Source organism: Mustela nivalis (assembly GCF_964662115.1).
Source record: "Mustela nivalis genome assembly, chromosome: 5".
Taxonomy (NCBI): domain Eukaryota; kingdom Metazoa; phylum Chordata; class Mammalia; order Carnivora; family Mustelidae; genus Mustela; species Mustela nivalis.
Window position 1 is genome coordinate 38,514,022 of NC_139024.1, and position 72,089 is coordinate 38,586,110.

At 35.7% G+C, this 72,089-nt stretch overlaps 1 long non-coding RNA gene across 1 annotated transcript; it reads right to left on the minus strand.

Moving 5' to 3' along the window:
- Nucleotides 1-5,211: 5,211 nt before the first annotated feature.
- Nucleotides 5,212-49,711, minus strand: LOC309864266. Its single transcript, XR_014311423.1, has 4 exons — nt 49,624-49,711; nt 16,967-17,010; nt 8,909-8,974; nt 5,212-5,282 (listed from the first exon to the last, which is right to left on the minus strand). It is a non-coding gene; the product is annotated as an uncharacterized lncRNA (long non-coding RNA).
- Nucleotides 49,712-72,089: the final 22,378 nt, after the last annotated feature.

Sequence of the window (72,089 nt, forward strand, 5' to 3'; positions counted from 1 at the left end):
TACTTTTAAATTGTTTTACTAATTTCCAAAAAACATTTTCATTGTATCTGATTCATTTGATGGCTTCTATTGTTATTTAATTGCATGAAAGTAATATTCTCTTAAATATTTCAAAAATACTCATATGAATTGTGTTCTAATGTTTATTCTTTTTCTTGTATTATTTTTTATTTCTTCTGACATGAGTTCTCTTTGTTGAGTTAGGCTTTTTTTTCGTGCTATTTTATTTTTCTCAGATAGTGGAGTATCCCTAGCTAAGAGTTCAGCTTACCCAAATATCTTTGAATTAGTTTAAGAAGCTAGGATCTAAGGTGTTATTATCAGTATTATCTATTCTTTCTTTCTTTCCTTCTTCATTTTTTTTCTTCTTCATATTTTAAACTCAGAAGTTGTTTTCTTTTGTTAAATTTTTTCATGGGAGAGCATGCTCTAGGATTGGTGCATTTAGATGGGTCTTATAGCCAGAAAGTTCTCCCTTTAGCAGACATGGTTAAAGATTAGCCATCCAGGGGCACCTGGGTGGCTCAGTGTGTTAAGCCGCTGCCTTCAGCTCAGGTCATGATCTCAGGGTCCTGGGATCGAGTTCCGCACTGGGCTCTCTGCTCAGCAGGGAGCCTGCTTTCCTTTCTCTCTCTCTCTCTGCCTGCCTCTCCATCTACTTGTGATCTCTTTCTGTCAAATAAATAAATAAAGTCTTAAAAAAAAAAAGAATTAGCCATCCATATTCATATCACTTCACAAATGCCAAATTAATCAGGACTCTGTTTTTCTGGAAATGAAGAATTTAAATACTTTTCAGGTGGTGGTACTTCTGATGTTTTCTTATTGGGTTTGTGACAAAGATTCAAGACAAGAGTGGGCTTCTTTAAATCAGACCAAATACTCCATCAGGGGCTTCCCAAAGGCTATTATTTAACTTTGTTTTAAAATCAGTTTTCATGGCATTAGTTGGGAGCAGGGAGACTGACAGGCCCAGCTATTCTGTGAAGGGCTCTTTCATGAAACTGATAATGTCCCTACCCCATTACCACCCTAGTCTCTCTATAAATATGATCTCTCTGCCCATCAGAAATTACTTAAATTTCCCTTTTACCATTATATTATTTTTTTTTGTTTTTAGTATTGTTATGATTTCACTACTTTTTGCTTATATTTGCAATATCGTTTAGTGAGATTTTGGACAGAAAGGAAGTCTATTTATTTGCTCAGTGTGCTATATTGAATTGAAAATAGAATTAGTTTTCCTAAAAATTCACACAACTGATCAGATTGTTATTTCGCCTAAAACTGAAGGCCACACATACAGATAATTTGCATCTTATTTACTTCTCCAAACTCATTTCCTCCATTTCCCTTTCTATCTGACTGACCAGGCTCCCTATTACCTAAGCCTTTATACAACTAGATGGATGATCTCACTCAGCTAACTACTGTTTTGGCACTCTGAGAACACTGGGAACTCCTGGAAAAAAAAAAAAAAAAAAAGATTCAAACCCAAAGATTTGTATTGTACCGTGTGTCTGTTGGTAAGTAGATAAAAACAGCTAAGAGCAGTCCACAGGGGCCACAAGTAGATGGCACATTGGTCAGGATTCTTCCTTTATAGCTATGCAAATATCTTGTGGTCTATGAAAATCCACTCAACATGAATTGGAAATACTTTACACACTAAAGATCCATTTTATTTCAGAATGGAAGTGTCCATGAAGGCACTCGTTCCATTACTCCCTGTACATATTGAGAATTTAGGTAATTTACTTTTTCAAGATCACATACTTTAAAAGAATAATTAATATGCTCATTGAAAATATTGAGATACATGCTATTTTTGTATATTTGTTGTTTATTTTTAGAGAACCCAGTTGCCCTGAAAAGAGTCAACATAACTCTGAGAAGTGAGACCTGATTTTCTAGGAATTTGGAAGAGATTTTATTCAGTTTTCAAAATAGATTTTGCCTTCTTTTTGAAGCAAAGATGATTCAACATGGATTGTTGAACATTATACATAAAAGTAATATTGCCTAAACAAAAATCTGAGATATGAGGGTAATGTACTATTAACAAGGATGCCTTCATCACCTTGAAATTTCTCATCGAGAGCATTACTTGACTATAGGAAATATTCTTAGAGACTTGCTGGAAGATATGTTCACCTAGTTTTGTAGTAGACTTACTATTTTTTGGTTTTACAGTGTTCCTTGCTGCATAAGCTTCTTTACTAATCAAAAATTTCATAGTTATATTAAAAATCATAATTAGTAAATACTAATGAAAATTCATTTGATTTTCATTAGTCTACAGTGATTATGTCATGCTATGTTATTAGTATGCATTAGACATGAATGTATTTGAAATTATGTGTTGAATTTACCCATTTGTTTTTTTATATCATTAATGGGCTTTCATTTGATCATTTTCAGCAGAGAAGTTGCTAGGAATAAAAGTTATGGCAGAGGTGCTCCAGGAATACGCCGATGGATTGGGGACTGTCAGGTAAAATGTATATCAGGCTTACAGAGTCCCAGAAGATTTAGCACGGCACCACATTTATACTAAAGAGGTAAAATTTAATGCAGGTTTTTATTTTTCACCATGACAGGACTATTGTGCTATTTTTATGTTTGAATATATGAGTCTGAGAACAAACAGGAAAAGCTACAAGCCATTTGAAAAAAAGGCTAACATTTTAAAGATTAGATACAAGGTACAGGTCAGACTATTTATAATCATAAATAGCAAAATCAGCTAAAAATTAAATATGCAGAAAAGAACAAAAATGAAACTCCCAGTATTTGTGGTGTGGTGGTTAGGAGGATGTCTGTTGTATGTGTGTTTGTTTGATGTGTTGAATTTAGAATTTGGGAAAACATCTTTTTCCCTGTTCTCAGCAGATGTATTCCATCTATCTTCTGCCCCTTGTCTCTTCTTCCCATCTAAGTGAAAGAGCTGTCCCTGCTCCCATGCTATTGCTGACCCTTCCAGGTGGATGAGCCTATTATTCCCTCCTGTATCTGTGAGGAACTGGCCTCATTAATCACTCTTTCTTTCTCCTGTATTTTATATCTTTCCTCTCCCTGGTTGGTCCCCACATTATATCAACATGCTCAAATCCCTTTCCTCGTACAGCTACCGACTGATCACATACCACAGAGACTTAAGTCTCTAATTTCTCACTTACCAGTCGCTCTTCAATATCCAGCAGTCTAACCTTGTCCACCAATACTCCATTGAGACTTTTCTTTTAAGGCCAGGACTAACTGCTGACTTCTTACCTTCCTCTATGATATTCTTTCCTTAACGATTTGGCCTTTTGGTGGCACATGATGCTGTAGCACACTTGATCTTTTTTGAATCTTATTCTACTCTTAGTTTCAGTGATACTGTTCTCTTCTGACTGTCTCCTTTCCTGGCCATTCCTTCTTTATGGCCTCCATTGGCTTCTTTGCTGCTTTCCCATTAAATGTCAGTGTCACCTGGTTTGGAATTTCCACTCCCTACATTTCTGTCTCTACATTTGCACTGAAAATCTCTGGACTGTCTAGAGAAGAACATTTAGAGAAAAAGCAATGTCTTAGCCACTTGCAGTTCCCCAGGGATATTTACGCTACTTCATACTCTGTGTCTTTGCAACATACTACTTCTTTCTTCCAGAAGCCACCTGCATCTTCTTTATATGATATCCTTTAACTGGTCTTTCAAAATTCAACCTCAGTTATTAAACTGGGAAACCTTCTGGATTTTGGTGGAATGATTTAGATATCCTACTCTGTGTTCTGAGAGAACCCATGGTTTCCTCTTTCCCTGAGGAACAATAAGTTACTCACATGTCTCTTTACTATATTGTAAGTTCAAGTTGGACAGGCCATAGTAAAATCTAGCTTTTAGTCCAGTGGTTGGCACACAGTGGGCCCCCCAGTGTATGTCTGAATTAAAAAATGGACTTTTAAATTTCTTCACTTGTCAAATATTCCTTAACATCAACATTTAAAAAAAAATAAGAAAAAATGATGTTTCTCCTAGTTAGACTTTTCTGCAGATCTTCATTAAATAAACTTATTAAATTATGTCATACATCTCACATCACAGTAGGTGTATTTAACACATTTAACATGTCTATTTTAAAATCCAATCAACATATTTCTCTTCCTTTGTAGCCTTGAAATTACCTTTTACAATCTTGTTTGCACAGATGTTCTTGCTTAAAATCAGTTTGATTTGTATATAAAACTACTGTGCCTATGATGAATTTGCATTCTGTTTTATTTTTACCACTGGAGATGCTCTCTTCTTGGTTATAGAAGCTCAAGGAGGATGAGAAATTCTGTGAAGATCTATTTCTGTGTTCCATGTGTCAATCTGCATTAAACCTCTATAAAGATGTTTTTTTTTTCTTTTTCTGAGAAATTGATCGTAGCAACTCAACTTCAGAATTCAGTTGAGAAAATCTGAACTCAGCAATTCTTTTACTGAAATACCAATATGCCATACAGTTGTGCAAAAATTAACCTACCTTTCTGAGTTCAGTTCAAAGTTACTATTATTTTCACCTAAATCCCATTGTCTACCTACATAAAAGGCTTCCTTGGGTGACAGTCCTGTCTGAAATATAAAAGCAAAAAAATATATATATTTAGGCAACAAAATGCGAGTGAAATAGACTACCATGATTCGCATCTATTTTCTTTTATCTTTAACTGTATCCATGTCACAGACATCAGACAACTAATTGCAAATATCTCACTGTCCTTGACAAAATACAAAAGAGTGGAGAATCTTATAGTTCATGCACTAGGAAGCAAAGCAACTTACAGATTAATTGACTTTAACACAGTGAATATTCCCCCACACCTTTGCGCGGTAGATGAAGAGGAATACTCACAAGGAAATTTGCAAGAATTTTGATTTCAGTATGATGGTATTTGAGTATTATAAATGTTAACATGATTATTTCCCGTGATAAGTATTTGGATACAAACAAAATTATTTCCATAGAATAGTTTGTGTACCAAATAGTTGCTGAGAACATACTTCTCTTTATCATATTTAATCCAAACTACCTAAATTGTGGTAAAGCAACTGGCCACTATTCTACTCATTCATCTTACTCTGAAATTTTGGAGGAAGCTTTTAACAGACCTTCCCCGGGTCGAAATTAGTTCCTGCTTTTTGTGGTCATACAGGCTTGCCAAATGTTACCTATTGTTTTCACCTGATTTTTGCTTCTACGACTTCCTCAGCTTCCACATTTGTCTCATTCTTGTTCATCTACTGAACATTAGATCTGTAAATAAAATTAACAATAAGAAATCATGAAAACACCTGGAAAATTTTAGAAACAATATTCTAATGTTTACTGATATATTGACATAAATGGAAATATTGACATAAATGGAAATTTTCATTTTATTTTAGCAAAAGGTATCTCTTTTCCCTTTCTTCTTTTTCTCTTTCATATAATTTTCATTCTCTGTATTATTCCACTCTCCCCTTCACCCCTTATCACAAGATCACCAGATCCCTGTTCACCTCTGAAGGGTGCCCTCACCAACCTATCTCCCTCTCTACCGAACATCCACACCAGACATATGCCTACTGAATTTGCTCTCCCTAGAATCTTAAATCTTTGAGCACACAAGGGTTTTTATTGGTTACACATAATAGTAGATTGTTTCAATTGTTTTATCAGAGGTCTTTAACAATTTCAGGCAAAGTACTCGAATAAACTGTGATGTTATGAAAGGGACACTAGATACTGTTTCTTGCTTTGGTACTGTATACTTGGCTCTTATCTTTCGCAGGTACCATCCACCTTGCTTATGTGTTCTTGACCTTTGTGTCCACTTCTAACATCCTGTCCCCATGAGTAGTGCTTAAATGAGTGGTGAACCTTATCCCAAACTGCATTTATTAATTTATGCTTACTAAAACACTACAGTGTCAGGTTTTAAATAACTACCTAGAAGGTATGCTTTACAGAATGGCAGCTTCAAAAATGCAACAGCACACACACAAGGGGATGAGGAAAAATAATAAACAGAAGTGCTCAGCAGATTGAAACAGTCAGTCTGCACCTGTCTGTCTCTTAGCATTCCCATTGCCATGTCTGAAAGCAGGAAAACATGCAGCAGGAATCTAGTCTGAACTCTGGGCATCCCAGGCAAGGCCCCAGAGCGAATGATGACAGCTTCTCTGCGGCAGAAACCATCAGTGTTTCCGCAGAGCTGCACTCTAGGGAGACCAGCAAGATGGCTACGGTGGGAATTTAGACCACCACTCACAGGATGTTTTCTCAGAGACTGTTTCAATGTCATTTTCAGGCAAGGTGTTAGCCCACGTGATGACGGGCGCTTAAGGCTTTTTAGTACTCTGAAGCTGTTACAAGAAGTCATCCTGAGTGATGGGATGTGGGAAGGAAATTATATTCTCCAAGATTATACAGCCATGGGAGGTATGCATCTGATGTGACAGGTTAACAGTGACAATGATGAGGCATCAGGAAGTAACCAAAAGTTCATTTTCCCCCACAGGCGGAATTAAATGCTGCAGGTAAGCAGGGTTTAGGAAGGGCCGGGAGCACTCAGCGTGCATTCTCCGTGCATCCAGATAGCGAGTGCCTCTGTAACTGATTCCTATGAACACATATGGAATAATAATAATAAAAGAAAGAGGTGCATATTTTAAATTTAAATTCACCCGAAAGGAAAGCAAACAAGCCAAAAAGAGATGTTGATTACTTATAGCAGGAAACACAGATCACTAAATCACACCGAATGGCAGCATAATAGAGTCTTTTCACTTTTTAAAAGCTTAAAGTTAGGTAAGAAAGTAATTTGTCAGTAAACTTCTTTAGAACTAAAGTGGTTTGTAGCTGAGTCGGCCAATAAAACTTTTTAAAATGGAGTTTATTTATTTTTAACAAAATGATTGATTTCTGGGTTTACTTTTATAGTAATTAATCTGACCAGGCTTATCAACTTAGCCTGAGTCTCTCTGCTCTCAAAATTTAAGTATTTTGGATAATTTTCAAAGATTTTTTAATCTTAACTAAGATCTAGGTCTAAACAAAAGAATAGCAGAGATTTCAATAAATGGTATTATAATGTCTGGTTCCCTTTCCCTTGATAAACTATATATATATATATATATTTTTTTTTTTTTTCTAATCTGATTAGAACCAATTCTATGAGTGAAAACTTTGGCATAACTCAATTATTTAATCATAACAATAACTTCTATTTCTATAGAAATTTGCACTTTTTGAAAAACAGACATTCTCCCACATTATCTCATTACTCGTTCCTTTTTCACAGAAGAGTTCAACTATGACCTTTCTAAAAACAAAGGAATGCATCTTGTGCTTCTTTTTATTGCCAGCTCTTAGCTCAGAGCCTAGGACATAGCAGGTAGTCCATGCATGATTGCTGAGTGCGTGAATGTAAGGATTTCATGCTTTGTGGTACAAGAGTAAATGTTATATGACATTTAAAAACTTTTTATTTGATTTTTAAGGATCTGGGAATTTGGAGCTTTCTGTCAGTGAACACATAATGGCTGGGTTAAGCATTTTAGTTTACAAAGGGCTTTCCTTCCCTGACCCTTCCTGGGTTGACAGGGCTCAGCTCTAATGAGTAATAGCACATGCCTCGACTAGACAAAGAGCTCTTCAGAAGCATATGTTTCTTTCTTCTTTATGTTCAGATATTGGCACAAAGAAGGTTATTAATGGCCCAAATCAACATTATCAATTCTTTTTTTATTTGTAATTTGAGAGCAGTTATTTTTTTCTGAAGGGAAATAATTGATGAAAAAAAAACATTTCAAAAATGATGGGTATTTAGCAATATGAGATATATATATATATATATATATATATATATATATATTCCCCCCCCCCCAGAGGAGACACATGTTTGGCTGGGATGGAGCTCTGTTGGCATTGATCAAATGCAGTTATAGTGGAAACTGTTTCTACAATCCAAGACCCAAGGAGCAAAACATTGTGATGGTAGCTAGTCACCTATGGGATTTATCTAAAAGTGAAAGGGTTGCAGTGAATGCTCTTGTAAGAAATGTACTCTTTTTCTCTGTAGTAATCTACACTTTATAAATTACCTTCACTCACATGATCTCTTTGGAATCTCACAGCAGTCATGTGAGACAGATGGGGATCTTATGATTCCTATTATGTACAAGTGACCTTGGAACTTCTAGGCTCATACTCATTACTTTTGCTTTTGGGTGGGTTTATGGGTTATGTTTTCCTTTGTTATTTTTGTTCTATTGTGTTCTTGTAAAGGATAAGAGGTTGTGTCCAGGTTAGTTTTTCTAAGATACAGTAAATTGCAGACTGCATGATATGTTGACCGAAGGAGATAATGGTCTCCCTGTAGAGGAATATATGGACATATATATTTTTCATATTAAATTCTTATATTTGTATCACCTTTAGGAAGACCTCCGTTGAATTATGTTTTTGTGTTTCCTTGGAGGGAAAAACATTTACCTAATTTATCAAGAGGGCATATATTTAATTACCACCTATTTTACCAGAGGGGGACAAAGAAACAAGAAATGGCACACACAGTGGTCCACTTTGATCATGTAAAGGAGGTCTGAGTAGCAGTTACTTTCTGATAAAACAGTTTTGAAGCCAGGGACTTCAGCACAGGCCCTGGGGTAACAAGAAATTCAGAGAAAGAAACAGAGAAAGAGCATAGCATTTGGTATCAGCGACTTCTGGTTTTAAAATCAGTGATGTTTCTTTGCAGTTATGTGAGCTCAAGCAAGTAAATTTATAAATGGAATAAAAATTTCTATTCCTAAGTAGTTCTGAAGACTTAACAAAGTAATATTACCAGGTATTAACTGACAAGTTAGAGTCATTTAATGATCCTTAGCTTTCCTTACCCTTCATTTTACATCTTAAGTTCCTGGTGACCAAGTCCAGCCAGAGTTCAGATCCACAGTATGCTCCTGAAGGATGAGGCAAGATATATGAGGCAAGGATGAGGCAAGATATATTCCCCATGAGGAAGAGTATAATTTTCCAGTATCGGACAAGGAGAGGTCTGAAAAGAAATGTTTAAAAAGATGAGTCATGGTGTCTTCCTCTCTGGGCCCCATGTCTTAACTAATGGTGTATAAGACCTAATGGAAATTACCCTTTTCCTTATTAATTATTTCTGTAGCTAGTTTTTTTGGGGGGGGAATTAGAATAGACATTATTATTATAAAATCTATTCTGAATATTTATGGTATTTATTGAGAATATGAAATTATATTTATAGAAGTCAAGAAAACCAATGATATAGGTAAAAGTCAAAGATGATAAGAAATAAATAAATTAATAACTTGGAAGACATGTTCTACATAAAGAAAGAAAAGCATATGGATGTGAGCTAGAGACGGATGAAAAGATCATATAGACACTAAATAGTCATGAGGTACCAAATATTCATGTATTCATGACTTAATATACATAAAGACATATATTATGTTATATACATAACATGTATACACAAAAATATATATACACACATATATGTATATGTATTTAATTTATGTAACACTCTAGATACCCAATATGCATTAAATCTTAATCAGGCCTTCCATTAATAACACTCATTAGAGCTCCATCAGTCCTCTGTCCATTAAAACCATACCTGATTAGGCCAGATAACCTGTCAAGTGACTTGTATCTGAATCCCTCCAGTGAAGCAAGTGTGGGTCACTGGCCCCATGCACTTTCATCTTATTGAGATTTTTCACCCAAACTTCATGTGACCTGACTGACCACTGGTGTATGTGTGTGTGTGAGTGAGTGACAGAGAGAGAGAGAGAGAGAGAGACTGAAAGAGAGAGACATTGAGAATTCAGGTCTTGTATTCCTTACCCATTTATACCCTACCCTAAGTTTTGACTTGTCCCTCTTTCTCATTCCTGACTTTTCACTGTGCGTTTTCTTGATTACATATTTGAAGGCTACCTTTGTATCAAGTCAGTTCTTCACATGGATAAAGCAATAAAGAAATTTTAAAATGGGTAATGCAACAAATTTTATAACATATCGAATCTGTAAATCCCTTTATGTTCAATTATGGTTTAAAACAGTTTCAAAATGAAATGTAAATATAAGTATGTAATCCTTATAAACTAGAAGTTCTTCATGACATAGCTCAAGTCATTCTGCAATACAATTTCTTAACATAAAAAGAACTCAGAAATAGGCTTCATGATATTTTGCATGTTCTTGTCAATGAGTAAAAATTAAATAATGTAAAATAAAAATGTCACTCTTGATGTAGCAAAGTATAGGGTCTTCATTGCACAAAATCAAAATATAATAAACTATTTTTGTATGAGGTCAGCAAAATTTTGGACTAAGAGGCTGCAGGACCTCCTTTCACAGTGACACAGGGTTTATAAAAATAAATGGACCAGAATACCTCTATGAGAACTTTAGAGACAAGTTGAGAAGCTACAGGGCCTAAGTCATTGTAAAACTGTGAAGGACTTACAGTGAAATGGGTAAGAAAAATTTACACACTTGCCTATCCAATTATGCTTCATCCCTTATGCAACATCTCAGGAGCAACCAAAAGGAATGTTCCATATCAGAGTTCCTTCCTCAGGAGGAAAACAAAAGAGTGGACCTGAATCCAATGTTCTAACTTATCTAGGGAGGTTACCTGAGGGACTGGTTTCTGTCACCTCTGCATGCAGACAAGATTGGGGCCAGAGTTTGGAAGCTGCTGAAAAGAGAGACAACCAACATGTCAGGGCTACAGATTCACAGGCAGACAACAAGGGAAGCAAGAGATCAGAAAGTTTGCAAGATCCTAGAATTTCTAGTCAGATTAATTGGTGAAGGTCTTCCTCTGTGAGAAGATGATACACATAGATTTAGATAGGCAGTAGCTTCTTCAAATGTACAAATCCCAGCATTTAAAAAAAAATCACAAGGCATAAAAGAAATATAAATATATGGTCCAAACAAGCAACAAATTAAAACTCTAAAACCAACCTTAAAGTAATGTAGCCTGACAAGGACTTAAAATACATATAAAGATGCTAAGTGAGCCAAAGGAAAACACAGATAAGCAACTAAATCAAATCAGGAAAATGATACATAACAAAAGGATAGTACCAACAGAGATAGAAAATATTAGGAAAAAAACAAATTCTAAGAGCTGAAAAATATAATAACTATTCATTAGAGGGATTCAACAGACTTGATCAGGCAGAAAGAAGAATTAGTGATGCTGAAGACAGATTATTTAAAATCATCAGGTCAAAGGAAGAAAAAAGACAAAAACAATTTAAAAAAAGCAAAGAGAAACTAAGGAAATTATGGAATGTTATCACTATGCACATTATGAGACTCTCAAGAAGAGAAAAGAGAGGATAAAGGGGCTTATTTGAAGAAATAATGACTGAAAACTTGTCAAATATGAGGATAGATGCAGATACCTACTACCAAGGAGCTCAAAGAACACCAACTAGACTAAAGTTAAAGAGACCACATAGAATTATTATAATCAAACTGTCTAAAGTCAAAGACAAAGAGAGAATCTTAGAAGCACCAAATGAAAATCAACCTCTACAACATATAAGGAAGCTTCCATAGATTATCAATAGATTTGTCAGTAGAAACTATGAAGGCCAGAAAGGGGGATAATATATTCAAAGTGCTGAAAGGAAAAATATCTGTCAATCAAGAATACTGTATTTGACAAAACTGTCCTTCAAAAATGGAGGAGAAATTAAGACTTTTCCAGATAAATAAAAGCTAAAGGAGTTCATTATCATTATACCTGTTCTACAAGAGATGTTGTAGAACATCTCTCAAATTGCTATAAAAGAACATAGAGAGCAACACAACGCTATATGATAGTACGTGATTTGCCAGTAAAAGCAAATACATGTAGTAACCTTTACTATTGTGATATTGTTTTATAGAATTTAAGTGTTAAAAACATAAAAAAATAGCTATAAATCTGTGTTAACAAGTAGTAACATCTAAAGATATAACTTGTAACATCAGTAACATAAAGTGGGAAAGGATGGAGTTGTAAAGAAGGAGAGATTTGATGTGCACCTGAAATTAATTTGCTATCAGTTCAAAACAAAATGCTTTAACTCTAAAGTGTTTTATGTAATTTCAATAATAACCACAGAAAAATAGCTTTAAAATGTATGCAAAAGGCAATGAGAAATGAATCAAAGTATGTCCCTGCAAAAAATTATTCAATGAAACACAAAGGAAGACAGTAAGAGAGAAAGGGAGGAACAAAAATAAAACCTCATGACATTAAAAAAATTTAACAAAAAAGCAATAGTTAATCTTTCCTGTTATTGATTACATTCAACGTAAATAAATTAAACTCCTCAATCAAAATACATAGATTGGCTGAATGGATATAAAAACAGGACCCCATTATATGTTGTCTACAAAAGACTCATCTTAAATCTAAGGACACCTATAGGCTTAAAGCAAAATAATAGCTAAAGATTTCCCACGCAAGTTACAACCAAACGGGAGCAGGAGTGGCTATACTAACCTAATATCAGACAGCTGGGCTTAAATTTAAAAACTGTTACAAGAGATAAGGATATTAGATAATGATAAAAATGCCAGTTTACTGAGAAGATATAACAATTACAAATGTGAATTAAACCTCAGAACTCTGTAATATTTGAAACACATCTTGACAGAATTGAAGAGAGAAATAAATAACACAATAATGGGATGGTACTTCAAAACTCTACTTTCAATAATAGAATAAACAGATCAATAAAATAGAGGAAATGAACAATACTGTAGACCAATTAGACATAACAGACATATACAGAACACTGCTCTAGTAATAGCAGAATATTCATTCTTCTCAAGTGCCCATAAAACATTCTCTAGGATAGACCAGATGTTAGGCCACAAATCAAATTTTATTGAATTCAAGAAGACTGAAATTATACAAATACATAATGAAATAAAACTAGAAATCAATAGCACAAAGAAAACTGAAAAAATACACAAATATGTGAAAATTAAACAATGTACTCTAAACTACAAATGGGGAAAAAAGAAGTCACAAAGGAGGTTAGAAAATACCTGAGAAAAATGAAAATGAAAACACAACATATCAAAAGTTATAGCATGCAGTGAAAGCAGTACTAAGAGAGAAGTTTATGGCTATAAATACATTCATTAAAGTAAAAAGATCTCAAGTTAATAGCCTGACTTTATAGCTCAAGAAACTAGAAAAAGAACTACGCCCACTGCTAATAGAAAGGCGGAACTAACAAGATTCAATCAGAGATAAACAGGGAATTGAAAAAAATCAATGAAAGTAAGAGTTGGTTTTTGAAAAGTTCAACAAAATTGACAAACCTTAGATTTAAAAAAAAAAAATAAAGAGAAAATACTTAATTAAAATCAGTAATGAAAGAGGAGACATTACAACTGATACCACAGAAATAAAAAGGATTATAAGAGAATACCTTAAACATTGTATGCCAACACACAGGTTGACCTAGATTAAATGGATAAATTCCTAGAAATGAACAAGCTGAAAGTACTGAATCTTAAAGAAGTAGAAAATCTGAACAGACCAATAATGAGTAAAGAAATTGAACTAGTAATTAAAAACTTCACAAGAAATATAAGCCCAGGACTAGTGGGCTTCATTCCTTAAACTCTTCCAAAAAACTGAAGAAGAAAGAACATGAATACTTCTAAGCTTATTCCATGAGGCCAGCATAACCTCAACACCAAAGCCAAAGATAGTACAAGAAACAAAAACTATAGACCATTATCCCTGATATACACTGAAGCAAAATTTTTAAATAAAATACTAGAAAACCAAATTCAAAAGCATATTAAAAAGATTAAGCATGATGACCAAGTAAGATTTGTTCCTGGAATGCATGGATAGTTCAACATAGGAAAATCAGTGTAATAAACCACATTCACAGAATAAAGGCCAAAACCCATAATCTCAACCAATGCAGGGGGGAAAAAAAAAAAAAGCATTTGTCAAAATTCAACCGTTTTGCATGATAAAATCATTAGGAGTAGAAAGAAACTACCCCAACATAATAAAAAATTTATAAATTTATAAAAAATAAATAGCTAACATCATAAGCAATGGTGAAAGGCTGAAAACTTTCCATCTAATCTCAGGAACAAGAAAGAATGTCTGCTCTTACCATTCATATTCAACCTAGTATTGAACATCCAAGCCAGAGCAACTGGGCAAAAACAGAAAAAAGACAAAATCAGAAAGGGAGAAGTAAAAGAATCTCTGTTTACAGGTAACCTGATTTTACATGTAGAAACCCTAAAGAGTGCATTAAAAAACTGTTAGACTTAAAGAATCCAGCAAAGTTGTAGAATAAAATGTCAACACCCAGGCTGGGCTATATTTCTATGCATTAACAATGAACAAGTTAAAAAGATGATTAAGGAAAAATATTTCAATAACAATAGCATTAAAAGAGTAAAATACTTTGGAATAAATCTAACTAAGGAGGTGAGAACCTTTAAGTTAAAGTCTACAAAACAATTGTGAAAGAAATTTTAAAAGACACAAATAAATGGAAAGTCATCTCTTATTTACTCATTTGGAAGATAAAATATTATTAAGATATCCAACTACTAAAGAGATGTACAAATTCTATGCAATCCCACTTAATAGCCCAAAGACACTTTTTTTTTTTTTTTTTTTTGCAAAATAAGAAGAAAAAATACCCCTAAAATTTGTATGGAATCTCAAGAAACCTCTTTTAGCCAAAAACAATTTTGAAAAACAAAAAAAAATTTGAAAGACTCACGGTTCCTAATTTCAAAACATATTGCAAAGCTACTGTAATGAAAACCAGTGTGGTAGTAACATAAAGACAGACAAATAGACCAATGGAAAAGAATAGAGAAATAAACCACATATAAACCCTCACATATATAGTCAAATGATCTTTCACAACAGAGGCAAGATTATTCAATGTGGAAAGAAAACTCTCTTCAATAAACAGTTTTGGGAAACTGGATAATTACATGCACAAGAATGAAGTAACACCCTTAATATATAACTTTTACAAAGATTAACTCAAGGGGCACCTAGATGGTTCAGTTGGTTAAGTGTCTGACTCTTGATTTTAGCTCAGGTAATGACCTCAGGTTCATGAGGTTGAGCCCCACATTGGGCCCTGCCCTGGGCGTGGAATTTGCTTAAGATTCTCTCTCTGTGTCTCTCTCTCCCCCTCCCCTACCTCTCTCAAATAAATAAATAAATAAATAAATAAATAAAATAACTTGAAATACATTAGAGACACAAAACCACAAATCTCCTAGAAGAAAACTTCATGGTATTGTGCTTTACGATAACTTGAATATGACAACAAAAGCACAGTGAGCAAAAGCGAAAATAGAAAAACTCAGAAAAATGTGTACCAACGGGAATAATGAAAAGGTAACCTATAGAATGGGAGAAAATATTTTGAAATCATATATCTAATATGAGGTTACTATGTATAATATAAAGAACTACAAATGAAAAGCAAAATAAATAATAAATAAATAAATAATTTGATTTAAAAGTGGCCGAAGGGCTTGAATGGATATTTCTCCAAAGATAATATACAAATAGTCAACAAGCATTTAAAAGGTGTTTAACGTGACTAATCATCAGAGAAATGCAATTCAAAATCACAATGAAGCGTTACTTATTAGCCATTATGATGGCTATCAAAAAAAAAAACCCACAAAAACACAAAAATAGGGACTAACAAAAGTTGGTGAGAATGTGGAAAAATTTGAACTTGTGCATTGGTGGTGGGATGATAAAATGATGCAACCAATGTGGAAAACATTATGGACATTTCTCAAAAATATGAAAAATAGAACTACCATATGTCTCAAAAGTCTTTTAAGTAAAAACCCAAAAGATTCAAAAGTAGGGTCTTGAAGAGATATTTGCACACCCACATTCATAGCAGCACTATTCACAACAATCAAGAGGTAGAAGCCATCCAAATGTTCACTGCTGGTCAAATGAATGAGCAAAATATAGCATGTATGAAAAAATGAAATCTTGCCATTTGCAATGATATGGATGGAACTAGAGGGTATTATGCTAAGGGAAATAAGTCAATCAGAGAAAGACAATTATCATATGATCTTACTGATCTAAGGAATTTGAGAAACAAGACAGATATCATAGAGTAAGGGAGGGAAAAATGAAACAAGTTGGGATGAGGGAGGGAGGCAAACCATAAGAAACTCTTAATCTCAGAAAACAAACTGAAGATTGCTGGAGGGGAGAGGGTTGGGAGGGATGGGGTGGCTGGATGATGGACACTGGGGGAAGTATGTGCTACGACGAGTGCTGTGATTTGTGTAAGACTGATGAATCACAGACCTGTACCCTTGAAACAAATAATATGTTACATGCTAATAAAAAATATATATAGTATGTATTGTGTATGTATTTAAATATACATATAGTGGGATATTATTCAGCTTTAAAAAAAAAAGAAAATAGTCACATTTTACAACAAGGATAAACCACAAGGACATTATATTAAGTGAAGTAAACCATAGAAGAACCAATACTGCATGATTCCACTTATGAGATAGCTAAAGTAATCTAATTCATAGAGACAGAAAGTAGAGCAGTGATTATCAGGGGCTGAGTGGGAAGGAAGGTTAGAGAAGTTGTTTAATGATTATACAGTTTCAGATTTGCAAGATAAAAAAAGTTCTGGAGATCTGTTTTAAAACTGTGTAATTGTACTTAACACTTCTGAAGTCTACACTTAATGGTTAAGACGGTAAATTCTATATTATGTGTTTTATGTTTATATTATGTGTTACAATAAAAAAATTGTAATACAGCTTTTTTGATGCACTGTAAATATCATTAGAAGAGGAGTTTCTTTGTAAGTGAAGTTATAACAAATAAAACTTACTTGGATGAAGGTAAAATCCCTCAAGAAAAACACATTGATAATATCTAGAAAGAAAAAGGATCATTTTTATATACACATAAAGTTTTCATAGAGTGCATTTATGAATATCATGATACTATTAATATGGTAAGCAATCAGCAAATACTAAATTAAGTAAGTTAAGTACTGCTTGATCCATAAACCCAGGATTTAAAATCCACAAATGATCAGGTAAGTTCTTCAAATTCCCAGTTTTTCTTTTTCATGCTGTGATGCTTGTCATTCTTTTCCTCATATGAGAACAATTTTATATTGTTGAATATTAATCTAAATGTCTAGAACTCTGGGTACTACACCTAAAAATAGCAAAATAGGCATGTACAATATGGAAAAAATGGGGAAGAGTAATTGAATTTTACACATTTCTAACTAATATTTTATTGAACATGGAATGAATTTTTATAAATCTAATTTTTTAAAAAATTTTTATAAATCTCATTGTTTTTAAAGGATGCCTTTTTTTCCAAATTGCCTTTAAAGAAACTGGAATGACCATTTATACAATATATTTTCTCCCTGTGTTTATTAAATTATTCTTTAAAGAGAATCCACATGACACTTTCTCTCCATATAAACTTAAAGGCATCCACCACTCCAAGTTATGTCCTTACTCCACTAGCTGGCTGTCATAAAGTAGGCTAGAGATATTGGGCTGTGCTTGGTGGAAGGAAGTCACAGCAGATCCACGTTTCATCAGTATCGAGTGTGTAACAGAAGATATCTATAAGTATATGTGACTATAGCATCTATGCCTGAGTGGGTCCAACACCCACATTCCCTTTCACTGCAATGAATTCAATTACAAATATCAGGTGACAGAAATAGATTCACACAAATACGCTCACCTTAGTTTTGACAATGCTGCAAAAGCAATTCAGTGGAGGAGGAAGGACCGTTTCAATAAAGAGTGCTGAAGCAACTGGACATCAATAGCTGCAAAAATGATCCCCAAACCTAATCTTCAACCTTCTACAAAAGCTAACTCTAAATGGATCATAGATCTAATGTAAAAGGTAAAACTATAAAACTTTTGGAAGACAATATAGGAGAAAATCTTCCTGACCTGGGGTTAGGCACATTGTTCTAATATATGACACCAAAATCATGAACTAACCAAGAAAAAAATAGATAAATTGGATTCCATAAAAAATTTAAATTTTTTATTCTAAAAATGATTCTGTCAAGATGATGAAAGTTTAGCCACCAAACTCTCTAATTTCCACAGTAAAGGGGAAAAAAAATTCAATTAGAAAAATGGAAAAAGACAAACTGCACCAAAGAAAGTATAGATGATAAATAAATACAGGAAAAGTTGTTCAACTTAACATTGCCTTAGGCTAAGGTCAGGATCCCAGGGTCCTGGGATAAAGCCCCACATCCAGCTTCCTGCTCAGTGGAGAGTCTGCCTCTCCCTCTCCATCTACCTATCCCCCGCCTTGTGCTCTTCCTCTCTTGCTCTCAATCTCTCTCTCAAATAAATAAATAAAATCTTTTAAAAAAATGTATTTCTAATATGGAATGCTGACAAATATGCAGAGGAATTTGATCGCTCATACCTTGCTGGTAGGAATGTAAAATAGTACAGCCGCATTAGAAATCATCCTGGCAGTTTTTAGAAAGTTCAACATACACTTACCATGTAACCCAGCATTTATCTCTTGGGATTTATCATAAAGACTGAACATTTAAGGGCACCTGGATTGTTCAGTCCGTTAAGCATCTGACTTTGGATTTCATGCTCAGATCATGATCTCAGGGTCGGGGAATTGAGCCCTGTTTAAGATTCTCGCTCTCTCTCTCCCTGCCCCCCTCAACTTGCATATGCACATTCTCTCTCTCTAAAAAAAAAGACTGATCATTTGTATTCACACATAAACCTGCACATGACTGTTCATAACAGCTTTATTTGGAGATAGCCCAAAAGAGGAAACAACCCAGGTGTCCTTCAATGAGTGAATAGTTAAACAAACAGCAGTTCTTCCAAAACAAAAGGAATAAATTATTGATACATGCAACAACTTGGAAAAATCTCAAAAACATTTATGCCAACAGAAAAGAGCTAATATCAAAATGTTACATTCTGTATGATTTCATCCATCCTTAAAATATAAAATTATACAGATGGAGAACGTTTTGGTGGTTACGGAAGGGAAGGAAGGGTGTGACTATAAAAGTGTAGCATATGGAAATTTCTTTGTGGTGATAGAACAGTTTTATTTCCTGATTGTGGTAATGGTTATTAAAATCTGCACATATGATAAAATGTCTTAGAATTATACATAAAGATATTTTAAAAATGACTTCATGAAAAATTTGGTGAGTCCAAGTAGAAACCGGAACTTGTTACTGGTATTATGCCAATATTGATTTCCTGGTTTTGATAATATACGATGCCTATGTAAGATGTCACCATTGGGAGAAACTTGGTGAGGGTACAGCTGATTTTTCTGTACTGTTTTTGCAGCTTCTGTGTGTCTAAAATTATATCTATATTTGTATATATTTGAAAATGAGGAAATTTTCCATTAGTTATGGAAGTCAGGTCCAAGAAAAATGGTCAACAACCTTCTTGGAGTGAAGCTTTGATACTTCATACAGGAAAAAAAATAAACAATCTAAAATATCTTGGCATTAATGTGGATGAAATGAATACTTAAATAATAAACAGATTTTAAATAGTGCTATAAATACATTTTTCAAAATCTCTCTATTCATTCATTCGAAAACTAGATGCATGAGAACATTATAAAAATCTGGGTTTGAATACTGACTCTCCCATATAATAGCTATGTGAGCTTTGGCAAGGTCTTTGTGTCCTGCTGTGTTTTTGTCTATAAAATGGGGATAATAGTAGAACTAAACTCTTAGTTTTGTGATGATTATATGTATTAATACATACTAGAAAAGTGTAAAGTATATATTGAGCACCATCTAAGTGTCTGCTATTACTACTATTATTTATGTATTCTTTTATTGAAAGTTTGCTTTGTTCAAAGTAATTTACTACAATACACAGAAGATAAAAAGGTAATTTGTTTAAAGTTCCTTTAAACAAATGCGTGTCCTTGAGAATTTTACAATTTACTGGGAGACAGAGATGGAAATGGGTAGCGCAAGTAAAAAGCATAAAATCCTAAGTTCATAAGAAACAACCGAAATTGGTATTGAAGAAAGGAGAGCTAGCCCAGCATGTTGAGGAAATTAAAGAGGGATTGTTTAAAGGGTGATGTCTGAACAGGGCTTGAGAACTAGATTTGATTCATATATTGTGAGGAAAAGCATTTCAAATAGTGGAAACAACATGACCAACAACAAGAAGTAGAGTAGGGGTTGTGCTCTAGAAACAGAGTCCTGTTAGACTTCTGTACAATCTGGAAAGAGATGTGAAACTGATTATAAACACCAAAGCACAGATTTATTTATTTGTTTGTTTATTATTTATTTTTATTTAAATTCAATTAACATATAGTGTATTATTAGTTTCAGGTAGAGTTCAGTAATTCATCAGCCTTTTTTTTTTTGATTCATCTCTCTTACATAACACCCAGTACTCAATTACATCCCATGTCCTCCTTAATGTCCATCACCCAGATATCCCGTTCTTCCTCTCATCTGCCCCCCCAGCCCAGGAACCCTCAGTTTTTTCCTATGATTAAGAGTCTCTTATGGCTTGTCTCCCTCTCTGATTTTTTATTTTTATTTGTTTTATTTTTCCCTCTTTTCCCATATGATCCTCTGTTTTATTTCTTAAATTCTACATATGATTAAAATCATATGATAATTATCTTTCTCTGATTGACTAATTTTGTTTAGTGTCATATCCTCTAGTTCCAGCCACATTGTTGCAAATGGCAAGATTTCATTTTTCGATAGCTGTATAATATTCGTGTGTGTGTGTGTGTGTACTGTTATGCTCCCCCAAAATTGGGTCCGTGATTAAAGGAGTGAGACTGATATAAAGTGAAGGTCAAGCAAAGCTTTATTTCGCGCCAAGCATCAAGAATCAAACTGACTGGCCAGGGCCGCACCTCTTACAGAGAGGGCCACCTTTCTCTGTTTCACAGACTAGCTTTTAAGGGCAAAGGTCATGAGGTTGGGCCTGGCTACAGGTGGCCAATGAAACTGTAACACTCAAGAGAAAGATGCACAGTCATGCTAGGTGACCAACTGAATTACAATTTACCCTAATAGACATTTGACCTAGCCCCGCAAGGCTCCCAAAGGGTGGGCCCCATCCTCCTTGGTAACTAAGGAGACAGTATGCATCCTCCCATGGATCAGATGCCTCCACCTGGCCTGCCCCACTCTTGTATTTGAGCTTTGTTATCTGGGGCTGGTTTCCGGGGCTTGTTTTTAAAGTAAGTCCCCTGGGGGAAGGAGAACAGGGACAGTTTAAGAGTTAAACAACAAGGTTATTGTTTAACCTTAATGGAAGCCTCTTGCTAAATAGGTCCTTACATGTACCACATCTTCTTTATCCATTCATCTGTCCATGGACATCTGGACTCTTTCCATAGTTTAGCAATTGTGGACATTACTGCTATCAACACTGGGGTACAGGTGCCCCTTCAGATCACTACATCTTTATCTTTGGGGTAAACACCCAGTAGTGCAATTGCTGGATTGTAGCATAACTCTATCCTCAACTTTTTGAGGAACCTCCATATTGTTTTCCAGAGTAGCTGCACCAGCTCGAATTCCCACCAGTAGTCAAAACGCAGATTTAAAAACAGATCATGCCAGCACTGAACACCAGAATAAAGACCTGTTGAAAGAGGTAAGATCATTCTTTCACTTAAAGAGAATTCCAAAGCTATGAATTCTCTCCCTTCTGCAGCACGGATCAGCTTTAGAGAAGCCATGCTTGGCCTCTGTGCAAAATTTCCATCTGATGGAATACTGAGGAAGGGACATATGTTGAGATACTTTAATTGTTTTCTTAATTGCATCTCTGCTCTTCCTGGTGGTTTTGTGAGGGAGAGAAAATACCATTCTGTTTGCCTGGGTTTGCTCCATTCACTCCCCCTAAAAGATTTGTCTAAAAGAATGCAACTGGCAATTGTATTGTTCAGATGATAGGCAGGTGAAACAAAACAGTGTTTGCAGTCCCTGTGAGGCAACTTTGATTGGAGCACTTAACACCCAATGTCATGGCATTGATTCAACCCCATCCAGCTTTGAAGTGGTTGGGTAGCTGTGTAATTCTTCACAGAATCCTGGTTTTGCATTTTGGACTGAAAACAGGGCAATTTCCAGATGATGCCCTGGAGACAAGAGGGTGTTTTTTTGTTTTTGTTTTGTTTTTGTTTTTGTTTTTTCCTTAAGAACTATTCTGAAATGTCCCCCTGGGAAAGAAAAGTTGCTTGTTTAAAGGAGAATAAAAGGTTAATGCCCTAGGGGAATTAAAAGGGCATGAAGGGAAGGCTTTAATATTTTCAGATGAAGATCAGTGTTCACCTGTGACAGGTTTTAGTGAAAAATGAGAATTTCATTCTTGCACCCAGTTTATGTATTGCACTGTAGGCAAAGGGACATTTTCATCATCCATATTCAAAGACATTTGTGTGCCAGGGAAAAGCTCCGTATGTACTACATCAAATGCAGAAATAGACCAGTTCTTACTTGGAACGCCCATGATTTTAATGCTAAGCTATGTGCCAAGAGGAAGATGACCTCTTTCCCTTCCTTCCCTGGAGTCCTTTCTATCTTTTCACATTTCCTGGCTATGCATTCTCTCTCAACACCACCCAACTCATGTTTTTATGTAAAGCCAGAAATTTGGGAAAGTGACTTTGTAAAGCACTATTTCCCATCATTTTGTACTTTTAAAAGCAGAGTTTCCTTGACAAAGTATGTTCCAGGTATAATTCTCAACTGAGTAACTATTTAAGGTTCTTTTGGTAATCTGTAGGGACAAAAGGATATCAGGTAATAAAATCCATCATTTTCTTTTCATCGCCTCCCACTTTTAGTGCATTTTCAACTTTCGGTTTCCCATTTCTTTACCTTAATGGCTTAGAACTATCATTTATTTCACTTTTGCCTTCCACATTGAAGACTATCATAAACCCTTTAATGGAAAACTTGGAAAATACTGAGAACATATCTTATGACAAGGGATCATCAGAATTATATAAGATGATCTGAAATCCCTGGTTCTGAAAGCTCTTTATCCTTCTACTTCATGCCATGTAATGGCTTATTCTTTTGAAAGTATCCTAAGCTTGACACAGAAATAACAGTATAACGTAAATGTATACTGTTAGAGCAAAGGCCAGTCTTGGGAGCTTCTTTATTTTTTTATTTTTTTATTGATTGAGAGATTGTTACTTGTAACAGTAGTATGGGTGTATATATAGTGGTATAATTAAAAAGATGTCATCAAGCTAGACATTTCTATTTTCTAGTCTCATTACCCAGCATCCTTTTCTCTTACAATCAGCCACTAATGGAATCTGAGGACACAAAACAACATACTCCCTTAATCAGATATTGAACTGTGGAAGTGATCAAAGGTTAAGGGACCACCTGGCTGCCTTTGATCACCATCACGAGTTATGACAAGTTGGCATTCCTTTGCTCACCCCCAAGGGTTCTTTAGCCTGAAGGAAATTTATGTGGCTTAGATGAAATGAAAAGTTGAAGAAGGCAAATTTCTAAACATTTTTAGATAAACCAAACAGGAAAAAAAAAAAGATGGTTATATAGTTTAATAACAGAAGCTATGCATTAGATGTCTTGCTGTCACAAAGGTGTATAAAATCATCTGAAAGTTAAAATAGCCAGAGAGAACAAAGGGGGCTTATTTTAAGCCAAGGTAAATAGCAAGTTAAAAGAAAACATTTTCATCATATTTATAACTATTTAATTGTTCTTAAATGAATAATGAAGAAGTCTTATTTTGCCTTTTGTTCTATACTATATAACTACATTCTCCCAGAGTTCGATTTTAGCCCATCTTACCTTTTTTTTCTCCACTTAGGTTCATCCTAAAAGGAACAGTGTTTCTTTCTCCTCAGTTTTGTTTCCTGCTCCTTCACATCAAGTCTAGGTGATCAACCTGGACCCATCAGGCCACCAGGATAATTTCTGTTTCCTTGCTCTTTAGATCTAACTTTTCTTCCCTCCACTTGCCCTTTATGCATAACTTCAGGTCCCTGATATTGCTCTTCAGACGTGTCAATCATATTTCCTCAAAAAACCGTGAACATCTGCAGCCGAATTCCTACCTTTATTCCCTGTGGATTTTACATTGCCTCTTAGCAGCAGCTATAAAATGTGTATGATCACATTCTCAGAAAAACATTAGTATGTGCTTTATGCATTCTCAAATGTCCTCCTTAAAGTGTCTCTTTGAAAGTCCTTGCCTCCCTTCTTTTTTATCACCACTTTATTTCCAGGATATATTCTTAATTAGAATGAACTACATTTGACAGGATAAATTAAGGAAGCTTGAATTTAGATACCTGAATTGATTACAGTGGGGCAGTGCTGAATAACAGAACCAGATGCTTCCCCCACATCCACCTTCCCCCACATCCACATTACTCTTACCCTGATTGAAACAGTCCAGACGTGGCAGAGGATGAGTAATGTGACAACTACCAGTGCCACAAACTATACTCGGCGTGTGTACACATATGTATTATCCATAGACATGATGTAAATTCTAGAATTCATACAGAAAAAAATATATATAAATAGGTTATAACCCTAACATACGGAGTTTAAAAATATCAAAATGTGAATATTTGCCTCAGCTTTTTAACTAAAAATAAATAAATAAAACTACAGACACCACAAACTCTTTCCAACTGGTGCCCAGATAACAGAGAACCTGAAACTCCTTAACTCCTTTATACACTTTTCATGCATGTACCTATAGTAATATGTAGTAAATGCGACAGATTACAAATATTAATTATTCTTCATGACAAGTATCATGAGCAAAGTGAAAACAATAAATTGGGAGGAGATATTTGCAATGTAATTAATGAACACAAAATTAGCATCTCAAGTATGAAGAGAGTTACACAACCTTAGAAAAAGAGAGTTCAGTAGTGGAAAGATGAGCAGGCATTTGGAAATGGGTTCAGCACTTGCTTTCTCTTGGGAGAAGAGATGACATCTTGTGTGGGTCTTCTTCACACAAATGTGGGAGGGCAGCTGTTCAGAAACTCCACCGACGGGATTTGACAAGGTATCAGTTTTAGCATTTCAACATCCAAGTCATCAATCTGCATTATTATCCCTGTTTCTGCAGAGCAGAACTCTAATTCTGGTGAACAAAACATTAAAGATTTTAAATTTGGGGACAGGTAGTCTATAAGAATCTTATAGGATATATCAGCTTGAGGTGTCTTGAAATTGTAAGGGGCAGGGAGTTAGTCAATTCCTGAAGCTATTTGACTATTACTTTGTTTAACAATTAGATAGACCTATTTATTTTCCAATAAAATGGGTATCAATGATACGATTATCTGGTCACAAGAAAGACATGAAAATAAAATCAAAATTTCATAGATGCTTTGACAAAAAAGAGCTACATATATTTATTATATGCCTTACATATTACTGGAATTTAATAATCACATAAGAACTTATTTATAATTATTATGAAATTAAAACTATGTACAGATGTGACAAAATATTATGTTATATTTTATGGCAAACTTTTTGTTTGTTTGTTTTTGTTTTACACAGATACCTCTAAAAAAAGAAAGAATGGAGAATGCTGATCTCTCCCTCTCTTTTTCCCTTTTTTTTACCCAGTTCCCAAGGAACTAAGTGAGGGATGACAAAAATTAAGAGAACCTACAAGATATAATTTTCTCAGAAGAGAAATGGACACATATAGGAAAGAAGAAATTTAAAGGAAAAAAGAAAAAAAGAAAAAAAGGATCGTTCTTCCTTGATGGCAAAGTACTTGTAGTATTCGTCATGACTCAGCCACATTCTTGATCACTGTTATTTTCATAAAACTATTGTCTTTCAATTATACCTGATTTAGTTGAATTATTTTGAGAAGTGGATGCCAAGATGTAAGAGATGTGAGGCTGGGGAGAAAATGTCTGAGAAGGGTAAAGGGAGGGGAGTAGGGATGGGCAGGAAAAGATGCAGTTATGATGAGTGTCAAGGAAAGGGAAGAAAGAGCAGAGAGTGCAGCACAGCTCTGAAGACTTGTGGCCTATCCCATGGGAGTCTCCATGCCAAGGTCAAGGAAAATGCCCCTTGGCTCTGTTCTTTGGGTCCCGATACTGAGTAAATCTGCACTGAACAGTGGGAAATTTCTGGAAATTTCCAATTTCTGAAAAATGAATTGCATTCAAGGATACCAAATTCAGAGGAGGATAGGGGACAAATCAAGAGGCACTGTAGATGTGGTGAGCAGACTAAAATATTCTCTAATATAATCCCCACCTCCTAATAGTCATGCCACATCATTCCCCCCTGCTCCTGCCCCAAAGCATGGACAGGACCTTAGACTTACATCTAGCCACAGAACTGGGCAACTGTGAGGGATGTTACTTCTTTGATGAGGCTAGGTAACATAAAGATATCCATCTTGATAGCAGATTCTCTTCTTATTGGCTTTCATAAAGTTGTCCAGTTCGGGAGGTCCACATGGTAAGGAACTAAAGTGACCTCTAACCAACAATTAAGAATCAAGGCTCTCAATCCAACAAAACTTGCAAAGACTGGAATCCTGTCAGCAACCATTTGAGCTTGGAGTGATCCTTTCCTACTCAAAACCTTAGACAAGATCCCAGCTTTGGCTGACACTTGGATTGCAACTGAGCCATGACCAGATTTCCCACCTACAGAAAGTTGAAAAAATACATGTATCTTATTTTAAAACCTTAAATTTCTGGTAATGAGTTACCTAGCAATAGAAAACTAATACAAGATCCAAAAGAATACATCAGGTTAGAGTTTCTAGGTGGCTCACTGGGTTAAGCATCTGACTCTTGATTTCATGCTCGGGCCATGATCTCAGGGGTTTGAGACTCAGCCCCTGGTTGGGCTCCATGCTGGGCATGGAGCTTGCTTAAGATTCTCTCTCCCTCTCCTTCTTCCCACTAACACCACTAGCCCTAACTCTTGTTCTCATCCTCTCTCTTAAAAAAAAAAAAAATAGATAGATAGATAGATAGATATACATATATAGAGAGATATAGAGATACCAGAGATATATATTAGATGTATCAGGTCAATAGATATTTTGGGAGTATATTTAATTAACTTCTTTAATGGATTCTGTGATGTGTATGGTGTTCTTTAGATTTTCAAAATTTTTAGTTTGTTATTATATTTTATTCATTCCAATCTTTAGTGATTTATTAGTTTTAATTTTTTAAAGATTTTATTTATTTATTTGACAGACAGAGATCACAAGTAGGCAGAGAGAGAAAGTAGGAAGCAGGCTCCCTGCTTAGCAGAGAGCCCATTATGGGGCTTGATCCCAGGACCCTGAGATCATGATCCAAGCTGAAGGCAGAGGCTTAACCCACTGAGCCACCCAGCCCCCACCTCTTTTTTTAAGATTCCATTCTTAAAATTTATTAGTTTTTAGGTAGTAACTAAGATTGAATAAAGTGTCTGGCACATAGTGAGTTGTTAGAAATAGTATCTGCCATTTTACCACAGGGAAAACACTCAAAATTAAGTTTATATACAACAAATTACTAGTGGTACACACCTCCTTTTCCTGTAGCCCACTTTGATGTAATATAATGTCATCTCCTATCCCTTAATTGCCATTATGTTCCACAATAAACTGAATTTAACAGCATGAAAATCTTAGATGTCATAGTAATCTGAGTCAGTATGTAGTAAAGTCTACTGATATAAATTATCCTTGGACAATAAAAATGACTTGTTCACAGAGTGGATTTAACTTGGCGATTATGTGGCAACTATTTGGAGAGATAAGGATTCCTGCCTTCTGTGTGCTAAATGCAGTATTTTTATAAATTTTTATTATTTTTTTAAATTTTTTTAAATTTTTTTTTTAATTTTTGTAAATTCTAATTTGACTCAGTATACTGCATGTAGCATGCTGTCTCAAGTTCAGCACAGTATCTCACAACATAGGGAAATGAGTCACTCTTCTAGGATTTGGCATTCTCCTTGCAGTGCAAATCCATTCTTTTATCTCCAATAGCAGGTGTTAATGTAAATTCACTGCACACTTTTGGAAAGGGGGAAGAAGCTAAAGGTTTGGGCTGTTTGCAAATCGCCTGTTATTGTACCTCTTTAAACTACTCTCTTTGACTGCATGAGGCTTTGATAGCTCATCTAGTTGCAATAGCATGAGCGTACTGCTGCAGGCATGAAGCGATTGGGGGCAGTGTGTTATTGACAGAATATCCTGAATGATGATTTATTATGAACATCAATGGGAACAACACTTGTTCTTTCTAAAAAGCCTGTTTGTTCCTCTTGCCTCACCTGGGAGGAGCACACTGCCCAGAATGGAGACACTGTTTATACTGTTATTTAGCCTTTGCACAACTGCTGTATTTTCACATGGGTTGGCAATTTTTTCTGGACTTTTCTATTTTGATGACTTCCAATCATTTAGAAGTGTGATGTGCCCAGAAATATCTGAAAGCAAGACCATTTGGCAAGAAATAAATAAAACAACAAGAAAGAAACTCCATGATAAAATAAAAATGTAGTTTGCTTATTAGGGTGCCTAGTTGACTCAGTCAGTTACGCTGAGCTCTGATTCTTGATTTCAGCTCAGGCCATGATCTCAGGGTCGTGAGGTTAAATCCTTTGTCAGGCTGCATACTGGGTGTGGAGTTTGCTTAAGATTCTTTCTCTCTCTCCCCTTTAGCACTTAACTCCCCCCACCAAAACAAAACAAAACAAAACAAAACAAAACAAAACAAAATAAAATAGTTTGCTTTTGGTTCATAGTTGGTATCCTAAAGTGAATAAGAGATGTTTATAGCATGAAGGTATTCATGTAAATTTAATCTAGAACATAAAGAATCTTATGTGTCATGTGTATCACAGGCAGGCTAAAACACAAAACTGATTATTACGTACTAAATAGCACCAAACACACCACCTCCCTAGGCTAATTCCTGGCATTTTGTACACAGCTAATCTTGGTTCTGCTTCTGCCACTGTAAATATTTTTTTCTTTTTCTTAAAGCAGTTTGGTAAATGTTTTAAAAAAAAACAAAGTCTGTTCTCTTCAGCAGATCCTCAACTTCAAGTAAATTAAATGAATTAAGAAAATTAAATTTTAAATGACATAACAAAAGGTAATATTTAAAATTTAAAATAGTAGTTGCTTCAAACCAGTGAGAGAAACAATCCTAACGCAGACTTCAGCCAATGCATAAAAAAAAAAAAAAAAAACAAATTTTAAGCTGTAGGTTAGACTCCACACAAAGGTAGCTTATAAAAAATATATATGTATATGCATGCATGTGTGTATATGTATACGCACACTGCACATATATGTATATTATACTATGTGGATATACATATATATAAACTACACATATACATGTATATGTATATATACACATGTGTACACACACACACACATATATATATACTGTTGGTTTCCTCCTTAACTTTATATTTTTACCTAATCAAAAATTTCTAAATCATATACTAATTCAACAGAAATGATAGCAAGGAGTCAATGCCTTCCTCAGGGAATACTAATTATTCAGGTTTAATATTGACCAAGGGCAAAAAAATAATTTCTCATTCAAACTAATAGAATTTTGTCAGACACGATACATTTTTCAAAATATTTCATTTATTTATTATTTGAGAGAGGGAGAGAACACAAGCAAACGGAGGAGCAGAGGGAGAGAGACAAGCAGACTCTGCGTTAAGTGCAGAGCCTGATGTGGGACTCAATCTCATGACCCTGAGATTATGACCCAAATTCAAGAATCAGACACTTAACCAACCAAGCGACCCAGGCCGCCCTGTCACATGCTATTTAGAAGGCTTACCATATTTTTTTAAAAACTGAAATTGTCAAATGACAGTAGTGAAGCAAACTCCTAATCACTGTTTGGTAGAATTCTACTCTGTAAGGTATGTCTTCTTGTTCTAAAACCTTTGGATTTTTAAATATTTTTAAATACAGGTTTTAAAATAGATTTTTAAATATATTTAATATATCTAAATATAAAAATACATTTTTAAATATAGATTTTTAAATATTTTCTATACAGCCAAAATTATTAATGCTGGATAGTCAACCTTCAGTATATATATCACTGAGACATACAACATTGTTAAGTTACTTAAAATCATGGAAAAGGTAATTTCTATATTATTGGCCTTATGAGAAATAGCTAGCTACCTCAATAGGTACAGTCAGTCTTCTCTTGTCCAATTATTAGGGCAAACATATGTATTTTGACTACATACATAATGTCCAGTTGTTATCAACATTGAATGAAGATTTGGTACGGTTTGGTGTCTACCAAACTACTCACTGTGAATCAAACTATATGTATATTGACATTGATCCAGGAAATTCTGCTACTTACAGAGCAGTACTCTTCCTTTCTGCATATATAGTTTATGCTCCAATGATACATTTTCTAGCCTTTATCATGACCTATAGATAATCCTAACTGCACAAAATAACTTTTATCCTTGTGCGTGTGTTATAAATTATGAATGGAATAGGAAACTATCAAACTTCTCCTTCACATGTTCAGCATCCACTGAGCAAGAGCTGATTCACACTGCAAATCACTAGTTTCTCCCAAATGTAATGTCAAATATCTGCTCAGAGATATGTGATGGTAACTGCTCTTTTGTATTTTCTGCATGAATATTATGCAATATCCAGTGGATATCAATAGACTCTTAATTTCTCACCAAACACATTGACCTCAATGAGCATTGCACTTAATGTAGTGTCAGTCTACCCCTCCCCCATAGAATATATGATTTGGAAGGCCTTACCTCCAAGGAAAGCTATTTTGTTTTATTTTAAAATTTGATAAGGCTCAATGGCTTAATTCTTCTCTTTAACAAGCTTTCATAACACTTGGAACTCAGAGTAAATGGAATACCAATCAAATAAAACTGAATTTTTTTACATATATCCATTTTTGCAACTCCTAACCTCATTTTTCAGCTGCTAAGCAAAATTATCACATTTACAGATTCAATTGTCCCAGAGTAGGTAGATTCACCATCTATATTCATGCCATAGTCCTCTCTTCATAAAAACATACGTGATGCCATTCTGGATCCTAATTATCTATTTTAACAGTTTTCCTAGTAATTTTTTGTTCCACTGAGCTACATACTCATTACTGTGAATTACAGATTATATTATTTTTTATTGCTGCATAAATAATTACCACAGATGTAGAGCTTTAAACAATACCCATTTATCATCTCATAGTTCTATAGGTCAGAAGTTCTGATGTGCTTGGTTGAACGATCAGCTTAGGGTCCTGTAGGTTGAAATTAACATGTCACTACAGACAAAGGGCTGATATCCAAGATCCATAAAGAACTCCTCAAACTCAACACACACAAAACAGATAGTTACGTCAAAAATGGGCAGAAGACATGAACAGATACGTCTCCAAGGAAAACATACAAATGGCTAAATGCACATGAAAAAATGTTCATCATCATTAGCCATCAGGGTGATTCAAAGCAAAACCACATTGAGATATCACCTTACATCAGTTAGGATGGCCAAAATCAATAAGATAGTAAGCAACAAGTGTTGGTGAGGATGTGGAGAAGGGGAACCTTCTTACACTGTTGGTGGGAATGCAAGTTGGTGCAGCCACTTTTGAAAACAGTGTGGAGATTCCTTAAAAAATTAAAAATAGAGCTTCCCTATGACCCTGCAATTGTACTACTGGGTATTTACCCCCAAGATACTGATGTAGTGAAAAGAAGGGCCATCTGTACCCCAATGCTAATAACAACAATGGTCACAGTCACCAAACTGTGGAAAGAACCAAGATGCCCTTCAATGGACAAATGGATAAAGAAGATATGGTCCAAATATACAATGGATCATTATGCCTCCATCTTCAGAAAGTATAAATATCCAAGTTTTGTATCAACATTAATGGGACTGGAAGAGATTATGTGAAATAAGTGAAATAAGCAGAGAGAGTCAAGTATCATATGGTTTTACTTACTTGGGGAGCATAAGGAATAACATGGAGGACAATGGGAAATGGAGAGGAGAAGTGAGATGGGGGAAATTGGAGGGGGAGACAAACCATGAAAGACTGTGGACTTTGAGAAACAAACTGAGGATTTTGGAAGGCAGGGGGGTGAGGGGATTGGGTGAGCCTGGTGGTAGATATTATGGAGGGCACATATTGCATGGAACACTGCGTGTGATGCATAAACAAAGAATACTGAAATACTGGAAAGAAATAAAATAAAATAAAATGGAAAAAAGAAAGAAAAGAAGCCTAGCTTAGCTAGGCTCTTTTGTGGAGGTAGAATTCTAAGGAAGAATCTTCTTTCAAACTCAGTTCATATTGATAGCAGAATTCAGTCACAAGTGGTTTTAGGTCCAAGGTTCCTATTTCCTTAGCAAACAAGAACCTCAGTGCCCCTTAAGACTGCCCACGTTACTTCTTATGTGCCTCATTCATCCACAACACCAGCAATAGCACATCAAATTCTTTTTATGCTTTGCAACTCTCTGACCTCCCCTCTGCCAGAATCAGGAAAAGCTTTCTGCTTTTAAGCTCTCATATGATTAGATCAGGTTCACCTGGATAATCTAAAGTTCAATAGTACCTTACAAAATAACATAATTATGGGACTGATAACATGAACTCAGAGGTTCTGGAGATTAGGGCCAGATATCTTTAGGTGCCATTTAAAAATTATGCCTACCATAAAGATATAGCACAAACTAATGCCAATTCAATTTAAACATTAAAATATGAATATTAATATATAAAAAACACACACAAATGAACAACAACAACAAGCCAGCAAAAAAAAGAGAAACAAATGAACATGGCCTAAAACTGTTTGCAAAATCCAAGTGAATTTTATTTTCTCAGTGTAAGCAGAGATAAGAGACTAACACGGTCTTTGAAACAAATGTGTAATATTGAAGATCCTAATGTTTAGAGTTTGATGATGAAGGGAGGAAAAATTCTCCTCTGCCATCTTTGGGTCTCCGGCTGAGCCTATAAATTAACTGACATAAGACAGATTCACAGGACGAAAGAAGACAGATTTTACTGACTATTTTACATGTGCATGGGGGAGGGGGGCCTCCTAAAGAAAATGAAGACCTGAAGAAGGGGGCCAGAGCAGGACGCTTTTATACGTTTTAGACAAAGAAACAATAAATTTGTGAAGAATTGACAAGACAAAGTGTTTTAGGTTGGGGGTAGTAAATGGAGAAGAAGTAACCAGGAAGATAAAGGTTAGTTTAACGAAGTTTGTTTGTACAGATTTCTTGGCTTCAAATTCCCTGTCTCCAGTGATGAGAATGTCTGTCTTTCTTCCTGCTGGTGCAGAGAGGGAACTTCTTACATGGGAGATTTATGTCCTGCCCTCAAGAGGATAAAAGAGGGTCAGAATGTCCTTCTTGAGCTGGTTATTTTTTAAAGTGCCTTTAATTCAAAATAATCAATATGCCCAAGTGGTATATTTTGGGATGACATGTTCTGAATCTTTCTAATGATATTCTATGAAAGTTATCATTATTCTTATGAGATGTTTGTGATCAAATTGCTTTGTTTTGTCTCATTTTTCTAAATCAAACCAAACCTCCTTTGTACTCTAGGATAAACCATAAAGATCTGCTAGTGGTCTCTCTGAGAAACACCAGTCAAGATACTTATGATCCTCTTTTCTTGTCCCTCTATACATTCTCCCTTGGTTATCTCATTGGCTGTCATGGCTTTAATTTTTATCTATAAAATGGTATTTTATAAAATGATGTCCCATGTAAAATGATAGACCAAATCCACCTCTTCATCTCAATCTCAACTTAGAAAATATGATTTTCATCTTCCCACTGGATTTTCAGAAGATTCTTAGGCCATGTATCCAATGAATTCTTTATCTTCACCAATTCTAATATCTACTCCTAATTCTGATAGTGAATATAAATTTATATTTCAAATAATCATTTTTCAAAGATGTTTGGATGACCCTATATAATCACTTCCCAGCAAAATCTTATTCTGGAAATATTTTCCTATTCATTTGTACTTCATTTCTATTTGTTTTTTGCAAAAATATTTTAAACTGTTTTTATATCTTGTAAGGATTGATGATAAACAAACTGGTAAGAGTAGTGAGAGCACTACTGTCAACAGTACATGATATATATATATATATATATATATATATATATATATATATATATCTCCACATATATATATCCACACACACATATATATATATAGTTGTCAGGAAGAAGTGATACACATTTCTTAAAAGTCGCTGTCTCACATAGAGATTAAATGCAGGTAATGCACCAATCTTAATATGAAACAGTAGTTCATCATTTAGATAAAAATAAATGTAAACAGGAGATCTAATGTTTTCTTTCCATCTATGCAGTTATGGATACATACCTATTTTAGGACACTATTATTATAGCATCAATAGCAAGCTTCAGCCACTCACTGCCTGACAGTTTTCTCTGTCCAGGGGAGAGTCTGTATTGCCTCCATGGGGGAGCACAAGAAGTTCCAAGACATTCATGTTCAGGGGTGACTTTTAACCAAAGACTGGGAAGTGGTGAACAGTTACCAGTTTTCTAGCCCCTCATCTGAGATTTCCTTTGACACACAGTCTACACTGTCTACCAGAGTTCCCCAGCTAAATTAAATACCAGCTGCACACAAGAGTAACCCGTTCAATAAAGTAGTTTTTGTGCAACACATTTCCTTCCCTATTTTACTTCTCTGATTCCTTATTCATGCTCTCTGGGATCCCTCCCTGAAAAGACTTAGCACATGTTTGTCTTAGGGTCTTCCCCTAGGGAAACCCAACTTAAGACAATATATCTATGTATCAGCTTGTGCTCTTCCTGGAAGCCATCCACCACACTTTGAAAACCACTCTTCTCTAAGATAAAAATCTACATACATAGTTTTGTAAGGTTCCCATCATCTCACCCTTGCCTATTACCTGCTATTTCTCACCAACCCGATCCTCACCTGTATTACAGACACATGGAAAGTCTAACTCATTTAGTAATGGCCTCATTTTCCTTCATATTCTAGTTCATTGTAACATTCTATGATCTCTCTCCTGTATGAGTTGGTCAAATACCCAGGAGATCTGTTATTTTGGGGGGTCTAGAGCAAAATAGAAATTTTTAAATGTGGCATAGATGAATGAATGAATGGACTAATGATCAAGAGTACATCTCCAGCACTATCTAAATCGATTCAGTGACTGACAAACTTTTTTTTTTCCAATATCATATCTCATGTGTAACATAATAGCTACAATATGGTAGAGCAAGTTCTGGGATGACTCTAGTGATAGCCATGAGAGAAAGTCTTTGAAAGGTACAGATGTAGTAGTAAAGATGCCACCTCTACCACAACAAAATACAATTCTCTTATTTTCAAGAACTTGGCGGAAGAGAAGGAGTGACATAGATGAGCCATGTGAAATACATCAATAATGTAGATCCCAAGTGCCTTTTTTTTTTTTAATTTTATTTACTTTTTGACAGAGAGAGAAAGAGAAAAAGTGAGCACACAATCAGGGATAGCAGCAAGCAGAGGGAGAAGGAGAAGAGGGCCCCCCTGCAGAGGGCCTTGATCCCAGGACCCTGATATCATGACCTGAGCTGAAGGCAGACACTTCATCCAGGCATCCTGAGCCATCCAGGCATCCTCAAATGCTTTTTTTTTTCCAGTAATAACTTAAAAAAAAAAATTTCTATGGACACATAGTGCCACTCACTTATTCACCAAAGATATATGTAGATAGCTTCCTCACATCCAGATTGAATAATATATACAGGTATCACCAGAATTGATAAAATGATTTTAATCATTGGAAACTCACATCTTTTATAGATGATCATATCAAGGAAAGAATGTTTACCCTACTCCTTCTAAATGACATCGCATGGTTTGTACCCAAAAATGACAGCATGTGCAGACCCAAACTGAACATCCCACATGTCCTTTCTGATCTTAATGCCATGCCAAAGCAATGCCTAACCACAGCACAACCAAACCTAGGAGATGAAAGGAAGGAAGGAAGGAAGAAAGAAGAGAAGGAAGGAAAAGAAAAAGAAAGAAAAAAAGGAAGGAAGAAAGGAAGGAAGGAAGGAAGGAAGGAAGGAAGGAAGGGGAAGAAAAGGAAGGAAAGGAAAGAAAGGAAAAAAAGAAAAGAGAGAAGAGAAAGTAGAGAAAGAAAGGAAAAAAACCTCAAACATTGACCAGCTCAGTGGAAGCATACATTAACAAATCTGATGTAAAGTTGCATGCAAAATAGGATTTAGATTAAATAATACCAGTTGTTTCATTTTGCAATGTAATTGGAAAAGGCAGAAGTGAAAGTTTTAAGGGGCGACATAAAGATCAAAATAAATTTTGCCATTTTGATCTTTCATATGTTCCCTCTACACATTTTCATCCCTCCCGCTCTCCCCCACTTCATCTTCAGGTGGATGTAACAGAAAGTAAGCTGTCAAAATACAAAACATGCAAATACTCCAGAAGTACATTTTCTTCAAACCTTGATACAGCCATCATCTGTCACAAACTGTATTCTGAAACTTAAAAAGAACTCAGCACTGAGCTTTAGAAAGAGGGGAGATGTTCTAGAATGGGGCTTTGAGAATCTGCTTCAATTGTGTTCTAATCAGCTGATTTCCTTGTTTTCAAGGAACTATTCCTTGTTTTCAGCCTCTGAGAGTTCTGACTTCGGAACGTTTATAGTGATAAATAAAAACAAATGAATTCACTGAGGGTTTTTTGTTTGTTTGTTTGTTTGTTTGTTTTGTTTTGTTTTTTCTTTTTTCTGGGTTTGCCGTAAGAAAAGGCCAAAGGATTGTCATGGGGAGTAAGTTTGGAATCTTCAGAGTTGCTGGTCTTACACACACACACACACACACACACACACACACACACACACACACTACATCTCTATCTGAAGTCACTGCTGCCAAAATAAATTGACTTCAGGCAGTAGGTATTTCAATAGAAAATAAACTGGATGGATTAGACGCCTGAGTCGCTGTGTTAGGAAGTCCAGATGGAAACACAGATCAAAACACTAAATGGCTAGAAGGCATGATAAAAAACAACAACAACAACAACAGAAACCAGGCTGATGAATCAGTGCCTGGTCTTCTTTAAGTACCATCAAAGACACAGGGATCTTTGAGCTTTGAAGGGAAAATATAGGCAAAATATACAGGAATATAGACACATATACATATATACACACATATGTATAACATATACATATATAGACACACACTAAATATACATATATAGTGTATATCTATGCATATATAGACACATACATATATACACGGAATTATCAGGTGTATAATTATCAGGTGCTGTCTTTTTCTCCTCTTGATTGCACTGACCGTGTCATAGAACCTAAGAGCAGGTAGGTGCAAGGCAGTATACTTTAAAGTATGAACTATACATCATCTTTTAAAATCAAAATAAAAATTTATGTCTTCATTATAATCTGCTATCTCCACTTTAACCTACTGTTCAGCTTTTTCTTAGATACTACGTTTCTTTCTCTTTCTTTGCCTCTGGTATTTTTGGAGAAAGATAGTGATGACCATTTAAATTCTCTCACCATCAGAAAGCTGAAGAGAGGAATACAGCAAATTACGATATTAAAAAAGTAAAATGAAAATACTAGGGACTCAGAAGAATACATCCACATAAACATCCACTAAGCTGATAGGAATGAATTGCCTTAACACATTGCCTTCCTTCCCCATCATAAATACAGCATATTGCTCTTATGGATTGAAAATAAAAAGGCAGTTCCACTTACTGAATATTCCCATAGTCAGCTAATATTTGCCACTGTAATCCCTTTACTAGCTAAAAGAAAGCTGAATAACAAATTAATCTTACACAAAAACAATGGTTTTATTATCTTGTTGTTTCTTGTATTGTGAAGCAGATCCCAGCAGATGTTTCCATTTCTGTTGTTATGCATATCACAGACTTCTGTATAAACCCTAGCATCAAGCACTCTATATTTGCATTGATGTTTTTCTTTTGACTATTTGATTGGAATGATATTATTATTATGCTCACTTAGTATTTATTGAGCACCCACATGAGTGCATTGCACAGCTGTGTAATACAAAAAGACAGCCCCAGTGCTATACAGAGATTTGATTTTTTAAAAATAACAAAACTCCCTTTACTCACATTAAGTAGGTTATTACCTAAGAAATGTTTTATTTGTTTTAGTCTTGCATGGTTACCTGTTTTACAAAATTAGATCAGTTTTTAATGACTCCATTAAATTGGCAATATCTCCATTCAGAAAATGGACCAAATAAAATCCATTCTTTAGGTAGTTAAAAAGCATGAAAATAAAACTTGGCAGAACGCTCCATCATTTCCGTGAGTATGACTGTAGACAGAAATAAGAAAGAGGCATGTAGTTAAAATCCAGATGTTATGATTTTTAAGAAAATGTTTTTCTTCCCAAGACAGCATATTTTTAAGGTTAAAAAAAAAATCACAGCAAAAGACGTATATTATTTCCAATGTTCTCGGAGAACCATGTGTCGTATAAGCAACAAATGCACACTGCCTATCCGAATTGACACCAAGTCCTGGGAATAATCTAGAACCTACAGATTTAGGCCTTTTCTTTGCAGGCAGGGACTATATAGGCTATCAGAGGCTGGAGCTCTCGGATAATTTCCATCTCAGTCATTATGAATGAAATCAGCATAATTACAACACTTTCACTTCCAGGTATATTCCTGGTCTTTGCAGAAGTTGCTCATTCCTGTACGTTTGAAATTTAGAATGAAGGATCTTTTGCGTATGCACACAGTGTGTAGAAATTGTTCATAGACACTCATGTGGAAAGGTAAACATGATCAAAATTTTTAGTCCAGGATTTTAAAATGTTTTAAGTGACTGTGAAAAAAAGATCATTCTATTTAACTCAGAGATCCAACAGTCTTAGTTCATAAAAGAGTTTACTCAGTTGCTCCATAGTATTTATTGAACACTTACTATGTGTTTGGCGCTGAGCTAATTGCTAGATATTCAAAGGTGAAAGTTAAGGAAAATAATTTAAAAAATATATGGTTTCCAGTTTTTGGTCAGGAAAAAAAGCAGAACTTAAATTAAAAAGCAAGACAAAACAAAATAAAAAACACACCATATAATATATTGCTAATACTGATAAGAGCAATGAAGGAAAAATATAAAACATTGTGACAGCATACATGGATTAGAAGAACAAATATTGTTGAGATGCCCATCCTACCTAAAGCGATCTATAGATTTAATTCATTCCCTACCAAAATACCAACAGCACTTTTCATAGAACTAAAACAAACAATCCTTAAATTTGTATGGAACCAAAATAGAGTCCCAACAGCCAAAGAAATGTTGTAAAAGGAGAACAGGCTGGAGGTATCAAAATTCCAGACTTCAAGTTATATTACACAGCTGTGGTATCAAAGCAGTATGGTACAGACACAAAATAGACACACAGATCAATGAAACAGAATAGAAAGCCCAGAAATAAACCCACAAATTAAATGGCCAATTAATCTTCAACAAAGGAAGCAAGAACATACAACGGGTAAAAGTCTCTTCAACAAATAGTTTGGGAAAACTGAATGGCAACATGCAAAAGACTGAAACTGAACCACTTTCTTATACCTTAACACAAAGATAAATTCAAAATGGATGAATGACATAACATGTGAAACAGGAAACCTTAAACATCCTAGAGGAGAACACAGGCAGCAACCTCTGACATCAGCTGTAGCAACTTCATACTAGACACATCTGCAGAGGCAAGGGATGTGAAAACAAAAATAGATTGACTATAACAAAATAAAAACCTTCTGCACGACAAAGGAAACAATCAGCAAAACTAAAAGACAACCTACCAAATGGGACAAGATATTTGCAAATGACATATCTGACAAAGGGTTAGAATCCAAAATATTTAACATTTTATACAATTCAATACCCAAAGAACAAGTAATGCAGTTAAAAAATGGATAGAAGACTTGAACAGACATTTCTGCAAAGAAGACAGATGGTCAATGGACATGTGAGAAGATACTCAACATTTCATCATCAGGTAAATGTGAACCAAAACCACAATGAGATGCCACTTCACAATTGTCAGATGGCTAAAATTAAAAAACTCAAGAGACAAATGTTGAGTAAAAGGAATCCTCGTACACTGTTTGTAGGTGTGTGCATAGCCACTGCAGAAGACAGTGGAAGGTCCTCAAAAAATTAAATCAGAGCTGTCATATGATCCAGTAATCGCACTACTGGGTGTTTACCTTAAGAATATGAAAACACTAATTCAAATGAGTATATGTACCCCTATGTTTATTACAGCATTATTTATAATAGCAAAATTATGGAAGGAGCTCAAGTGTTTATCAACTGATGAATGGATAGAGAAGATGTGATATATTCATATATGTGAATATTTTTCAGGAATTAAAAAGAATGAAATCTTGCCATTTGCAACAACATGGGTACATCTAAAAAATATCATGCTAAGTGAAATAAGTTAGTCAGAGAAAGACAAATACCATATGATTTCACTCATATGTAGAATTTAAGAAACAAAACAAACAAAATGAAGAAAAAAGAGAAACAAACCAAAAAACAAACAAACAAACCCAGACTCTTAACTATAAAGGACAAACAGATGATTAGTTGGGAGGTGGGTGGTTGGTGGGAGGTGGATGGTTGGTAAAATCAGTGACAGGGGTTAAGAGTACACTTATGATGAATGCTGAGCAATATATGAAAGTTGAATCTATATTGTACACCTGAAATGAATATAACCTGTATGTTAACTACACTGGAATTAAAATTTAAGAAATTAAAATTAAAATTAAACACCATGAGAGCATAACACTTTGAGGAATATCCGACTTGAATTAGGGAGTCCAGGGACCTTCCTAAGACAGGGTTTTCCCAGGCTCTCTCTGCAAAATTTTCTCCTTCCAGTAGACGTGCTCAACTTCTCTCACTCTGACCCATCTTTGACCTCATTAAGATCAAGTTGAGGTTACTTTCTCTTTTCTTCCCAATCCATCTGTCCCTTTTTTATTCACCTTCCTAATTAGCTTGCTTACATTTCAAGTGCATTACTTTAGCATCCCTTTGGCCAACATCTTAACTCTCTGTCACTCTGTCTTCTGGTTGCTCCCCTCTGGCAAAACCCTCTTAGAACTCTTGCTTGCTCCTTCCTCCTGCACCTGAGCTCGAAGTGCTACTGGAAGAAATCCATGTGTATTGGTCCCCTGATGCATTTATGATCCCAAAACTTGAATAAGCCCTTAAAACCACCTGCTTGTCCTACTGCATTTCAAACTTTCTCCTTTCACCTCAGATTTTCCTTCTCCCTTCTATGACTTCACACTCAATATATCTGTTAGTTCAAATGAAAAAGCACAGAAGCCATCACATTAAATCTTTGTCTTCTCAATACTAAAAATTCAAGCCTGCTCAATCTTTTATTTACTGTTTATTGCTATACAAGAGTGTCTTCTTATTATTTAAAACTAATTCTCCTCTCACTTTCTCAGGAAGGAACCTAGGCATTGAAATGGAAATGTTCTTGATATTTCATTTCGCTCTCTCAAAGATTTTTCCTCCTCATGAAAAAAAAAGAAAAAAAAAAGTCCCAACTTGACTACACATTCCATCCAATTCCAACTTATCTGTGATTCTACTCAGAGCTAGTGTCATAGAGCATTGTTTAGAATATAGATACTCCAATCCTATACTTCTTATTATCTCTGATGGATCTCTCCTCTCACGGTTTCCATGGCATTGCACATTTCTTATGTTCCTCTCAGATCTCTGGCTGTGTGTTTTCTGCTCCTTTGGAATGTTTCCCCTGCTTAGCCATTTAATGTTGGTGTTTCACAATACTCAACAGGGTCCTCCTCTCTTCTCAGTCTATACTCTGTCCCAAGGCAATCTCATTAGCTATTTCTCTCCTATACACACATATTTAGATTTACATCACTGCTTTGACTTTTCCACATGCCTATATAAAAAGTACTTCATACCCATACTCCAAAATCTAAAACATAATTTATGATCTCCTCCCTACACTTTTAAAATATCTGGGCCCACCTCCATATTTCCTTTTACACCAAATGGCACTACTACCCATCTAGTTGCTCAAGCCCAAAACCTAGGAATCATTTTAACTGCCCCTCTTGTGCCCCAAATCCAATCTTTCATTAAGCTTTGTCTCTTTAATCTTTAGAATACTGCTTGCTGAAAGTATCTGTCCACTTTTCTCCATGTCTGCCACTACCACCCTAACTCTAGAGTATCACCTCTCACTTAAATGCCTGGCTATTTAAGGTGCAGCTCCTTATAGTCTGTTATCCAGATACAGGCAGAATTATATTCTTGAAATGTAAATCTCTTCTTATATACTTACTAAAAACATTTCAAAGGCTTTTCTGAGGCTTCTTGATGAACAAAACACCTTGAGACAGCCTGAATGATCCTGTGTAAGTCAGCTGTAACTAGGTCTCTGGTCCATCTTGAATCTTGCCTCTATATCCTTCTCTGTGTTCCAGTCACACTGACCTTGTTTGAGTTCCAGGTCTGAGATATATATACATACACATATATGTTTAATTTGGCCCTGTGCTGTTCCAAACATGTTGTTCTGTCACGCTATAATTCCAAGGAACTTTTTGAAAGTGAAAGGAACCTCTATTACAAATGAGCAGGGAAACCAGACATAAACAAGGATGACTCAGTGTCAGTTCTAATTGAGGTGTTAAATGTGATAGTAATTAATAGAAATCAAGATCCTCTGGTGAGTATGAAACAGATTCATCCCCACCACCTCAGTGCTACTCATGATATTTAATGCTTCATCTATATAACACTCTCGCATCATTCTGTATTTGGAATTGTCACATTCACCATGATTCCTCACAGATCCCCACTCCCATGGTTTCTTCATTATAAATTCTAGTGAACCTAGGATCAATCATTTACATATTTTATTACATTGTATTTAATACAAATAAATTTTCTATTATTTGGCTTCCATAATAAAACCAGCATTTTTTTTTCAAGTGTGTATCAGGTAAGTTACATCATCCATGAATTTAAATCAGAACAGCAAAAGAAGCTTTATAAAACATTCACTGTATGAAAGAAACACTTTGTTGGATGAGGTTGAAAGCCACGGGGAAATGAGAAGAATTGAGCAGGGAGAAAATGGGAGCAGTTGGGTGAAAGGAGGGAGTTTCCCCTTGGAAGGACCCAAGAGGAGTGAAGAGAAGATGGACCACAAACCAAGTCCGGAGTTTTGGTCCTTCCGTGGTGTGATGTTCAGTTTTATGTTTCAGCTTGGCTAGAGAATGGCCTTCAGTTATTCAACAGAATACTAATCTAGGCATTTCTGTGAAGATACCTTGCAGATATAATTAATGTGAACAATTTGCTGACTTTAAGTAAGGGAGACACTCAATAATCTGAGTGGATCTGATCCAATCAGTTGAAAGACCTCAAGAGCAGAGCTGAGGTTTTCCTGAGAAATTAGAAGCTTTGCCTGGGATGAGAGAGTGAATTCCAGTTGGAGAGCTCCCAACCTGCCCTTCCTGATGGCCCACACTGAAGACTTTGGGGTTGCCTAGTCAGCATTCACAGTTGAGCAAGCCAAGTCCTTACAATAAATCTTTTATCATGTATGTCATACATATATATGACATATATGACATATAACATATATATAACACAAATATTTTATGCACACACACACATACATACACACACACATACTGTTGATTCTGTTTTTCTGGTGAAACCTTCACAGATGCACATGGGATAGGACATTTTAACTCTTGAAATATGATTATTTCTCCTACTAAAAACAATGAGTAAAAAAATGAATATCTGAGAGTGACCAGAAAAGGTCAAGACCTGCCTAAATCCTCATCTGCAGAGAGGGGATGGATATTTATTCTTATTGAATAAAGTTAGAAGAATGGGGAGGGAAACAAAGGAAAGTTGCCTCCTGATTACAAGACGGACATCAGATGTCCTCAACATGCTGGTTGTCCTATTCCTTCTTCTCTTCTTTGGGTTTACTCTTGCTCATCTTTCATTTTTGACCTGCAGGAAGGAGCATGGCATTCTTAGTAATCTGAAAACAATGTTCTGTATGATCAGAAAGTAGCAAGTCAGGAGGAAAGGGGTATCAGGTGAATTTGGAAGGTAGGATGGAAGGAGGAGAGCCAGATGATAGAGTACTTGGTTGATCACAATAGGATTTATATTTTATCCTAAGTGCTAATGGAAGCCATGGAAGCATTTGGCAAACAGAAGTGATATAATCTAATTTAAGTTTTAAGATCACTCTGGCCACTGTGTGGAGTGGAGAAAAGATTTGAAAGGGCCAAGAGCAGAGCTCAGGGGACTGGACAGGAGACTTTTTTATAGCACTCTATTTTATGAATAGATCCTTAAAAATAATCTTAAGTAGGACATTTTATTTACAAGGGTGCTCTTTGTAAGAGTTTATAAACATAGGGATTGGCAGGGCTTTTAAAACAAAGATATGTTTGTTAAAATTATTTCTTCTTTCAGTCATCAGACTGTCCTCTAAATTACCTATTATCTGGGTTGGCAACATTCCGTTTGCACCTGTAGATCCAGTTTCTCTCTTCTTTACTTGCCGTGTAGAGCTGTGTGTGTGACCCATTCAGACACACGGCCTCAGAGGGTGATTTTGCCTCTGGCTTTCCAGTGATTGGGCCAACAGGGATGGGGAGCAATGGTATCTGGGAGGAGAGGAGGGAAGGAAAAAAGTGAGAAAGGAGTATTATTCCCCAGATGCTCTCTCCATATAAGACTCAGGTGGCTCTTTATTGAAATCCATAGTAATACTTGGTCTCTCTGCTATGAAAAAGGAGAGCATTTCTTATGAAATCTTTGGTAAGCCAAACTGACTTACAGGAAAGAAGCAATTGCCATTAATATAAAGGGGAAAAAATTAGTGTCCCCAGACCCAAAAAATAGCCTTTCTTAGAATTTTCCGATACCTTAGGACACATCTTGCTAACAGATGCACAGAATAAATCGAGATAAATCCCAGATGCTTACAGACACAGTTCAAAGCTCTGGGGGCCTGATGCTGAGTCACTGAGTACAGTACCCAGGAAAGGGGTTTGGTGGCGCCACTCTTGCTACTTGGGGTGTGCACCACTTCTTAGCTTGCTGCAAGATAAACACTGAATGCTATTTTCACCGCTTGCCTTTTTTTTTTTTTCTTTGTAAAAGCAAAAATCCTTCAGGTTCTGTCAGTTGATCAAAACAGCAACTAATACAGGTCTTTTGTAAAAGCAAAGTGGCATAACTCGAAATTTCAAAAAGCAGGGAATAGCTGTATCATGGCAAAATGGGGAGGGGAGGAGGATGCCTGTCCTGAGCTGAGCATGCTAAAGGACCTTGGTCAGGCCCTCATCTAACTTTGCCACTTTCCAGAAATCAAGGGATGTGTAAGCCAAGGGGGCATGCCCTCCCACCCAGAGTCTGGCCTCATGTTCTTGGTACACAAGTTCTCAGCATTTTCTGGTGAAACTGGTCGGAAACCACTGTAGGACTCTTTGGGAGGATGGAGATCAGGGTGGAGACATTTCAGTAATATGGACTGAGGTGACCACATATGTGCTTAAAAGTATCTTTCAGTGTGAAAAAAGAGACAGGGGTATGAAGAGAAGGAGGAAGTGGTGGGCCCGTGGTGGCAGCTTGTCCTCATACTGCAATTTAGTCATTGCAAAATTCCATGGAATCTGAGAATCCTAATTACAAATATGGCCTCCCACGTTATTGGGAAGTGTATTAATTGAAGCAGGATGATAGATATAGATCATTTTTTTCTTTTGTTAACTTTGTTAACATGATTTATAGCTTCAATATATAGATGTATGATTTGTAGACCTCAAGTGTTACTCTTGTTTAAGGCTACACAAATGTTAGGTGGGGACCAGGTCCGCAGTTCTGTCAGGAAACCTTCTTCATACAGGTGACTCTCCACCTTTTGTTTCAGGTCTAGTGTGGTGACAGTTCCTCTTACCAGACCATCCCTACTGGTCCTCTTGAACTCCTAACCCCACCTTTGTAAAGAATCCTTACATTAATTGCTTCTCAACCAACCAGCCTGAGGGTAACATCTGTTTCTTACCAGGACCCTGACAGGTACAAAGTCTAGAGGCGAAAAGTTGAAAGCACAATAATTCAACCCAGTTATAGACGAATAATTTGACTTCAGGAGTAAATTCTGTGTTAAATACCAGTTTGATACTAACTTTTAATATATAATGCACATAGACTAACTAGTTGCTTGGGCAGAGGAGCCCCGTTCTAGAGCACTTGGCTGTCTTTAACTAAAGTTGTACAGTTTAGACCAGTTAAAGAAAAAACCTTCAGTTTTCTCTCTAAGACACAAATCCAGTCTATGCTGTTACTATTTTACCTTCTGGAATATGTTATAGGAATTGTTGTTCCTCCTCTGAAAGGATGAGGCAGACAGAACTCCTTGGGAATCCCCCCAAGGTACCAAAATACAGTCTACCTCTCTGCGCTATGTTTCATATGCACACTACCTGCCTACAGGGAGTTATTTTGTAACTCTTGACTGGGTAAAGGAATTCCACTTTTCTTCCCAACTAGGACTCAGAAGGACAGGAGACAACACCAGGGCTTGTTTTTGCATCATTTGTTTTTGCTTTTGCTGAAATATATGTATACCTATGCAGAAAAAATAATGTTTATCAAATATATAAAAAATTTGTAAGAGCTGTTTTTGGATAGCTCCAATATATATTACTTTTACTTCCTGTTGCACAGTTTTATTTAATTAAACAACATTATGCTCATTTTTAAAAATGGCTTTAAAATAGAGATGATTTGGGAACTATTTAGTGTCTGTGAAGTAGAAATAAACATAAGTAACCCTAAAGACAGAGAGAACAAGAGACCCAGACATCCTTCAAAGGTCAGAAAACTTAGTTCTGTTATTCTGACAACAGAAAACTAGAAAATGTTTTCAGCAACTTTATAAAAACAGCTCATGTGCATACAACAGCCATTTCAGGAGAACACATGAAAGAACACTTAGAAACTTTTCTAAGTCTTTTCTAAGTATCAGGATAAGGGGGCCTGGGGAGTTTCTAAAGTATCTGTCACTAATTCATTACACTACACAAATCCATTACATTATATTAGTGAATGCCTGTTATGTACCAGACAGTGTTTGTGGTCCTATAGATATAGCAATGAACAGATAAGTCAAGAGTCTCTTTTCTTAGAATTTGTGTAATTGGGGGAGGGAATAAACAAGCAAAGTAAAAAAAAAAAAGACAAATTGATATAGTAGTAGGTATTGTGAAGGCAAAAAAAATAATAATAATTAAAATATACATAAAGGTGAGAAGGAACTGCTATAGATCACTGGTAAGCAAAGACATCTTAAGAGCTGACATGTAGCTGAGCCCTTAATGGCAGGACCAATGGTCCAATAGAAGTACCCTAAATTCCAGTTTTTAAAAGAAAAACGAACTTGTCTCTTTCTGTACTCGCAAAGAACAGTGAGTGGGAAAGTCAGATGAGATGGAGTCTCAGATTAACATATGATTTTGGAGTCCTTATATGGAGTTGAGAAATCTCAAATCTCGAGCTCCCTACCTCAAAGATTTGACAAAGAATGACTGCAAAGGTAGCTTGCAAGCTCTGAAGTACCACCAAGAGCAACTTTTACACATGGGTCTTTTTAGCAGGAAGAGGACCAGTGCACACACCAGTGATGCACATATGTAAGTACTGATGAAAAGGAGGTTGTGTTGTTACTACACACACACACACACACACACACACACACACACACACACACAGAGTATGTTACTATATATATACATGCAGTATCAGAATGGCACAGAGTTGTAGCACTTCATCTAGGCTGCACAAGTTGTTTTATGGGATGTAATTGTTATCTTCCAGTATGGTTAATGGTTTGGATAAAAATATGACAGATGACAGATTCCACAAGGGCACCAAATGCGTTCTATGCAATAAAGTGAGCCAGCCTGACTTATGGGTGTTAGTGCCCCAGGAGTGGATTTATTTCCAGCATTATGCTAAGCTCTCATGCACAAATATGTGAAATTGATCAATTAACTATTTCGCAAAGATTTTCCTTTTTATTCAGGGGTATGAATCAGATCACTATTCCTTTACAGAATTTTCCCAGGAGCTACATGTGAATTGAGAAAGGTTTATTTGAAGAGATTCATAACTCCTTCATCCTTATAGCCTCTGATAAGATGATAAAGGGGAGGCAAAGTTTACTATTTTCTCCCCATTTGCTTTGGTTTTTTTTTTTTTTTAATTTCCACTCTGTAACTGTAGGCAAGCCTTGATTGATGAGTATAATAAAAGATATGAGTAGTTTAAGAAAATAAGACAAGCTAATAGGAATAAAACTGACCATTTTTCTTTTCCATAAGTCTTGAAATATATTTAGGATGCTACGCCAATGGCCCCATGGATGCAGACAGTTTTTCTGCAATTGGTTTTAGATTAATGGACCATTCTGTTTGCTAAGAAAATGTTTATACTTAAAGTGATTTTCATGCATTGACACATCATCTTTTCTGATAGGTATATCATATGTGTGTGTATATATATATATATATATATATATATATATATATATAAAATTTAAAGGCAGAAAAATTTGAAAAGGACAAGTTATACCCTTTATCACTTGGAAGTGCCAGTTTAAGTCAAATCACTTCTATGAGATTATTACTTTTTAAGGATTAAAAGGGAGTGGTACTAGGGTTTTTGTAAACTGATCATAACTTACATAAAGGTATAAAACAATCCCACAAATTTTTAAAAAGAAATAAACTTTATGGCATTTTAAGAACCATTAGCTGTTCTATGTGTCCCCAGAAAACCCATAATTAGGAATGACCCACAAAATACTGCAATAAGTGAGCATTTGTGAAATGATTCAGCTCTCTTTCCTTATTTCTGAAAATGAGGTAAGAGAGTCCAAAGAACAAAAAAGCAACTTGGTTTATTCCTGGCTGGATTGGAATGAGGACACACATGGTCTGGTCCCAGCTCTGCTGTTAGGTAACTGTGTGACTTTGGATCCATCATTGAATCTCTCTGAGCCATAGTTAACTCATCTGTAAACTAAGATTATTGGAGTAGATGATAGTCAAGAGTTCTTTCATGTAAGCTCTAAAATGATATTTCTGTTTTCTCTTTAAGAATCCATATATAAAATATAAGGTGTATAACTGTATCAGTTTGCTGAAGCTGCCGTAACAAAATGCCATTGACTGGGCAGCTGAAACAACAGACATTTCTCACAGTTTTGGAGGTTGGAAGTCTGAGATCAAGTGTGTCAGCAGGGTTAGTTTCTCCTGAGGCCTCTTTCCTTGGCATGTAGATTGCTGCCTTCTCCCTATGTCCACATGGCCTTTTGTCTGTGTGCTTGTCCCAGGACCTCCTCTTCTTGCAAGAACACCAGTCATACTAGATTAAGACTCCACCCTTATGACCTCATTCACTTTAGTTAATCCTTTAAAGGCTCTATCTCCAAATATAGACCCACTGGGGGTTAGAGCTTCAGTATAGGAATTGGTGGGGGAGTGGGCACAATTCACTGTATAACAATTCCTTAATCATAGTGAAAAATAAAAAAATAATAATAATAGTGATGAATATAAATACTAAGTGAATTAGAGTTTTGAGGTTGTATAAAATGGATCAACAGCACCAAAAAAGTTTTATAATTCTATATTATATATACACATATATGAAAGTAAATATTTTCATTTATTATTGGAATCAAATTAGAACTTACCTAGCTAATGGTTCATTTTAAGATTCTTGACTGCTGTTTCCTTCATGGATGCAGCATATGGTCATCAATTTTATAGATTCAGATTTTTAAAATATCAAAAATAAGAACAAATGAAATAAAACCAAAACCCGTAATAGATAAGTCAGTCCTAAAATTAGCTCTTTATTTGCATAACAGGTTATAGTAATGGGGAAAGTTTCCCTCTGTAATGTTTGCAATGAAAACATTCTAGGGCTAAACCTTTCTCTGTGTGACAGTCCCGTCTGTGTGGGGCACTTCCAACTGTATCTTCCCAGAGGTTCTGGGTAGGGTGCCATTGTCCTGTTTTCCACATCGTCTCTGAGTCTGGGTTTCCATTTGGCTTCAATGCCCCTTCCTAGTTGTATGGCCTTGTGAGAGGCGACAGTTGTTGACTGTGCAAGCACCAACTGGAGCACACTCCACCCTTCCACTGGGTCTGTGGCTTCAGGTCATTAGTGGACATGGGGTGTCTTTGTCCAGTTCACAACAATGAGTCACAAACAGTTGCAAACTCTCTGTTAGTTCAAAGAGGCTTTTGAGAAAGGCCTCAGCAGTGTTCTCAAGCTGCTTGATGAAAAGCTCTAATTTACGCACACGTTTAAGAGAACTGCTTTGGGAATGCGAGGAGATTCTATTGTCTGCTGGACAGTGTTCTGTTTCTGGTTAGTTTATAGTGGTATTTGTGTTAAAAGTCAAGCTGAATGCAGCTCTCTGCTTTTAAGGATAGTACAATATCATGGTTCCCAAATATGTACAACAATGATCAAAGGAACGCATCTTTCTGATCAGGACGAAGGTCACAGTAGAGTGCCCAGTGAGCAGAGCATTATTGATAATACAAAAGAGTGGATAGAAAAGATAGCTACTCCCAAAGTTCAGGCAAAAATCACAAATCCTGTTCATATTAAGCTATCTCTCTGGGAATTCTCCTAATTCTGGCAAGCGAGGTTGTCTAATAAGTAATTATATTTCCAATTTCATACCATCATTATAATTTACACATTAACTATGACCCATATTATGTAAATTGCCCTTGAAACATGTCCAATGTGAAATTTTAAACATTTATAACCTTGTCCACAAGCTGTGACTTAATGTGATTATTCACAGATTTGTATTTGTGAGTTATACCTAGTCAGTCAGTCCTGCACTAAAACCCTGAGAGGCAAAAGGCTGTGGCTAAGGCGTGGAGTCTCAATTTGGATTGCTTGTGTTCTGTATAGGACAAGTTGACTTTACCACTTATGGCCATGTGAGCTCCATCATGTCACTCAATCTCTTAGACTCAGTTTCCTCCTGAGTACAATGGAGATAATGATGGGTGCCACCACACCAGGTTGTTGTAGTAAGGCTTCAATGACAGGCTACACACCTTAGTGGAGTGTTGGGTGCAGTGTAAGTACGCAGTAAGTATCAGCTATCACTGCTTTGCTATTTCTTGGGTTATTACCATGTTCCAGTCTAGGAAGCTGGATGTATACTCAAGAAATAACTAAAAACAAAACAAAACAAAACAAAACACAAAATAAAAGGTTCAATATCACTTCTAGGTGTGATTTGTATGATGGAAACTATGTATGAAAAACATCAGCAAATAAAAAAGACACTCTTGAATCAGAAGACATTGCCGTTTTTAAATTATGTCTATATAAATGCAGGTTCCTGAACTGACATTTGCTTTCATGTTGAAATAATAAATCACCAGCTGATTTTTAAAAAAGAATGCACTTGTGATCTTAATAATAAATTCAAATTTATTTTCATATGTTATATTTTTTTCTTTTTGTTCAAAATCACTGAAAAACACAAACATCAAATAATATTTATGGCTCTATCTATGTTGAGAATTACTTCAAGTAGCTTAAATGAATTAAGGACATACTCATGCTCATATAGTTTGTGTCAAGGAATTCAAAATCAAGATAAAAATTCCTAGTAAGAAAATGATGAAATGAAATGATGAAAAGATAAATATGGTTATATTGTGATCCTAATAAATGTATTTACTGAAGGCTTCAGAGTTGTGACAGATGTTTGATCACCACCAACCACTCCTCCCCCTTCTCCCTTGCTGAAAGAAACTTTCCCACTGCAGGCACTGAACACGCTAGCTTTTTGCTTTACCAGCCTCTTCTTGTAGCTAGGACACAGGCATCTGCTCTCAGGGGACCTCTCCCTCTGGCTTATGTGAAAGGACTTCATCCCCCATGAAAACAGCAAAACATCTTGCCTTTACGTGCTATTCCTTGTAGAAGGGAAAACTGGATGAGGAGCATCTGCCTTAGGATCATAGGGTCAAGCAAAAAGACTTTTCAAAGAAGCCAATCTAGAACCTTCTGCATTCAGCAACCTGAAAGCATTTACCTTCAGATTTCTTATAATGTGAGGTAATGAATCCATATTGTTCAAACCTCTTTTGTCAGGCCTTCTGATAGTGGCAATTAATATCAGAGTTCTTATGGAAAAGTCATGCTGATAATTGCTTCCATAACCATATAAAATTGTTATAAAACCATTTAGTTTAATTAAAATAATCAACATCATATTGATTATTGAGAAATCATTCCCTAGTCTTAAATCAATCTTACCAACTAGCAGAAAGAAGAAATTGAGCAAGGAAGTTTATGATACAGCAAATTTAATATGATCCTGTTTAATTGAAGTGGGGAAAAGGGAGAGAATAGGAGAGAGCAAGTGAGAGAGAGAATGTCTAGATATTCCCCCAAATTTTAATTCTGGTTACCCCTGGGTATCAATTAAAATAATTTTTGTACTTCCTGAAAAAGTGATGTTAGGGTCATCCCCATTTTGGGGGTATTATTTAACTTTTATCAATATCTAAATAAAAGCCATAGCCATTTCCATTTTCGTAAAAATTTAAATAAAAATAAGGATAACTCAGGTCTTTTCTAATAACCTGTGTTGAGGTTGGGACAAAACATAGAGATATTCCCATATACTTACTGTGGAAGTGTGATTTGTGCAAATGTCCTGATAAACTGATGTGTATCACAACGCAGAGTACTAACCACTATACGATCACGGCCAAACTGATGTGTATCAAAAACTGAAAACTATGCCTCTTTTTTAACTGAGAAAAGCCACTTCGTGATCCTTGATGACTTTGCTGCATAGTTTGGACTAGCAAAAATGGACAAATCACACATACGTTATTAGATTAATGGCAGTTTGACAACAGACATGCAATAGAATACTCTCGGGTTAGATATATATGACAGAGAGAGATGGTCATGGCATATTTAAACTTTTAAAATATATGTATGTATGTATATGTTATCTTCACAGCTTCTGCATAAATGTGTGTATACAGGTACATTTAGACAAAGGAAAACATTCTGAAAGAATAATCACCAAATTCTTAATGGTGGTTTTAACTAAGGTAGAATATTATGGAAAAGTAGAGGACTTTCACTTTTTACTTGTACATGCTTTTATTCTTTGATTTTTATTATTTGATTTTTTTCCTTGGGCTTATATTAACAGAGTAATTTAAATTTTTTGAATAAAAAAAGGAAAAATAAAGCATGGACTTACTTGTGATCTTTATTTTTTAACTTTTAATGTTTTATTGAAATATTGTTGACACACAATATTACATTAGTTTCAAGTATACAATATAGTGATTCACCAACCCTTCATGTTATACTATGCTCACTACAAGTGTAGCAACCATCTGTCACTATACAACACTATACAATACCATTGACTATATTTCCCATGTATGCCTTGTATTTCCATAACTTATTTATTCCATAACTGGGAGCTTGCACCTCCTACTCCCCTTCACCATTTTGTGCATCCCCTGTACTCTGTGAACCAGCAGTTTGTTCTCTATATTTATGGGTATCTTTCTGCTTTTGTTAGTTTTGTTTTGTTTTTTTAGATTCCACATATAAGTGGAATTGCAAATCATACAGTTTTTGTATTTCTCTGACTTATGTCACATACTATAATACCTTCTAGCTCCACCCATGTTGTTCAAATGGGAAATCTCATTCTTTTTATGGTTGAGTAATATTCCTGTGTGTGTGTGTGTGTGTGTGTGTGTGTGTGTGTGTGTGTATACACCATACCCACCTTCTTTATCCATTCATCTATTAATGGATCAATGGATACGGGTTGTTTCCATATCTTGACTATTATAAATAATGTTTCAAGAAACATAGGGGTGCATATATCTTTTTTAATTAGTGTTTTCATTTTCTTTGGGTAAATACCTAATTGTTCTTTCCCTTTAAACTATAATGCTAAAACACTAAAGAGACTAGCTGGTAAGCCAACATGTCTATGTCTAAATTGACATTGAATGTTAATGTGAAAAATTAGCTTCTACCATAGTATGGTGACAGTAGTTGCAGAGGACACTCTATAAGATGTGGTAGCTCTTGCAAGAGACCACAGGACACAAGACTGCTTGGTGTGTCTGTATTCAAAACAGGCAAGGTTGTTTGCTTTGCAGCATATTATTTTCTATTCTAGCTTCCAAATTAGATGAAGCATTATCAAAAATAATTTTAGTTTGCAATTTTAACCACTAAGAACTCTCTTTTCTCAATTGACAAAGAAGTAAAGTGTGTCTTTTCATTCTTTCTACACTCAACTCAATCCACTAGTTGAGGACGTTCAAGTACCTAACATCTCCCTCTCTAAACAGGTACTTAAGTCTTTGTAGGAGCTACCTTTTCCTAGTCTTCTTTTCACCCCCCTTTTTGATGCTAAATTTCCCCCAACTGATATCAAATCAAGATAATTCCATAAAAATTCAAAGAAAACAGGTGTTTGATAATCAATAATTTTAACTCTGGATTATACTCTTCACTTCTGAGTGGATGGAAATTGCATGACCACTGTCTCGATTTCTTTCAGATATAAAGCAAGTTCCCTTGGCCAAACAGTTTGAAGAATGTTTCTTCTCTCATTTAAGAGTATACTCGCTGGGGGAGGTTTCTATTTTGTATTTTTTCCTCCAGATCCTTGATGAAGAGCAGGTCAGTGAAGGAAGCAAGGAAAAAAAATAAGCATATGAGAACCTAGCATAACCAGGATTAGGCACCCAAGATATTTAGTCTTACTGTATAAAGCTTTAATTATTTAATTATTTAATTATTTATTTTAGAGCACGCACACGTGTGTGCGCGAGAGAGAAAGAGAGAGAGAGTGAGCAAGGGGGGTGGAGTAGCAGAGGGAAAGGAAGGGAGTCTTAAGCAGACTGTGCTGAGCATAGATCACAGAGCCCCTAGTGAAGGTTGATCCCATGACCCTGAGATCACAACCTGAGCTGAAACCAAGAGTCACTTAACCAGCCATGGCCACCAAGGGACCCCAAGAAGTCAGAGCATAGGGATAAGTGCTAAAACTATTTCCACTGCTTAATCCACTCCTTTAAAATTTGTTTTCAGTTTTCCTAAGAAAGGCTATTGTACAGATGTGGAGTCCACACTGGAGCATAGATGCAGGTTCCATAATCTCCATTTCCTACAAGACCTCAGTGCTTACCCTGGCTTCCTGAGCTCCTTCCAGTCAGTGTCTCCAGGCCTCTAATAGGTGAGATTGAAAAACAAGTTGTATTGTTGAAGGAATGCATTGCCTCTTTCTGAGTCAGTAGCCTATCTGAGTTCTCTTTCACTCATGTGGAATGTAACCATTTTCTTTAGTTATCCATTTGAGTTTACCAAAATGTTAGAAGAGGATGTTTTTCCAGTTTCCTTTAGGCTCAAATTAGCTTTGAATTTGTATTTATAGCAAACTATTTAAAAATCTTGTATCAGAATAGTCTTTCATTTTTCCTTCTTAAAAGCTGGAATAAAGACCTAGAAATTTTTGTGTTAATTTACCCATCAAACATTCATTACGTTCTATAAAGGATAAGAGTAAAGTGTTCAGAAGGAATAATTAAAAAATCCAATTTAGATTTGGTGACATGGGAGAAAAAAAGTAATTTTAATAATATTCTCATACACAAAATAAGCAATAGGACAGTATGCTTTTTAGGTAGAGCCAAAAAGCCAGGAAGAATCTGAAGCTTATACACAAATGATTTCCTTTTCTGACAAAATTATGGAAAAATCCATATTAACTAACTTTCCCTGCTTCACTGTGTTCGATAGCCTTGAAATGTCTCATTTTCTCTACCAGTTGCAAGGTCTACTGGAACCATTTGCAAGTGCAGTAACACTGTGAAGGGACACTGATAGGAGATTTATTTTAAATCTTGTGCGAAAGGTTGGTGCTCATTAAACTGGAGGATTAATAACACTCTCCACTAGAGCCAGGTATAAGGCCAGCAGGCGTGCAGGTGTCTGAGTGCAGCTCCGCAAATCCTCCTTCATTTTGACCTGCTTGCTCCCTGTTTGAAGAGAGGCTCCAAATCACGCCAAATTGCTCCGCAGACTTTGCAACTTCGCTGCATACCCAAGGAAAGCAAAAGAGTAGCATGAAACTCCAGTTTCTTGTCTGACATAGAGAAGAATGTGGGAAGGAATAGTATTGTGGTCTATAAGATGATAAATGGAAAGAAGTTTTCTCTGATCAAGTTGAATGAAAATTACTGACCTCAGCTTATGTCTACACTAGAAATGATTAGACTCACTTTCTGCTTAAGTACAGGATGGAAAAGATGTATGAAATGTATTGTCATTAGCTCACAGAGGGACGGTCTTAATTATATATAGAAGAGATTCTAAGGGAACATTTGGATGTGACTTCAAAAAGGAAAATTAGGTGTATCTATTGAAAGAAAGACAGACAGACAGACAGAAAGAAAGAAAGAAATGTATCTAAGCACACAAGAGTCCACAACTCTGGATTTCCCTTTCAATGTCTTATAGTCAAAAAGTTGTTTGTTTTTAGTAACATTTACGTGATGTACCGATATTTTCCTATATCCTTATTTATTCTTTTTCTTACAAAAAGCCTAGGTTATCGTTCTCTTTAATTCACGAAGAGCAAAGACTGAGAACCACATTCTAGAAATCCAGTTCCACCTTCATTACAAACACCACTGACACCAGGCAGTCTTCAGCTATGTTTCTTTTAGTTAAACTAGTTGACGATTAAAAACTATGAGTTGAATAAGTCAACTGTGCTTGTACTCATAAATAAAACTATCCTAATGAAGAAGTAAATTCCATGAAATTAAAACTGTAGACTTAGGAAAAGAACAGATTTATTTTATTTTATTTTATTTTTTATTGCTAGAAAGATTTTAAGCATATGACAGGTGGCATCTTTAAATCTTTTCTTTGGTTACAGTTTTAAAATCAATAGAAAGATAGTAAGTCAAAAGGGACTTAAGTATTTTCACTGCAAATTCTGCAAGAAAAATTTGAATTGGCTTTGGAATATATGTTATCTGAAATATTCAAAATCCCTTCATACTTCGAGCCAGTTAAAGATTAATTTTTACATAATTATGCAATCTATCTAGATTTTTTTCGCCCAGATAGCTAAAATAAAAGGAGTGGTACTATAAGGATGAAGTTAGATCAATGTAGGCAAACTTATGGCAGTGGTACCCTGAGTGACAGCTGTAGTCATTATCCATGGCATTCTACCCTTCCCCTCCATATGCAATTTGTCTCTCTCTCTCCCTCCCACTCTGTTATATTCTACCACTCTGTGTTTCCTTTGCTGCAACTCTCTTTCACTTCCCTTTGCCTTTATCTTAGCCCTGGCAGTGAGCCCTATAAAATACTGTTCAATACTTTGTCTAACTCTAAAATATAAAAGTATCATTTACTATTTATTTTTGCTTCATTAATTTCTTTCTTTTTTCTGTCATATCTGAAATCCCCAGAATGGTCTCTAAGATAATCCCTCAAAAGTGTCATATCAAAACCACCATATTGTGACCAACATTACTTTCTGCTTTCATTTGAATCCTGAAAAACAAAAAGGAAGATATGATTTATTTTTTACTATTTATTTATTTATAGTCAAATCAGTCCTAGGGATGAGAGAATGTTGTTTTACTCTTTTGGAAAGGTTTTATCTCATCACTTCTTTCTTTCGGAAATTGAATTTGTTAAATGAGTGCTAATGCAGACTAATAGAAATCTTTTTTTTTTTTTTTTTTTCATTTTTCAGGTTCAGGGAAGTTCTAATTTGTTTGGAAGAAAAAACATTTCCTTACGTTTTATGGGAGAAAAAGGTGTGTGATAATCTTAACATATACATAAAACAATGAGATTTCACCAAAACAAAGAGAGTGTATCTAATGGGAAGTCATTAAAATAGCACCTTCACAGTAACACTGGGATTTTCAGGTTTTTAAGATAAAACTCTGGCCTAAACCTGAGGTCTGCCAGCAGCCAGCTGTATGACCTTGGGCAAGTTACATTGCTCTCTGAGGACCTTAGTCTCCTCATCTCTCAAATGAGGTACCTGGTCTAAATGGTTTCCCTAAGCCTGGAAACAAGACCGTAAATATTGAAACCATGGTGCATTTCTCAACTTTTCTCATTTCAAGTTGCCAAGGGGGTTAAATTGTCCACACACACTGAGGTCACAATAATGTTTCAATTTCATTGCATTCTTTAATGTTAATACAGAGACAGAAAAAAAGAGTACTGTTCAGCTTCCATTCTGAAAGGAAATTATAGAAATGATGTTCTTCCTCTTCACCTGGTTAGCCATTGTTTTAGTGTATTTTAGACTGTCATATTGGAATCCTTACATACCTTAATAGCAGTCAATCAAGAAATCCCTTAATGGTGCCCCTCTATTTTTATTACCAATCATAATCACTTTTTTATTCGAACTAAAATCTCTGATGTTATTAGTATCATCTCTGTCTCCCAGTAGATGGTAATATAACTCAATTCAACAAATAACTGGGTAATCAAAATATGCTGTAAATGCTCTATTCATGTAGAAGTGACAGGTCTTTCTTTACTAAGATCTATGCATTGTGTTAAATGCTTTATCATTAGCTCATATACAGAACACATCATCATTCCCATTTTAACAGGTGAAAAGTTCAGGTGATAAATAAGTGTGGATAGAATTAGAACACAGTGCTCTTTGACTCTTAGTCTGCAATATTTTTTCTGCTTCAAAATTCTTAGTAATATAAATTACAAGTATAATCTCACTTTCACATTTCTGTTGTTACATCTTTAGTGGAGCCCAGATCTGACACTTTTGTTTGTTTCTTTGTAATCCGTTTTGATTTAGGAGCACAAGAGAAAGAGGATTTTCCTTTTTTTCTAACCATCTTAATTAACTAAGTATGTAAATACACAAAGTAAATTTTCAGTGAAGATATGAAGAAAGAATATTCATTTTAGACCATAAGCCATCCAGATAGGCTGCCCATGTGCGTGTCCAAAAGATCATCAAATTAATTGACAATAGTTTTTATTTAAACCCTTCATTAACTACTGTGCTGAGTCCATTCAACTCATTGCACATATTACCCCCTGAAAGATAGCAGTGGCATAAATACATCTTTCCTCTATGTTTATAGTATATAGGACAGTGTCTAGTTTCTCAACTAAAATTGTAGGGCTCATTCAATCTGGAGTGCTGAATAATAATAATTTATAAATAATTTTATTTCAATTTTATGCCAGAGTCTATTATTACCTTGTTTTTCTGCTAGAAAACTTTGTGTTAGAAATAGGAAATACTTAAGCCTAGATATTTTTGGAGCTACACTTCTAAATATTGTGTGGAAGGCACTAAAAGGCTTTCCCCTAGTGGGTTGTCTCATATTATAGAATGGTTTGATTCTATCAGACAGAGACTAAAAATGTACATGAACTTCTAATTTTAGGTTGCATCATGAGGACTCATTGTGACATTTTCAATGAAGTTAAAGGCCAAAAAATTCCCTATTATTGCAGTTTTCAATTACTAGAAAAGTAGCTAGACTATGTGACACACCTTTCTAGTGCATGACCTGTTTTCTAATATTCTCTTTTTTCCCCATGTTATTTAACATGTAGGGCAAGTTTTGTGTATGTTGTAAGCAGAAATATGGATCACATTAATATTTTTAAAGGGTTAAAAGGGCAGTTGGATTAAAAAAAAAAAAAGAACTAAGTATTATGTATCTAAGTGGACCAGGAATCTGCCTTCAACCCATTCTTCTAAACCAGAGCTCACAATTCTATGCCATAGCACCAGGACCAGTGTTAAGCTCAGTGTCTTTGAAATCTCTCACATTGCCAAACGTGTGCTCTCCTTGCTGCTGTGTTCTGAATCTACCAGTCTTGCATCTCTAAAAATCAAGTCGTTTCTCTCGCACAAACCTTTGATTGAACAGTCTTGCAATTCTCACTGATTTTTAGCTTCCTTTTTTGTTCTTCTTGCTGTTAGTCAATGTAAATGACACACTATTCGTTGTTAAACAATGAAACAAATGACTATTCTTCTTCATAGTCATTCCTATTTAGAAATATAGTAACTCTTATGATGGAACCCACCTGTCTCCAACACCAAGGAGAAGGGGACTTATTCCTCTGAAATACCTCTCTGAGCTGACATATCAGCCAGGTAAATGGTTGCAAAGTATATAACCAGGACAAGTTTTCTTTCTTTCTCACTTTCTCATTTGTTTTTCCTCTGCTTACATGGCTTTGTCTTTTCTTTCCTTTGGAATAGAACACCTAAACAACACCCAAGACAAGATCTCAGGATCATATTTGAGATATTAGTGAAAGACTAAATCACCTAGGTGGGATACATTTTTGTTGTTGTTGTTGTTGTTGTTACTATAAATTTCCCTTCTTTCAATGCACTGAAAACCTTGATGACCTACTCTTCTTTGTAAAATAATTATAATATGAATTTTTTTGCCATTTAAGAAGTAACTAGAACATGAAGGGTTTTCTGCAATATTCTTTGCATATATCTTTGATGATCTAAAACACTATGTATGAAATCCTGAGAAATTCCTTCTTAGTCAGTGTTTGACTCAGTATTTTTTAAAACTGTGTAATTATACTCTTTTACTAGATCCCTAAGCCACTGAGTAACTTAGTGAAGCCTGAAGACCTAAGAAGTAAATAGTTTACTTTATGAGCCCATCCTTTGTTTGAATTCCTTGGTTAGATGGAACAAAGAGTAAAACAACTATATGAACCTAGTGACAAGAAGAAATAATGAAGAAGAAATAATGACCACTTTCTCAGAGGTAGAGAGCAGTCTGCCATACCTGTTGAAGCCTACTGAAGAGTCATTTTCCCCCTAACTCCCTTTGGTCCTGTTAAGTTGAGCATGTATCCCCTTATCTTAATTATTGTCTACTAATTCCTTCCTATTTGAATATGTGACGGGTACAATTTCTAGGGCAATGAGATTCTAGGAAGGTTGTAGAAGGCAACATTAAATGAGTTTATGTGTGCATTGTTTGGCACAACTAAAAGTAAAAAAATCTACAGATAGCTGGAACTCTAACCTGAGAAGAAAAACTTGGCCATTGCTACCAGTATAGCTTACCAAGAACAACAGTATCTAAACATTGTATGTTCTTGAAATTGACTATATATATTTAATATCAGAACTTATTTTGCATATAGCTATGAATGCCTTGACCCTAAATATTACATATTATAAATGATTTGTGTAGACTTATGTGGTTTCTACAATGATCAAACTGAAATAGACAAGGACTGTTGGAAGGATAAAGCCCCCTGATCTAAGCAACCTAGAATGACTCTTTAGGTTTAAGAAGGGCCACTGTTACTAGTAATGAGGGTGATATCAAAAAAGCAGATCTTGTACAGAATAAAAAAGAAAAAAAAAAAAAGAACAGAACCCAAATAAGGAAACCTACTAGGAAAAAGTCAAATTCTTTGAAGACTATGGACAAAAGTGATAGTACTTGATTATGCCTCCTAAAAACAAAGTTGGGTCAAGGATGGAGGGACTGAATTGAGAGTAAGAAAACAGAGACTTGGTTAAAGAAATCAGTTGTGAATTTTAGCCTTTTTTAAAAAAGATGTATTTATTTATTATTTTAGAGAGGAGAGAGAGCATGTGGAGAAGAGGGGCAGATGGAGAGGGAGAGAGAGAATCTCAAGCAGACTCTTGGCTGAGCAGGGACCCTGACTCAGAGCTTGATCTCATGAACCTGAGATCATAATCTGAGTGGAAATCAAGAGTCGGACACATAACCAACTGAGCCACTTAGGACCCCATGAATTTTAGCTTTTGATTTAAGCCTTTCATTTATGCCTTTTCATGATCTGGGTCGCTGTAAACCTGAAGGTATGGTGTTAATCACCCCAGGAGTCTCACCAACTCACTTATTTACATGCAAATGGGATTGCCATTCTAGTTCTGTAGGGAGAAACTGCCACTCTAGTAGTGAGAACATACCATTTGTAGCTACTGTTCAAACATTGAATAATTATTGAGTAATATTCTTACTTGAAGTTACTTATTGGATAAGTCAATTTCCTCTATCAAGACATTGCCCTTCTCAAAGTATTTGTCATTTCATTACTTGATATTACAACACGCACACACACAAAATTAAAATTGGGCATTTTCATTCATTTTAGATATAAAATGTAATTTTTTCGCTTTGATTGTGTCTATGCTATCATTCACTCAAAGAAACATTTGACAGACTATCTGCTAAATAGTTTAATCCACAAGAGGGAAGTTGGATATATCCATATCTTTATATGGATAAGGATTTGATTATCTACAAATGGTATTTTTTTTAGTATGTTTTCACCTGCACTTCATAGGTAGTGCCTTTTGCCATAGTGAGTAAAATCTGACAAGTTAACAGGAGATTAATCAAGTTTTAATCAGTGAAATAGCCTGGCAGGTCTAATTCCTGGTGAGAAGTCAATAGTAAAACCTCAGTATCTCAGTCCATGGAGCTACTATATTAACCACTGCAGTCAAATTCCTATTTATTATGGTGTTTGAGACAGGAAAATATTGCACTGTCAGATGATTATTTTTTTAAGAGAGAAAATAGCCATGCAGCACAACTTTGAATACTTATCTTTACTTTGTGTCAAAAAGGCATACTATTAAACCCCATAATGGAAGTACCACTTCTTCCACCTTTCATCAGCAGTCCAAAATGTCATGCAATGAGAATTTAATTGGACTAAAGTGACTATTTGACATGCAGAACTGAGCTATGTCATCAAGACTCCACAGGTAGTGAACACTTGGTGACTGATGGGTGGAAGAGAATGTACATTCTAATAAGGGGTCAAAGGACTTTAGGAGTTCTACTGTGTAATTACCTGCAGCAGCAGGTGAGATGGTGTATGTCAAACAGGAAAATTACAATTCTACTGCTGAAGAACATGGGCATCTTATACAAAAAATAAATATAAAACAAAGAGCAGAAGCCAAAGTTATCTAAAACTATGTTATTTTGTGATAGGCTTTTAAAAAATTATCTTTAACTGAAACACAGTGAAAACTTCTTATAATACTAATTTTGTATGACAAGATGAAGAGCCACTTCATGGGCTAGTCTATTTATAGCAGGCTCTGTTCAGTAGTTGTTTGTAGGAGATATGCTTTACTTTAATAAAATCAATTGCATGTAATAATAAGCCATATACTATATGAGATTCCAGATATAAACTTCTAAATGCTTTTGCATATTCTTAAATAATAAATACAGTTAGAACTTTTTTTTTTGTTCTGATTATATGAATAAGAAATGGAAACTTTAGGTTAATTTGAATTTTCCAATAAATTGAGCACAAGCCCACATAAGATAGTCAAATATTTGTGCAATACTGGAGTGGCATAGACCAATATCTTGTGCCTTGAAATCCCCTTTCTAGGATATGTGATTGCATTTGCTCATCTCTTACTTGTATGCTATTATTTTCAAGAAAGCTTTCCTTTATTAACCTCAACACTTTATTTTAATAACCAGATAATTAACTGCACTAGTAATTGAATTGCTTAAAACTTATAAATTAATTAGGTTCTGATAATTCTTTTAAACACAGTTTTTCAGAAGTCGGAGTGTATTTTTAATATAATCAACATCAATAGTTGTTAAATTTGGAAGCTGGGTCACATAAGTCTAATTAAGAAAGGAAGAACTCCTGGAAGAAAGAAGAATTTGTTAGGTCTATGAAAGGTATTATACACCATAACTTTCATATTTATTTGTGTTCCTGTGCATAAGCCTCTTAGAAATTTGAGTTGGAATACCAAGACATTATTCCCCACATCAAGTTCTACAGTGGGAGCAGATGGATACCAAATTTAGCATCAAGAAAGCATAAACTTCTCAAAGTGAAAACTTTCGAACAGTTTTCCTTTACCAGAATGGGTGGAGAATACATGGTGGGAAGAGCAGAGGAGAGAATCAGAGATTTCAGGAGAAGGGAAGTTATGAGTAAGAAATGGAAACTTTAGGTTAATTTGAATTGGGAGGCAAGGACATGGGTATCAGTAAAGTTCAAATGGGAACTGGTTCAGTGGTGTTCTTGTCAAAAGACAGTGGGAATGAGCTTGATTCTGGAGAAAAAAGAAGGAAATTGGAGGGGCTGACAGGTAGAGCTTGTTATATGTGAGGAAACTCCAAGGGCAGCAGCTCAGGAGGGAAGCAATAGGTATATTTTTGCAGATGTAGTTCAAAAAAGCATTTCTCCTGGGAAATTATAAAAAATAACAGTGATAATATAGAAAGGAAAAGATTAGAGTGTCATGGAAGTGTGGCTTCACACAATTATAAACAACATTTTGAAGAAGTCTATTCAAGGGTGGGGTGTCGATTTCTGCAGTAATGAAGCACTGGAGTCTGAGTATTTGAAGGCTGAATGCTAAGCACATGAAGAAAGACTAAGTCCAGTGATAAGGGAGAGTCTGAGTGAGCAAAGACCCAAGGAGAAGATGAACAAGACACTACCAGCACTACGAACTTCCCTCCTGAACACCAACAACCAAGAGCAGTGAACTACATTTCCTAAAACTGGGCTGTATGTTTAATATGGGTTTACAAACTTTTTGCCTCTGAAGGAAAACTCTGTGAATCTATAATTATTTAGTGATAGAGATAAAATTAGACACAAAAAATAATGAAGAAGTATGGGGGGGCAGCGACAAGATGGAAAAACACTTCTTGCTAGTCTTCATATTTGCAACAGATAAAATCCCTGAAACACATAAAAATATATAATATGATATAAATAAAGTAGTATATAAATCAATTAATTATGAAAAATGTAAATTGTAGATACACATGCACTCTCTGAAAGGTGTTGAGAAGAAGGAAGACTGGTTGGAGACATCAGGACCCAAGGAAGGACTCAGTGATGAGCTCCCTGGTCTTTCTTTTAGGTCCATATGTCCTAGACAGAATATTGGAGAATCCAACAACCCAGAAAATTACTGCATTGTTTGATGGGGTTCTTATTGTGCTTTGAGCCGATATTGAAGATGATTATATTATAATGGGGAAGAGTAAAAGTACTAGACTTTACCTGAATTAGTAACATAATGATATTAGTAAACTGTGAAAATTTATACGTGTATAATATAATGCCTAGGGCCATCACTAAATGTCTACACAAAGAGATACAATTAAAAAAAAAAAGCTACTATAGATAAATCAAAAAACTCATTCTATAGGGAAATGTAAACCAATGATCTGCAATTGCATTTTTACCATAATGCCTTCCTTCTTATTGATAAGATAAAAGGCCAGGAGAGGAATTCTGGGTTGCATCATTTTTCTTCACCTGACACTTTTCCTATAGACTAGACACTTGTGAAATACTGAAATTTTTCAGCAAACAGTAGTAGATTCACAATCAACTGGCTTCCAGGATTATTGCTACAACTTTTATAGAGTCATTTTTATCAGTCCTTAATCTGCTTATATATTAGATCAGTATGTACACAATCTGTGTCAGTCTTCCTCTATGAGAAGCTGAGACAAAAGAAATTTTATGTCCAGATGGTCACTACTGCCTCAAAAGTATAAAGCAAGGTCCTTCTGATTTGAGTAAATCAGTGTTTTGCCCATCCCATCTTAACATCTTTTTGAGGTATAATTAATACTGCACATAATTAAAGTATAAAGGATGCGGGTATGATCTGGCTGTGACGCTGTCACCCCACTGGTCACCAAGGTTGATTCTACTGATCTGGCTATCTGGACAGGTGTTCCTTTCCTCCCTTACCGCTCTATGTGCATGCTGGGTTGAAGATGACGACCTTCCCTAATAGAGAAAAACCATTCTTCTGTTAAGGGTATAGGGGTGGCTATATACGCCCCACCTTGCTAGAACCTCCAGACAAGCTCTCAAGGTCAATTTGTAGGAGAAGATAGGGTAGTCAGGCTTCCAAGACTCCAAACATACCCAAATGAGTGGCTGCATGCAACAGTCTTTCTTTCTTAAAAAACAAACAAACAAACAAAAACTCCAAAACATATACATATACATAAAAGTGTACAAATGTCATCGACCAGATGTGATGACATTGCCTAGAATTATTCATACATGTTCTACCAATATGTATTTGTAATTTTGATATTGTACTAGAGTTACAGAAGATGTCACATTTGGGGAAGATAAGGTTCTGGAGAAATGGGACCTCTCTGGGCTATTTTTGCAACTTCCTGTGAATCTGGAGTTGTTTCAAAATAAAAAGACTTAAAAAAAATCTGCATTGATAAACCACAAGTGATTATATATTGCATGGTTCCATCCATATAAAGTTTTGGAAAGGCAAATCTATAAAGACAGAGTACAGATCAATGATTGACCGGAGCTGGGAGTAGTAGAATGGTAGAAAGGATTGATCATAAATGGACATGAGGGAATTTTGATGGGCGGTGGAAGTGTTCCACAACTGGATTGTGGTGAGACCTACACAAATTCATGAATTTACTAAAACGCATTGAATTGTTCACTGTCAATGGGTATATTTTATGATATGTAAAGTACAATCTGATAAAACTGTTTAAAAAATGTGTGGTAATAGTGACCAGGGAAAAATAAGGTCATGCCAAACTTTTATTAACTTTTTTTTGAGGATTTAGTATTATTTACATTTTGAATTACATTGTGTCTTGTGTAGGAGCAGAGGGAGGATGTCAACAGCTTATCTGTGCCTTCGGCCTCTAGGGGTCTTTTCTAAGCACTGGCGTGCACATGTCAAGGCAGATGGCATAGGGAGGGAGGCATGTGGGACGCACTGAAGGGGATCTTTTATCCTGTAGCTGCACTGGTTAAGAGTTATTATCTGTTCCTATTGAGAGAGGAAAGGACACTGATATCAGAATCTATTATATATCCTTTACACTTTGCTGTCTGTGGATATATATTTCATACGTATAGGAGGCTGTAATAGTTGTCATTGCATCGTGTGTGCTCATTCATTGTCCACAAATCATTTTGTCATCTTTACAAAGCCCTAAGGAAAAAGACAAATGTTCACGCAAACAACCAAAACCCCCCTCATCTCTATAATCAGACTTGACTCTGTCTGACTGTTCAGTATCAAGAGTCCCGTGCCCAGCATGAGAAAATAAGGCCAGCGTCACACTTTGCAGACTCTGCCCTGAAGAGATTTATTTCTGCCCAGATGTGTTTCACTTAATATAGCAACATTTTTATACTTCTATCATTTATTTATTACCCTGGATGGTTATGGTCTGTTTATATGCTCCGCCAGACCGCTAGTTCACCATGTAGTGGGAGGCGGAGGAAGGTGAGCTTATCTTCTATATCCATAGTACCTGTGAGAGGACCCAGCACATAAAAGTTGCTTAATACCTATTTGTGTAATTGATTGTCTGTTAATGGAGAGGCTGCGGTAAGTCAAAATAGGTTATCGGGATAAAACTGATAGGTTAGGAACTCCCTGAAGATTTCAACTCTACAACACACGATTCATAAAACACAAAGTTAAGGCAAATTCCTAGGGTTTGAGCGTCTTAGATTAAACAAAACTGTGTCGTATCATAGAGGTAGGAATCCTAGCTTACTTATGAGTGGGTGAGCTGGGATATATATCTGAAACATAAAACCGGGTGTAAATGGTAGTTAAACTAAAGATGGTCCTAAAAGCAAACAAACAAACAACAACAACAACAACAAACAAGCAAACAAAAACCAGTGCAGCCAGTGAAAAGACCACTACAATTAAGTAGAGAGCGGCAGTGATGATAACACAATTTGGAACTAGCCTGTGTATCTCTCACATAAAAGGAAATAAAGAAACCTAGATTAAAGCATAAATTACTTTTCCACTTAGATCAGAACTACCTGAGTGTCTGTGCCCCACTCAAAAGATTATATTGACATCTTAACAACCAAAGGTGATGGTATTTGGAGGTAGGATCTTTGGGAGGTGTTCAGATGTGAGGTTGGAGCCTTTATGAGTGAGATTAAGGACCTTACAGAAGAGGTTCTGGACAGATCCCTAGCCCATCCACCATGTGAGGCCATAGCCACGAGTCACTACTTCTTAACCCGAGTGAGAACAGTGACTAAGACAGACCCATGACCCTGCCTTGATCCTGGATGCCCCAGTCTCCAGAACTGTGAGAAATAACCTGTTACTGTTTATAAGACCCCAACGTGTGGTTTTCTGTTATAGCATACTGAACAGATGAAGAGACTACCATATTTGATAATGTTACAAAAGGGGGATGTCTTAGTCTGTTTGGATGGCCCTAACGAAATACCATAGATTACGTGGCTCCAACAACAGATACATATTTTTGCACAGTTCTGGGGGCTAGAAGTCCAAGATCAAGATATTTGACCTCCTTGGTTTCCGGTGAGAATTATTTTCCGTTTGCAGATGGCTCCCATTTTGCTGTGTCCCTATGTCCTTATATGACAAAAAGAGAACTCTGGTGTCTTTTCCTCTTTTTATAAGGACACAAGTTGGGGCTCCACCTTTATGACCTCATTTAATTTGATCACCTCCTTATAGGCTCCATCTTCTCACACAGACACATTGGGGGTTTAGGCTTCAATATATCGATTTCACAGTGACCTATTTCAGTCCCTAGCAATAGTTGAAATAGAAATACACAGCATATGTTCCAACTGTACCATGGGCCAACAGCTGTCCTGGCACTTTTTATTTATTTTTTTTAAAGATTTTATTTACTTATTTGACAGAGAGAGAAATAGAGAGAGAGCACAAGCAGGGGGAGTGGCAGGCAGAAGAGGAGGGAGAAGCAGGCTTCCTGCTGAACAGACAGCCCAATGTAGGTCTCAATCTGAAGCAAATGCTTAACCAACTGAGCCACCCAGGCGCCCCTGTGCTGGGCACTCTCATTTAATTCTTTCCATAAACCTGCAGAGTAGTTTTATTTGTCCTACTTTATTCATTAAGAAACGATGGTGGGGATCCCTGGGTGGCTCAGTTGGTTAAGCAGCTGCCTTCGGCTCAGGTCATGATCCCAGCGTCCTGGGATCGAGTCCCACATCGGGCTCCTTGCTCAGCAGGGAGCCTGCTTCTCCCTCTGCCTCTGCCTGCCATTCTGTCTGCCTGTGCTCGCTCTCTCCCCCTCTATCTCTCTGATAAATAATTAAAAAAAAAAAAATTAAAAAAAAAAAAGAAAAAAACTATGGGGAAGATGTCAAATATGTTTACCAAAGTTGTGCAGATACTAATACATAGGTCTAGAATCTGTGACAAGGTGTTCTGGCTAAAAAGCTGGTTTTCCTACTTTATTAAATTTTGGAGAGGGTCACCTGGGTGGCTCAGTGGGTTAAAGCCTCTGCCTACGGCTGTGGTCATGATCCCAAAATCTTGGGATTGAGCCCCGTGTCTGGCTCTGCTTGGTGGGGAGCCTGCTTCCCTTCGTCTCTCTCTGCCTGCCTCTCTGCCTACTTGTGATCTCTATCAAGTAAATAAATAAAATATTTAAAAAATAATAATTTAAAAAATAAATAAATAAATAAATAGAATTTGGAGAAATGATAGGTAAATAAAGTAAATAGTCCAGCATGTGATAATTTCATTCCCAGACTTTTCCACCATTTTTTTTTTAATACCTGGGATATTTGACCTCATGAGATTGTCCTGTTAATAGGCCCCATGCCTCCTCAGTTAAACTTCAAGTTCAGATAGAGCCAAAGTGTGCAGTTCTTGTGCACACTGACAGCCTCCCACTGAGAATGCCTGCATCTCTTTGCATTTCTTTTTGAGGGCTTTATCTAGAACCATGGAAAGTGCTGAGCCTAAGGGATTTCTGAGCTTAACTATACCAGGTATTCATCACAGTCAGGTGAAAACACACACACATAGACAAACTTATAAGAATCTTGAACAATATTACCAATAAGGGAAACTTCTCAGGAAGGTTCTACAAAATTCCTCAAAGGGTCCCCAGACAGACTGAGCCTCAGTTGCCTACAGTAGTTCCTATATTTATAATTCTTCCCCCTACTTCAAGCTCTTGCTTTCTGAGATGACTTCCCAACTACACCCCTTATCTCAGGCTCTGCCTCAGGATCTCAGATACATTCCTGAATGGAGGCCTTTTCACCATCCCACCCTCCAACCTAGAAAACCTTCTGCACTAATTTTCCAAACCTAAATAGTCTTGGAAAAGTTCATTAATCTATTTATAGCAATTGCATTGCAGCACAGATTTGGAAAAAAAAGATTTATTATTTTAATCAGTGATAACGTCTAAAGAAAAGCCATTTTCTTCTTCATCATCATCATCATTAAAACCATTAATGCACAAAGACTCTGCAACCTTTGTTTTTTATCCATGAATGACATTTCCAACTTCATCTGTAGCAAATGAATTTGTAATATTCTGCATTGTTTTTATCCTATTTACATCTGTGAAGGGTATTAATAGAATTTCCCTTTGCTATCATATGCATTCTTTCATTTGTACCTCATAGCTTGAGTTAAATAGGATAGATATTATGATTTTACACATGAGGAGATAAAAGGCTTTGGAGAAGCTAAGTCAAACTCAGTTGCTTTACTTTATTTTTTCATATAAACAAAAATATAATGATTTTTAATACATAATTCCATTGTTGCACAGTACTGTGTTGTCATTTTTATAATAATTAAATCTTTAAAAAGTCACAATGGACTTTTGGACTAATTGTTTATTTTCTGGTTATTATAATTCATATTGCAATTCTGTATGACTCAGAATACTAAAACAAACCCAGTTTCTTCAACCTGAATCTCTTCCTTTCTTTAGGATTATAGTTAACATTGCTTTTCATAGCAAGTCATATTTTCCTGAGATTTTCTACTCAATCTAGTCTGATAGCCAATAGAAGATGTGTCGGTACATAATGACTTCATAGATATTATACATCATATATTAATATAGTATCAGTTATATTAATGTTGATGTAATATTAATATAATTTTATGGTTAAATATATATATGAAGACTCCTGTCACCCACTCATCCAACTTGCTTTTCTCTAAGCCTTACATAGCTTCAGACTAGGGATCTTGTCTTACCCCTTTGCTTCAGGTCTCTTATAAGGACCTCCAGCTGTGTTTGTATACAGCAGCTTCCAGATGAGGCAGCGACCACTTTTTATCAGACAACCCCTGCTTCCCAGTACCACGCTTACCTCCATCACCCCTTATACAGCTCCAACCTCCCCACTACCAGGTGCTTCCCAGCAACACCATTGGGAATTTGCTAGAGAAGCTCAGAATTTAGGGAAACCGCTTACCTTCGCTTAGCAGTTTGTTAAGGCCTATGCCAACAGATACAGTTTAACAACCAGATAAGGAGCTACACAGGACCAAGTCTGAGAGGGTCCTGAGCACCGGAGCTTCCGGCCTTATGGAGTCCGGGTGCATCACCATCCCCCGGATATGAATAGGTTCACCTGTCTGGAAGCTCTCTGAACCCCATACTATCAGGATTTTTATGGAGGCTTCATCATGGAGTCATGATTAATCATGAACTCCATTTCTAGCCCTGCTTTCTTCTGAAGACAAAAGGGGGCAGATCTAAAAA